We start from the raw sequence: 72,089 nt of genomic DNA, 5'->3' as shown, positions 1-72,089 counted from the left end.
TGGGTATAAAATTAACTCAAATACATCAGTAGCCTTCCTCTACACAAAAGAGAAACAAGCCGAGAAAGAAATTAGGGAAACGACACCCTACATAATAGTCCCAAATAATATAAAATACCTCCGTGTGACATTAACCAAGAAAGTGAAAGATCTGTATGATAGGAACTTCATGCCTCTGAAGAAGGAAATTGAAGAAGACCTCAGAAGATGGAAAGATCTCCCATGCTCATGGATTGGCGGGCTTAATATAGTAAAAATGGCCATTTTACAAAAAGGGATCTACAGATTCAATGCAATCCCCATCAAAATACCAATCCAATTCTTCAAAGAGTTAGACAGAACAATTTGCAAATTCGTCTGGATTAATAAAAAACCCAGGATAGCTAAAACTATCCTCAAAAATAAAAGGACTTCCAGGGAATCACTATCCCTGAGCTCAAGCAGTATTACAGAGCAATGGCAATAAAAACTGCAGGGTATTGGTACAGAGACAGACAGATAGACCAGTGGAATAGAATTGAAGGCCCAGAAATGAATACACACACCTATGGTCACTTGATTTCTGTCAAAGAAGCCAAAACCATCCAAAGCAAAAAAGATAGAATTTTCAGCAAATGGTACTGGTTCAACTGGAGTTCAGCATGTAGAAAAATGTAGATCAATCCATGATTATGACCCTGTACAAAGCTTAAGTCCAAGTGGATCAAGGACATCCACATCAAACCGGATACACTCAAACTAATAGAAGAAAAAGTGGGGAAGAATCTCGAAAACATGGGAACTGGAGAAAAGTTCCTGAACAATACACCAATGGCTTTTCTCTAAGATCAAGAATTGACAAATGGAATCTCATAAAACTGCAAAGCTTCTGTAAGGCAAAGGACACTGTTGTTAGGACAAAATGGCAATCAACAGATTGGGAAAGGATCTTTACCAATCCTACAACTGATAGAGGCCTTATATCCAAAATATACAAAGAACTCAAGAAGTTAGACTGCAGGGGACAGATAACACTATTTAAAAAATGGGATTCAGAGCCATACAAAGAATTCACAGCTGAGGAATGCCGAATGGCTGAGAAACACCTAAAGAAATGTTCAACATCGTTAGTCATAAAGGAAATGCAAATCAAAACAACCCTGAGACTTCACCTCACATGAGTGACAATGACTAAGATGAAAAATTCAGGAGACAGCAAATGCTGGTGAGTATGTGGCCAAAGAGGAACACTCCTCCATTGCTGGTCGGATTGCAGACTGGTACAACCATTCTGGAAATCAGTCTGGAGGTTCTTCAGAAAATTGGACATTGAACAACCTGAGGACTCATAGGCAAATTGGATGGAACTGGAAAATATCATCCTGAGTGAGGTAACCCAATCACAGAAAAACACACATGGTATGCACTCATTAATAAGTGGCTATTAGCCCAAATGCTCGAATTACCCTTGATGCACAGAACACATGAAACTCAAGAAGGATGACCAAAATGTGAATGCTTCACTCCTTCTTTAAAAGGGGAACAAGAATACCCTTGGGAGTGAATAGGGAGACAAAGTTTAGAACAGAGGCAGAAGGCACACCCATTCAGAGCCTGCCCCACATGTGGCCCATACATGTACAGCCACCAAACTAGATAAGGTGGATGAAGCAAAGAAGTGCAGGCTGACAGAAACCGGATGTAGATCTCTCCTGAGAGACACAGCCAGAATACAGCAAATACATAGGCGAATGCCTTCACTAAACCATTGAATTGAGAACGGGACCCCCGTTGAAGGAATCAGATAAAGGACTGGAAGAGCTTGAAGGGGTTCAAGACCCCATATGAACAACAATGCCAAGCAACCAGAGCTTCCAGTGACTAGGCCACTACCCAAAGACTATACATGGACTGACCCTGTGCTCCAACCTCATAGGTATCAATGAATATCCTAGTAAAAGCACCAGTAGAAGAGAAAGCCCTTGGTTCTGCCAAGACTGAACCCCCAGTGAATGTGATTGTTAGGGTGAGGGCGGTAATCAGGGGAGGATGGGAAGGGGAACACCTATAGAGAAGGATAGGGAAGGGGTTATAGGGATGTTGGCCAGGAAACAGGGAAAGAGAATAACAATCGAAATGTAAATAAGAAATACCCAAGTTAATAAAGATGAAAAAACTGATGTATATAAAAAAAAAGAAATGTGTCACTGGGGGTGGACTTTGAGGCTTGAAGACACCAAGCCAGTCCCTTGGTTCTATCTTCTTGCTGCCTGCAGATTCATATGTAGAACTCTTAGCAACTTCTTCAATATGTGTCTGCCTGCTTCCCAACATTTTTCTTGCCATGATGAGAATAGATTAAACCTCTGAGAATGTATGCAAGTCCCAATTAAATACTCTCTTTTGTAAGAATTCCCATGGTCATGGTGTCTTTTCACTGCAATAAAACACTGGCTAAAACAAATATTCCTACCAGAGATCAGGATATTGCTGTGACAGACCTGATAATGGCTGCTTGTTAATGGAATGTGGACTTGGGAACTTTGGATTATAATAGCAATTAAATACTTTAAATAGGGTTTAATGGCCCATGATAATAGGAACAGGGAAGAGAGTACTGAGGGTGATTTGAACTATGGGATCTGAGCTCAAGAAGTTTCCAAGGAGAAGCATGTTAGTAAGTGGCCTAAAGACAATTCTTGTGGTATACTGGCAAAGAATGTGGCTGCTTTTTGCCCTCATCCTAAAAATCTGCCATGGACTAAAATGAATAGTTTTAGATTAATGGCATTAGCAGAGAAGAATTCAAAACAGTATAGAATGGGCAATGCCATTAATGGCCACTCTTAGGCAGATCTATAATTAAAAGGAACAAGGTGTAGCAAGGAAAAATATAAAATGTACAGTTTGAGGAGAAAAAGAGTACAAGAAAGTGCAATGGAGCTAAGTTCAGGGCACAAGGAGATAAAAAGTTTCAAGAAAATTCAGATCCTAAATGCAAAAAAGGAGTGAGGAAACTCAGGACAAAGATACCACCCACCTCAACTTTCAACTTGTGAAAAAGAATTAAAGAAAAGGTTAATCAGTAAAGGAAACTATCTTAGTAAGGGTTTTGCTGCTGTGAACAGATGTCATGACCAAGGCAACTCTTATAAGAACATTATTTAATTGGGGCCAGCTTACCTGTTCAGATGTTCAGTCCATTATATTCAAGAGGGGACCATGGTAGTGTCTAGCAGGTATGGTACAAGAGGAGCCGAGTGTTCTAGATTTTCATCTAAAGGCTGTTAGAAGATTAGTTCCCACATGCTTGACAGGGTGGTTTCATTGTCCACCCCCTACAAGGACACACTTCCTCCAAAACGGACACACCTACCCCAACAAGGCCTCATTTCCTAATTGTACCACTCCCTGGGCCAAGCATATTCAAACAACCATATTCTACTCCCTGGCCCCATAGGCTTGTTTAAACACATGAATGTATGGGGGACATACCTAGCCATTATATAATAAAAAAAAATACACTTAGTCCAACTTCCAAATTCCACAGTCTATAGCAGTCTCAGCAATGTTAACAGTCCAAAGTTTAAAGTCTCTTCTGAGATTCATCAAGTTACTTAAGTATAATCCCCAAAGGAAGATAGAAAACTAGTTGGACAAACTCCAAACTCTGCATCTCCATGTCTGATGTCAAAGCAGTCTTCAGATCTCCAACTCCTTCTTCATCCTTGTTGACTACAACAGACTTATTTCTCCTGGGATGGTTCCACTCCCTCTTAGCAGCTTTCCTTAACAGGTATCCCACAACTCTGGCATCTTTAACATCTTGGGGTCTCCAAATCAACTTCAATTTAATACCTTCTTGATCCAGTGTATGAAATCAACACATGATCTTCTGTCCTCCTCCAAAGGGCTTGTGTCACTCCTCCAGTTCTGTCTTCTGTAGCACTCTAGGCTCTAGTTGATTCCACTTTACTGATGTTGCTGGTTTTGGTGGTCATCCCATGGTACTGGCATCTCCAATATGCTAGAGTCTTCTGCAGCAACTAGCCTTCACCACTAGCTTGTCTTGGGTTCTTTTCATGGTGCCAAAACTCAACTTCTTTGCCTGACCCCTTCAGTCCTCAGCTGTCAGCTACAACTGAGGCTGCACCTTCACCAATGGATTTCTGGGGCCACTCACAGTGGCAAGCCTCAGCTACTCTCCATGTCCCCTTCATGCCTTCAATACCAGTACTACCTTGGAGATTCTTACATGTTACTATGTCTAGCAACAGCATGAGGTACAAACTTGGCTCTCTCTGGAACGTAACTTTTTAGTGCTCCCAGAAACATTCCCCAGAAAATTTCACCTCAGTGATGCTAGTCTCTTCTTAATTGCTTCTCCTTTCTTAGCTCCACCTACCCAGCATCAACTGCCCCAGTAGTGCCTTCTATTCTTCCTCTAAAGCCAGAACTATATGGCTGAAGCTGCTGAGTTATGCTGCCTACAGTATCTGGAACATGCTACCCTTTATTCTATTACCAGGTTTTTGTTTTGCAATCACTTCAGTTCCCAAGCCTGGCTGTCCTGAAATTTGCTCTGTAGATTGACCTTGAACACAGAGATCTGCATGGCCCAGTCTCCAGAATGTTGGGATTAAAGGCATGTACCACTGAGCCTGGACATAAACTTTTCTTCACCTAGAACTTGCTCTGTCATAGTCTGGCCTTGAACTCAGAGGTTTGTTTGTTTGTCTCCTGGGATTAAAGAGGTTTAACAGCATGAATGGGCCTAAGCTTTTCTTGGCCACTGTTCCTCAAGGCAGGGATCAAAATCCTGTGTCTTCCACTCTCAAGATTTGGGTCACAAGTATGCATTCAGTTTCTGGTTTGCAGTTCATTCCAGACTAAAAATCCAAACTATTCCTTGTTCAACTGTAAACACATTCAATGAACTTAGCTGGATGGAATCTTGCCCTGAGAGCAACACAGCCTTAGTCTTCTTGAATATAGGATTCCATTCCATTTCACTTCCTGGTAACCCCCCTTTATTGAACCAAATATTTTGTTTTTTTTTTCCATTGTAAGCTTGGTATACTTGATCAGAGTGTCCTTTATGAGCCTAAACCAAAGAACAAGGTACAAAGGTCTCTTTGGGACTTCATTTTTCAATTCAATGAATATGAATCCCATTTCCCTAGCCTTACATTGATTCTTCAGACAAGGATAGAAAGCAGCAACAATCCTCACCTAAATAACACAGAAAATGGTCTCTAGGCCGCATACTGAACTGATTCTCTACTAAAACTACTTGGGCCAGGTCTGCACAGTTCAAATCACTTTCAGTAAGAAAGACCTTTGTATTCCCACTAGGATAGCCCATTAAACCCCATTTAAAGCACTCATCTACTCTCCCAATCCAAAATCCCAAATTCCACATTCTTCCAAACTAAAGCATGGTCAAACCAATAAGAGCAATGCCCTACTCCTTATAGCAACTTCAAATACCATGACCAAGGCAATTCTTATAAGGACATTTAATTGGTACTGGCTTGCAGGATCAGAGGTTTAGTCCATTATCATCAAGGCAGAAGCATGGCAGCATCCAGGCAGGCATGATGCATGAGGAGCAGAGAGTTCTAAGCATTCATCTGAAGGTTGCTAGGAGAAGATTGGTTCCAACATTCTTAAAAGGAGGATCTCACTGTCCATCAGCACAATGACACACTTTCTCTAACAAGGCCATAGTGCTACTCTTTATACCAAGCATCTTCAAACCACCACAGAAACCAGTGACAACAGAAAGCTGGTACAATTGTAATTTAACAAAAGGGCCCTGCTTCAGACCCTTGGCAGTTTCAGAATCAAGACTATAAGGAAAAGGTTGGCAATCTTCCTCTATGACTATACAAAGCAACTAAAGTCAGGCACATGTCAAGGGTGTTCCTGCATGGAGGTCCAGAGACGCCATTGCACAAAGCTCTGAAAGTGAAGCCTGTATTGCCTTAGAATCACGAAGATGTAAAAAATGCTAGAACTATGGAATTCATGCCAAAGAAAGCAGCTAATAGTGTGTGGAACCAGACCAAGAGAGAGAAAGAGTATTATGTTGCAGTCAACAAAGCTGAAAAGAGATGGAGAAGTAAAAAGAACTTTGACATTCAAAAAGAGAGAGAGAGAGTTTGGTCATTATGCAACTGGTTTTCAGATGTCCTTTTGTCCAGTATTTTCTAACTTTGCTCCCTCTTCTCCCTTTTGGAATGGTAATGTATATCCTGTACCATTTTGTGTTGTAAGTATGTGATCTACTTTTGGATTTTGATTTTTGGAGGAGATAGAGTTATGTTATTGCTTGAGTCTCAGCAGGGTCTTTGACTTATTGTTGAGACAATGGGGACTTTTGAACTTGGACTGAATGCATTTTTGCATTATGATATGGTTACAAACCTATGGGGGTCAGGGAATGGAATGTGTTGGTTTGAATAAGAAAAGCCCCCATAGGCTCATATATTTGAATGCTTGATCATGAGGGAGTGGCACCATTTCAAAGGACTAGGAGGTATGTCCTTGATGGAAAATTACGTTACTGGGCAGAGTCAGCGGAGTGGGGTATGGGTTGGTTTGAGGTTTCAAGTGATCAAGCCAGACCTTTTTTCCTGTTGCCTGTGGATACAGAAATAGAACGTTCAGATATTTCTTCTGTGCCATGTGTGCCTATTAGCTACTATGCTCTCTGCCATGATGAGCATTGGCTCAATCTCTTAAACTGTAAGCAAGCCCCAATTAACTCTTTCCTTTTCTAAAACTTCCCATGGCCATGGTGTTTCTTCACAACAATAGAACACTATTGAAGATAGCAGCCACCAAAGATTCAGAGAAGCAGACTTATACAGAATTCCATTCAAAGAAGTAAAGGAGAATGAAGCATCTTACATGTAGAAAACAAAGGACAAAAATACTAACATGAGTAACATTGCAAACATTTACATTACAAAAAAGTAAACTATTGTAAGTGTTTCTTCAGAATCAATGTAGGCTTTTATACACAAAGAAATTTTCTTTGAAGATGAAAGATAAATACTTTCTTGGGTAAAATCTCAGAAAATTTGTTGAAACTATCCAGTCAGAAAAAGTCTGTCCAAACTGCTTAAGTAGAAAGAAAATATATAACAGATGTTCTTTATATGTAAGAGAAATAAAGAACAATGGACAGTAAGACAAGCAAACACAAACATTTCATTTTTATGTATTCTCCATTAAACTAAGAGGAACTAGGCCTTAAAATAAAAGTAATATTAGGGTCAGCAAGATGTGGGTCAAGAGGTAAGGGAGCTTACCACCAGGCCTGATGATCTGAATTCAGTTTCTGGAATCTACCCTGTGGAAAGAGAGACTACACAAAGTTTTGGTTTCTGGGTTTAATGGCCCTACTGAAGACTAGGTCTGTGTGATGTCTGTGGTTCCTGTTGTCACCAAAGACCATGTAGAAAAGGGACTCCTAAGGTAAGCAAACATGGTTTCTCTAGCAGATTTTATCAATCACTTAAAAAAAATCATGGTACAAATTTTATAAACTATCACTTATATCTAGAAGCAAGAAATTTTGAAGAAAAATTATAGGATCATATCACTTAACACAGAAATCCTCAACTGGAGTACCTTTCAAAATGAACTGGCTGAGAGTGGATCATAAAAAATTTAGAGTGTAAAGTTCCTCCAAGGAAACAATAAAAATCTACATGAACTTAAGTTTGGTGATATGCTTTTAAATTGCATAGCATTGGTATGATCCTTGGACAGGAAAATGGACAGGTGGATGAGATTGTTTGAGCAAGTAATTCTAACACTTTTGATCACTAACATAGCAGATCACTGTGAGTTTGAGGACAACCTGAGCTAAAGAGCAAGTTCCAATCCAGCTCCAGTTACAGAGAGAGACCTTGTGTCACTCATACACAAAGAAAAAAAACTGATAACTTAGACTTTACTAAAATGATTGTTTTCCTCTGATATGTGTTGCTAAGAGAATAAGAAGAGGAACTATCAACTTGAGGAAATTATTTCCAAAATTTGTATCTGATCTAAGAATATATCCAAAATACATAGATGCATACTAACAGCAAGAAATTTTAAAATGGTACCAAGATCTGAATAGAAGCCTAACCAAAGGAGATGTCCTGACAGAAGATAAGAAAAAGAAGCAATAACTCAATAGAGGAACTTACATGCTAACATAAAATGAGGTGACACCATGCCCAGTTAATTTCAAGTGGCAACTTCTGGAAAGAGTAGAAAGCAATAGGAATTTCCATTAAGAATGAAAACTGCAACAAATACTTAAAAAGATAGCATGACACCTTCTTACAATACTACATACACTCTTTCCTATGATCCAGCAGTTGTACAGTGTCTTGTCCACATGACAAAGGCCCCATGTGAATGATTGTAGCAACTTTATTTAGAATCATCAAAAGTGAAAAGAGCCAAGCCTTTACCTTAGGAGGTAAATGAATAACTTGCGATATGTTTGCAAAATGGACAATTATTTAGCAATAAAGATCTAGTAATTCGTAAAAGAAAACAAGTGAATCTTCCATGATAGATACTAGTATTATTATTATAAATATGATATAGTTCTATTACTCTGACTCCCAACTTCTGACATTCTAGATAAAGAAAGGCCAGAGACACTATTAACACCTAAGCATTGGTAACATGTGAACAGGGGAGAAAAGTTGACTAGAAAGAGCTGAAGTTTTTGGATTATTTTAGGATGGTAATACTATTCTGTGTAGAGTTGTAGTAATGAATGTCTGACAAGTTGTTGGAGTTATGCTCGAGATTACTGGAACCCCTGAAGACAAGGAGAAAAACCCTTCCAGCGGTACCATGTTTCAGAGAGTGAGGCTATGGCCTCTTGTGGGTCTCAGTATGAATACTGAGAGGCCCCAAGGCATGCTTCATGAATTCAAGAGAAATGTAAGTGTAGATGAATTGCCACAAATTTTGAAAAGTTTCACCCAATGTAAAATCGGATATGGTAATAGTTACAACATCTTGGGGAAGTTTGATGTTATGGTCACTTCTTGAGGTGGAAATGAAAATAACCTAGAGCTGCCGGCAGAGATGAGTAAATTTGCAGCTGTTCCTCCAGTCTTAGTTTCAATTCTGTATGATAAAAACAGGACAGAACTGAGGATATAATAACATACAGAAATATCCTAGAAAGCCAGCAATGGGTTCCTTGGGTTCAGGGACGATGGTGGCAGCCTCTAGAATTTCTCTGAACAGGTTAAGTGAAGATGCTTTTGTAGACAGACAGATGGGGTCCTAGGTATTTGACAGAGATTGGCGATCTTGTGGGATTAGGGTATGGGACCCAGTGTTAGAAAGGGATATTGGCGAAAGAACATGCCCTTTGCTATATTTTTAAGATCATGCTGGAGCACATTACCATGGGACTGTATTTCCAAAGAAAAGAGAATTAACAAAGACTACAGGGTTAGCAGTATGACTTCATTTTTGCCCTTTTATGAAACCATATGGACTTGCACATGTCTAAAAGATAGTGACTTTGTAACCACAATACTGCTTCCCTCAAGCTCACTGGAGCCTGGTAGTTGGGAGATATAAAAAAATTTTTTTTGGCTTGCTACAAAACTTCTATGTTTGAGATTTAATAGTTCCTTTTTTCTGTACTACTCTGAATCACAAGAAAATCTTGACACAGAAAAATAGAATAATATTTACCCACCTCCCCCATGAACTTTGTAATCAAACTTCATTGTATGATTTGAATAAAAAAGTGGGGCTGAGTCAAGTCTAGAGAATATCCTGACTCCTGAGTTCAGGTGCTCTCACTACAAAAAAAAAAAAAAAAAAAAAAAAAAAAACCTTTTTCTCAATATCCCTTCCTATGAATATTTTTGTTTCCCCTATTAAGAAGGAGTGAGGCATCTACACTTTGATCGTCCTTCTTCAGCTTGATGTAGTCTGTGAATTGTATCTTGGGTAATTCGGGCTTTTGGAAAATCTCTACTTATAAGTGAGTTCATACCATGTGTGTTTTTCTGTGATTGGGTTACCTCTTATTTTCTAGTTCAATCCATTTTACCAAGAATTCCATGAAGTCATTATTTTTGATACCTGCGTAGTACTCCATTGTGTAGATGTACCACATTTTCTGAATCCATTCCTCTTCGGAGGGCATGTGGGTTTTTTCAGCTTCTGTCTCTTATAAATAAGGCTGCTATGAACATAGTGGATCCTGTGTCTTTGTTATATGTTGGAGTATTTTTGGGTATATGCGCAGGAGAGGTATAGCTAGGCCCTCAGGTAGTGCAATGCCCACTTTTCTAAGGAACCTCCAGACTGATTTCCAGAGTAGTTGTACCAGTTTGAAATCCTACCAACAAAGGAGTGTTCCTATTTCTCTACATCCTCACCAGCATCTGTTGTCACCTGAGTTTTTGATCTTAGCCATTCTGACTGGTATGAGGTGGAATCTCAGGGTTGTTTTGATTTGCATTTCCCTGTTGACTAAGGATGTTGAGCATTACTTAGGTACTTCTCAGCCATTTGATATTCCTCAGCTGAGAATGCTTTTTTAGCTCTGTACCCCATTTTTAATAAGGTTATTTGTCTCTCTGGAGTCTTCTTGAATTCTTTGTTTGTTTTGGATATTAGCCCTTGTCGTGCCCACCTCGGTCCCCAAGGAAGACGCAACACGGTCGGATTCTTCTCAACAGCCTTTATTGCAGGACCACCTCATTGCTGATACAGGGTCCTCGAGCAGCAAAGGCGCTTGCCTTATATACACAACAGTCTGTGGTCATGCTACTTGTCCTTCAGGGATTGGCGGAGCACGAATCACCCTATGCTACTTGTCCTTCAGGGATTGGCGGAGCACGAATCACCCCACTAGCATGGTACCGCCTCGGCCAGATTGGCACCAGGGGCAAACCAGCGCATGCGCAGTACTGTTGTTTACCACAGGAGGGCGCCAGATGCCGGCGCCATCTTTGTTTTACTGCGCCGCTCCCTACATCTCCCCCTTTTTTGTTTAATAAAATGAATGATTTAGATCAGGGTGTCACGCCAATATGTCATTGCTCCTGTCTTAGGTCGTTCCTGACGATGATTCAGCCTTACCCATCATTAGGTTACCTTATAGCCACTGGGCCCCATGTCTTAGGTTGGTCCGAGCTCGAGGAAAGTTGCTCGTCTCTGGATACAATGACTCCACATGGCAGTGACAAAAATGATCTAGGGCGAACTCTTAATCTTTGAAAGAAACCAGTCATATGTTGGGAGAAGCACCATTTTCAATGGTGATCATAGTCTGGTAAACAACCGCTTTGTGTCTTGCATGTTCTCTTTTTAAACGGCAAATAAGCCAGAGACATACTCCGCATCCCAGAAGGACAATAGCTCCCCAGGCAAACATGGCAGACCACTCCTTAAAAAAGGAGAAAACATTGGTGATCCATGAGGTAAGATCTTCAACTGTGATGGGGTCCAATCTAGTGCTGTTGAGGACAGCAATCTGCATCAGCAATTGTCTTGATAGTTGCTCTGCTTTCATGGACCAGGTTCCTTTCAGATAATTCAAGATTTCTTTGCTCTTTTGAGAATGCTGAGAAAAGTTAGCTTGCAAAGGAGTAACGCATAAACCTCTAAGGGAGGAAACGCAGGACAGCTGTGTCATATGACACAGTGCTTCAATTTGTTCTTGAATTAAATCTATGCTTTGATTAGCTAATAGAAGGCCAGATGCCAAATGGGTATTAACTTCTTCTTGTTTCTCTAGCGCCACTGCAGTTCTTTCTACAATCTGATTGACAGTCTCAGCCGTCCATATTTGTTTAGTCATGGTTATTGTGGCTGTAGTAGCTGCGGTAGCAAACAGCATAATAGCTGAAATTATAGCTGCCGTAATTCCAAAATCTCTTCTGGTTCTTAGCAAATTAAGAATAGGAAATCTATCTGGGTTTGCCTCCACTGGTATTGGCACAAAGGAGGGAATCTTAACCATCACTGTGGTGTCGTTGGTGCCATCCCAGCATTCAGCTAAATAGCAGACTACATCAGAGCTATTACAATTTAAAACATCATTGCTTACATTAGTGCTTATCAGAAAGTAAAAAGGTGATCTAACACATACTGAAGTACTAGTGGCAGTATCATTTGCCGGGAAGTTATTATACTGAATATCCATCAACCTGGTATCATTTTTTCTGGTAGCTGAAACATTATACAGTGTAAAGTTCTCACCCATCAACCTAGCAAAGGGGGTGTCGATAGGGGTCGGCTATCCAAGTCCTTCACAGATCGACATTCATTTGCCCAGTGGTTTCCCTTCTTACACTGTGGACATAGTCCAGGCTGCTTGGGTCTATCGCTAATTTTCCCCTTACTCCTTTCAGGACACTGTCTTTGATAATGCCCTTTACGGCCACATTTGAAACAGGTATCCGTGGTGGCGGTTTTCCCTAAGTGTACCACAGCTGCCGCTAGGCAAGCATTAGTGAATGGTCCTCCCAGTTCCCTGCAGACTTTCATCCAAATTTCTAAACCTTTATGTTTGTATGGGGTTATAACAGTCCTACATTCTTTTGTACATTGCTCATACACTAGCTGTTTAATGAGAGGCATGGCTGTATCAGGGTCTCCGCAGATCTTGGTAGTGGTCTCTACCATGCAGGCTACAAAGTCTGAAAAAGGCTCTGTGGGCCCTTGCAGAACCTTGGTAAGTTTCCCAGAGACTGTGCCCCTATTAGGCAGTGCTTTCCATGCCGTGATGGCTATTTCATTAATTTGGCTATAAACTTGTTCTGGATAACCAGTCTGGTCCAGAGCAAATCTCCCTAGACCCAATAGCATGTCAGCATCCCAATGTCTCTGAGGGTCTACTCCTGAGGCCAGATTAATGGCGGCCTGAGTATTACCATATTCATAAAGGTAAGATTTCCAATCCAAGTATTGACCTGAGGAGAGGCAGGCTTTAGCCAGACTCCCCCAATCCCCAGGGGTGAGGCAATATCTAGCAATAGCCTCAACTTGAGCCATAACAAAAGCTGCACTGACCCCATAGGTTCTGACAGATTCTGCCAATTGCTTTATAGTCTTAAAATCACCGGGTTCATTATACCAATCCTGTTAGCATCCAGAAATACTGGAAAACTTAATTCCATCTCTTTCCACACCTCTGGGCAAAAGGAATTACCTTTTTGCAGGCTTCACCATGCTTTTATGTTGAGGGTTATACAGAGGTGCTGTTGGTATAACCGCTTTCTTGCCTAATTATCTGCCTCGTTGCCACGTGGCGTTAGCGTGTGGCCAGTCTGGATCATATCTCTCTCTCTCATACTGAGCAGCCTCTTTCTTGAGATCAGCCTCATCATCCTCACTAAGCTCTGAATCATCTGACATTCCTAAGGTCAAGGCTTTTAAAGAGGAATATATCTTATTTGTTTCCTGGTCCTGATTATCCCCCCCCCCCTTTTTTTAATCTCTGCCTTCTCTCTGTTCCTTTTGTCTCCTGTTCTTTTCTTTTCTTCCTTCGGGACCTTTTCTCCCTCCGACATACTTTCTTGTTGCTCTGCAAGGATTTTCTGACCTGTCCTAATGGCTTCCTCACGTCGTCTATCCTCTAAGCAGGCACGGACCATTCGCCAAAGAGGTTTTGATCCAGGCTTAAGCTTGCCCTCTGTGGCTTCTTTATCCAGATCTTTTCCCAATTTGTCCCATGCTTGCAAGGTAAGAGATACCGATACTATAAACTATGGAGCACAATGGTCGCATTCATCAAGAAAGCTCGAAGATTTTCCTTTCGATTTTGAGCTTATGCTGATTGAGGAGTTCCTGGAGAGCTGTCAGGAGTGGGCTGGAATGTGAGTTTCCCATACTCAATGCACTTATTGAGGAGCAGTTTTACGAGCAGGGTGGGCTGGCGTGTTTTTTTACACACGACTTCGTAGCCTGGCACTTGTTGGCTATTCCCAGCAAATGCACTCACATCCGGGACCGTGGCAATTCAAAAGAAAACAAATCCACTGCACAAAGAAGAAAAGAAACAAAATTACAAGCCCTACCCACAAAGGATCAATTGGAAATAACATTGCTGTAGACCACAGACTTTATACCCTCTAAACCAAGGCTTTCATCATCTCTGCTTACCTCCAGAGAACTTTATTGTTCCTTACCTATGAACTTACTGATGTTACCGTCCTGGATTTGAAGAGTTCTGAATCCACGAGGATGTCCTCGGGACCCCATATGGGCCACCAGTTTGCCCCACCCACCTCGGCCAGCAAAGAAGACGCAACGCGGTCGGATTCTTCTCAACAGCCTTTATTGCAGGACCACCTCATTGCTGATACGGGGACCTCGAGCAGCAAAGGCACTTGCCTTATATACACAACAGGCTGTGGTCATGCTACTTGTCCTTCAGGGATTGGCGGAGCACGAATCACCCTATGCTATTTGTCCTCCAGGAATTGGCGGAGCACGAATCACCCCACTAGCATGGTACAGCCTCGGCCAGATTGATGCCAGGGGCAAACCCGCGCATGCGCAGTACTGTTGTTTATCACAAGAGGGCGCCGGATGTTGGCGCCATCTTTGTTTTACTGCGCCACTCCCTACAAGCCCTCTGTCAAATGTAGGATTGGTAAAGATCTTTTCCCATTCTGTTGGTTGATGTTTTGTTCTAATGTCAGTGTCCGTTCCCATTACAGAAGCTTTGCAGTTTTATGAGGTCCCATTTGGCAAATCTTGATCCTACATCATAAGCCATTAGTGTTTCGTTCAGGAAGTTTTCCCCAGTGCCCATGTGTTTGGGCTCTTCCCCACTTTTTTTTCTATTAGTTTGAGTGTATCTGGTTTGATGTGGAGGTCCTTGATCCAATTGGACTTAAGCTTTGAACAGGGCTATAAGAATGGGTCCATTTGCATTCTTCTACATGCTGACCTCTGGTTGAACCAGCACCATTTGTTGAAAATGCCTCCTGTTTTTACACTGGATGGTTTTAGCTTCTTTGTCAAAGATCCAGTTACCATAGATGGTTGGGTTCATTTCTGGACTTCAATTCTATTCCATTGTTCTGCCTGCCTATTTCTGTACCAATACTATACAGTTTTTAACATTATTCCCCTGTAATACTGCTTGAAGTCAGGTATTGGGGATTCCCCCCCGGAAGTCCTTTTATTGTTTAGGATAGTTGCTATCCTGGGTTTTTTGTTATTCCGAATGAATTTGTAAATTGTTCTTTCTAACTGAATGAAGAATTGAGTTGGAATTTTGATGGGGGTTGCATTGAATCTGTAGATTGCTTTTGGCAAAGTGGCCATTTTTACTATATTAATCCTGCCAAACTATTTCCATGGGATGACTTTCCAATGTCTGAGATCTTCTTCAATTTCTTTCTTCAGAGACTTCAATTTCTTGTGATACAGATCTTTCAGTAACCTGGTTAGAGTCATATCAAGGTATTTTATATTATTTGTGACTAAAGAGTGTCATTTCCCTAATTACTTTCTCAGTCTGTTTATCCTTTGAGTAGAGGAAGGCTACTGATTTGTTTGAGTTAATTTTATATCCTGACACTTTGCTGAAGTTGCTTATCAGGCTTAGGAGTTCTCTGGTGGAACTTTTGGGACCACTTAAGTATACTATCATACCATCTTCAAATAGTGATATTTTGACTTCTTCCTTTCCAATTTGTATCCCTTTGACCTCCTTTCATTTTCTGATTGCTCTGACTAGGACTTCGAGTACTATATTGAACAAGTAGGGAGACAGTGGGCAGCCTTGTCTGGTCCCTGATTTTAGTGGAATTGTTTAATTTTCTCTCCATTTACTTTGATGTTGGCTACTGGTTTGCTGTATATTGCTTTTACTAAGTTTATATATGGGCCTTGAATTCCTGATCTTTCCACATCTTTAAACATGAAGTGCTTCTGGCTTTTCTCAAATGAGAGGATCATGATTTTTTTTCCTTTGAACTTGTTTATACAGTGGATTACGTTGAAAGATTTCCAAATATTGAACCATCCCTGCATTCCTGGGATGAAGCCTACTGGATCATGATGTATGATGGTTCTGATGTGTTCTTGGACTTGGTTTGTGAGAATCTTATTGAGTACTTTTATGTCAATATTCATAAGGAAAATTTGTCTGAAGTTCTCTTTCATTGGTGGGTCTTTCTGTAGTTTACTTATAAGCGTAATTGTGCTTCATAGAAGGAATTGGGTAATTTTCCTTCTGTTTCTTTCTTTTTTTTTTTTTGGAGTATTTTGGACACTATTGGTATTAGGTCTTCTGTGAACATCTAATAGAATTCTGCACTAAACCCATCTGTTCCTGGACATTTTTTGTTTGGGAGACTGTTAATAACTGCTTCCATTTCTGTAGGACTTATAGCACTGTTTAGATGGTTTATCTGGTCCTGATTTAACTTTGCTACCTGGTATCTGTCTTGAAAAGTGGCCATTTCATTCAGATTTTTGAATTTTGTTGAGTATAGGCTTTTGTAGTAGGACCTAATAGTTTTTTAATTTACTCAGTTTCTTTTGTTATGTTTCTCCTCTCATTTCTGATTTTGTTAATTTAGATACTCTCTCTGTGCCCTATGGTTAGTCTGGCTAAATGTTTATCTTTTTTTCCAAAGAACCAGGTCTTAGGTTTTTTGATTCTTTGTATAGTTCTCTTTATTTCTACTTGGTTGACTTCAGCCCTGAGTTTGATTATTTCCTGTCTTCTACTCCTCTTGGGTGTATATGCTTCTTTTTGTTCTAGAGCTTTTCTGTGTGCTGTCAAGCTGGTAGGGCATTCTCTCTCCAGTTTATTTTTGGAGACACTCAGAGCTGTGAGATTTCCTTGTAGCACTGCTTCTGCTGTGTCCCATGAGTTTGGTTATGTTGTGCCTTCATTTTCATTAAATTGTAAAAAATCTTTAATTTCTTTATTTCATCCTTGACTAAGTTATCATTGAGTAAGCATTGTTCAACTTCCATGTATATGTGGGCTTTCTGTCATTTTTGTTCTGATGGTAGTCCAGCCTAAGTCCCTGGTGATCTGATTGGATGCATGGGATTATTTCAATCTATGTGTATCTGTTGAGGCCTATTTTGTGACCGATTATATGTTTAATTCTGGAAAAGGTACCATGAAGTGCCAAGAAGAAGATATATTCTTTTGTTTTAAGTTAAAATATTATCTAGATATTTGTCAAATCCATTTGATTCATTACTTTTGTTAGTTTCTCTATGTCTCTGTTTAGTTGATGTCCACTGATGAGAACAGGGTGTGAAATCTCCAAGTATACAGTGTATTGTGTGCTTTGATCTTTAGTAAGGTTTCTTTTATGAATATAGGTGCCCTTGCATTTGGACCAAAGAGATTCATGACTAAGTGTTCATCTTGGTGGATTTTTCATTTGATGAATATGAAGTGTCCTTCCTTAACTTTTTTGATAACTTTTGGTTGAAAGTCGATTATATCTGATATTTGAATGGTTACTCCACCTTGTTACTTCAGACCATTTGCTTGGAAAGTTGTTTTCCAGCCTTTTACTCTGAGGAGTGTCTGTCTTTGACTCTGAAGTGTGTTTCCTGTATGCAGCAAAATCCTGGATCCTCTTTCCATATCCAATCTGTTAGTCTATCCCTTTTTGGGGGGGGATTGAGTCTCTTGATGTCAACAGATATTAAGGAAAAGTGATTGTTGTTTCCTGTTATTTTTGTTGTTTAAAGGTGGAATTATGTTTGTGTGTCTCTCTTCTTTTAGTTTTGTTGCAAGAAAATTACTTTCTTGGTTTTCCTACAGTGTAGTTTCCCTCCTTCTATTGAAGTTTTCCATCTATTATCCTTTGTAGGGCTGGATTTGTAGAAAGATATTGTATAAATCTGGTTTTGTCATAGATTATCTTGGTTTCTCCACCTATGTCAATTGAGAGATTTTCTGAATATAGTAGCGCGGTCTGGCGTTTGTGTTTTCTTAGTGTCTATATGACATCTGCCCAGGATCTTCTGGCTTTCACAGTCGCTGGTGAGAAGTTTGGTGTAATTCTAATAGGTCTACTTTTGAATATGTCACTTGAACTTTTTCCCTTAGTGCTATTAGTATTCTTTCTTTGTTTTGCGCATTTGTTTTTTGACTATTCTGTGACAGGAGAAATTTCTTTTCTTGTCCAATATATTTGGAGTTCTATAGGCTTCTTTTGTAATTTGTATAGTTTTCTTCTCTAATATTGTTGAAGATGTTTACTGGACATTTAAGATGGTAGCCTTAACTCTTTTCTATACCTATTATCCTTTAGTTTGATCTTTTCATTGTGTCCTGAATTTCCTGGATGTTTTGGGTTAGGAGCTTTTTGCATTTAACATTATCTTTGATGGTTCTGCCAATGTTTTCTTTGCTATCTTCTACCCCTGAAATTCTCCCCTCTATCTCTTGTAGTCTGTTGGTGATGCTTTTGTCTATGACTCCTGATCTTTTCCTCAGGTTTTTCTATCCAGTGTTGTCTCCCTTTGTGATTTCTTTATTGTTTCTTTTTCCATTTTTAAATTCTGGAAGGTTTTGTTCAATCCCTTCACCTGTTTGGTTGTACTTTCCTGTAATTCTTTATGGGATTTTTGTGTTTCCTCTTTAAAGCCTTCTACTTGTTTACCTGTGTTGTCCTGTATTTCTTTAAGGGAATTATTTATGTCCTTCTTAAACTCCTCTATCTCTATTATGAGTTTTGATTTTAAATCCAAATCTTGCTTTTCTGGTGTGTTTGGATATCCAGTATTTGCTTTGGGAGGAGAACTGGACTCTGGTGATGCCAAGTAGTCTTGGTTCTGTTGCTTAGGTTCCTGTTCTTGCCTCTCAACATCAGGTTATCTCTGGTGTTAGCTTGTCTTGCTATCTCTGACAGTGACTTTACCCTCCTGTAAGCCCATGTGTCAGGGCCATGTAGACCTGTTTACTTTCTGCCAGATATGAAAACAGAGAGCTGTGAGAGTGGGTCAGCTCTGGGTATGGGCAGAAACTGGAAGGGTCCTGTCCTAGACTGCTCCTGGGTTTGTGTGTCTTGAAGCCTCCAGTTGAGTTACTTGGAGCAGAAGAGTTTGTCTTAAAACCTGTTCTCTCAGGTGTGTCAGTGTTCCTGTTGACTGGCTTTCAGCTCTCGGCACAGGCAGAGACCCAAAGGGTCCTGCTCCTGACTACTCCTAGGTTCCTGTGCCTAGGGGGCACAGAAGATACTAGGCAGTTTCCTCTGGTCCAGCAATGTCTGCAGAAGTAATTGTCTCCTCTGAGCTCTCAGGATTTTCTGTTCTTCTGAGAGTCTAGCTCTCTTCCCCAACAGGATTTTAGTTCTGAGAGCTGTGGGACCTGTTTAGTTCTGGGTATGGGCAGAAACCAGATGGGTCCTGTCCCTGCCTGCTCCTATGTTCCTGTAACCAGAGGGTACTATGCAAGTTCCTCTTGTGCCAGGAGTGTGAGCAGATGTGACTGTCTACTCTGATCATTCAGGACTGTCCAAACTTCTGAGAGTCCGGCTCTCTCCCCGACAGGATTGGGTACTGAGAACTGTGGGTCTGGTTCAGCTCCATGCACAGGCACGCAGAAAGCAGAAGTGTCCTGTCCCAGACTGCTCCTGCCTTTGTTGTCCTGAGGCCACCAGGCAGGTTGCTCTGAGCAAGTTTGCTTGGTCTTACCTCTGCTCTCAGGTGTGTCAGTGCTCCTGGTGACTCAATTTCAGCTCTGAGTTCAGGCAGACTGCCCCTAGGTTCCTGTGCCCAGAGGGTACGGAGGGCGCTAAACAGGTTCCTCTTGGCCCAGGAATGGGAGCGGAAGTATCTGTCTCCTCTGAGCTCTCCAGTTTGTTCATACTTCTGAGAGTCCAGCTCTTTCCTCCATGGGATTTGGGTACAAATTGCTGTGGGACTGATTCAGCTCTGGGCCCAGGCAGAAACTGGAAGGATTCTGCCCCTGACTGTCCCTAGGTTCCTGTATCCAGAAGGCACTATGCAAGTTCATTTTGGTTCAGAAATGTGAGCAGAATTTGCTGTCTCCCCTGAGCTCTCAGGATTGTCAGAACTTCTGAGAGTCCAGCACTCTCCCCTACGAGATTTGGATACAGTGAGCTATGGGACTGGTTCAGCTCCATCTTTTCTCTTACATCATATAATGACAAAATTTCAGAAGGATTAAGTATTGAATCATACCAATGAAAATATAAATATTTTAGAAAAATAAATATTCCTTTATCATAAACTAGAGCATGATGTGATCTACAATGCATGAGCAGAAGATAAAATGGTGGTGAATCGAAATACTGAATAAAATCATAGTATTTTTATATGACAAAATATTCAAAAGTTCAGTAAAATTTTTAAATTTTATGATAATAAAATCTCTTTACAGAGGAAAGTATACTTCAAACTGTTAGGAAAAATGCAAGATAAAATGGTGGTGAATCGAAATACTGAATAAAATCATAGTATTTTTATATGACAAAATATTCAAAAGTTCAGTGAAATTTTTAAATTTTATGATAATAAAATCTCTTTACAGAGGAAAGTATACTTCAAACTGTTAGGAAAAATGATTTTTACCTAAATGTAGACAAATCATATGCTCAGGAAGTTCAGCAGAAACTAATGCAGAGTATTTTAATCTTATTCCAAGATGTCTCTTTAATGATGAAATAAATGCAATGATATTGGAACACAAATCCCACAGTTTTACACCTTCAGTTTTTCAAAAATAAGTTATATTTATTACATAACATATTGGCATTAATAGGGGAAATAAGTATTCTCAAACATGGTGCTATAAAAAAAATCAATTGAATGACATCTACTAAAATGATAAAGATATATAGCTATCTATCATAAATTATCCCTGAAGTAGTTCTCGAAAACATTTACATTCACTACACAGAAGCAAGTTAAAAGATACTTTGCAGCATTTTGCATAAGGAAATATTTAACCCAACATCAAGATCTATTCATATTAATAGGTAAATCAGTACAGTCTAGATTAACATAATTCATGCAATTGCATATAGTTATTTTAAAGTCATAGTGAGTGAAATACACATACAGAAAGACACTGATATATAAATAATAGGAGTATATGCACACTCACAGAAGTAAATACTCACTGACGTTTGTATCTTCAAACAATCACAACTTACTTGAATCAAAAGCACAAGTTTTTTTTCCTTTTATGTAAATTATATATTGGATCTACAGATAATACCTGCCTGGATGTCAGGAAACACCTCATAAGCCAATAGCACTTTATCATCAATGGCTTACATACACTGTGTCAATAAAAATACGAGGCTGCATTATTCTACAATAAAGAGCACTTTTCATTTTGGAAGTGAAGCCAAAGGCTTGTTTCACTTTTGTGCTACACAAAAGAAAATGTGAGACTCCACTTCTACTGCCTTAATCCTCCACTTCTTTATCACACTTCATACACTCACAATAACAAGTAGAAAGAGTGTTAGAGTAAGATAAATCAGATAACAGACTGTTGGAGATTGTGCTTGGGCTTTGCTCCCAGAATTCTTACCCAAAGAGAAATCTTCATCTGAAGCATCCATGATGAGGGTGGGAGTCACACACAGGTAGTGATATATGTGCTCTCCATTCTCATTTTGATGGCTATAGAGGATTCTATGGTTATTTCAGCATCCCGCAAAATGGTTGTATTCTGCAGTCTTAATAGAAAGTATATACCAGAATATTGGTGAACAAGCCCTGAGACTTAAACGGTTTCTGTTCCTCAATCCCACCAACTGCTGCCTCATTTGGAACCTAGGAGTTTAGTTCAATGATATTTCCAACTCCTCTTATTTAAAGCACTTCACATTCTCTCCCCTTCCAAGAAACTCTAAATTCTTTGCTTCTAATCCTAATCAATTACTCTATTCCTTTCCTTGTATTAACTTTTTGAAGATCATATTCTGCCTATACTCAGTTTCTAGAAACATCTTGATGTCTATGATCTGCTTCTACCACCTCCATTTTGTAAAAGAGATGTCCCCAATATTATGAGTGCCTGTCCACTATATTTTCAGAATTTTTCCTGATAGAAAATTGGAAGAATAGCAACTATGTGTCATGAGGGCTATGGCTAAGTAAGTCTAGGTCAAGGACATTTGTTAGGACAACAAAGTCAAAGTTCATGGGGGATTATGGTCTTTATTTCACAGCAGTTAAATTTAGTGTTGTCTATCATTCATTAAATATTTAAAATGATATTTTCCTAAAGATGGAAAGAATAAGAGATTATGATGATGAGAGATGAAAGTTAGAATTAGTTAAAGAGTGGGTAGAGGAAGAACATCAGCAAGAAAACAGAGACTACTCATAAAAACAGAGTACCTTGAAGACTTGGAATCAGTCTGAGGAAGTCCTAAGCTGAAAAAGAATCAAGGCTATCCTTTCTTTACATGATGCAATTTTACATGGAAACATAGTATACCATTATCAGGAAGATAAAGCGCAAGATGATGATATTGAGAGGAATTCTTAGATACTGAACATGATTCTAAAAAATAAATGAATAAACAAATAAATAGATAAATAAATAAATCACTCTACATCAAACAAAAGTTAGTTTTCTTCAATAGAGTCTCCTTGGATATATTAACTACCCTTAAGGACAGGCCTCATCCCCAGCACATGGCCAAGACAAATTAAGTTTAGTAGTATTTTTGTAGACTTTTTACTTCATATAGGTTTGTTTGGGCATCTGTTTCTTTGCTGGCCTTCTGCTTGTATAATATGATTGCCAATTTTGTGCTTCTCTGTTTTCTGTCTCTCTGTCTCTCTCTCTGTCTGTGTATGTGTGTGTGTGTGTGTGTGTGTGTGTGTGTGTGTGTGTGTGTGTGTGTATAAAACCCTACATCCAGCCTTGATTTACAAACGTCTTCCACTACTCATTTATGTTGTGATAACAAATCCAAACATAACTTGCTCACCATCCATGGTTCTGACAAGACATTTTCAAAGTGACAAAGAACCTACACAGGAGAAACTTACCCAAGTGCTGTCTCTGAAGTTCTCCTTTCTCTTGATGTCCAAATGATTAGACGTTTGTTTTGTTGGGTTTTGTCTTTTCGGTACTCTGTTTTTATGAGTAGTCTCTGTTTTCTTGCTGATGTTCTTCCTCTACCCACTCTTTAACTAATTCTAACTTTCATCTCTCATCATCATAATCTCTTATTCTTGGAAACATATCTACAGAAATGGAGGTTATCCTTGATTGTAAATGTGTATTTTGTACCTCCTTATCCTTTAAAGTGTATACCCATAAAACCAATTCCTGCTTGTCCATCTGACTGATTTATTCTAAATGCAACTTGAACTCATCATTTATTCCTGAATTGATTGTATTTACCATCTAATATAATCTTTGGCTTGCTCTCATAACTATGCATGAACTCTCTGACCTGCACCCATAATCCTCTATCTGATTGTTTCAGATGTTGAAGTGTCTTACAACTCCTTGCTGTTATTATTTCTTCTTCTCATTATTTGACCTTTTAGTCTGTGGTATTGTCTGTCTTTGTCTCTGAAGTGTGTTTCTTGTATGCAGCAAAATGCTGGGTCCTCTTTACATATCCAGCCTGTTAGTCTATGCCTTTTTGGGGGGAATTGAGTCCATTGATATTAAGAGATATTAAGGAAAAATGATGTTTCCTGTTATTTTTGTTATTAGAGGTGGAATTATGTTTGGGTGGCTCTCTTCCTTTGGCTTTCTTAGAAGGAAATTAATTTCTTGCTTTTTCTATGGTGTAGTTTCCCTCCTTGTGTTAGAGTTTTCCATCTATTGTCCTTTGTAGGGCTAGATTTGTGGAAAGATATTGTGCAAATTTGGTTTTGTCATAGAATATCTTGGTTTCTCCATCTATATTAATTGAGATTTATGCTAGATATAATAGCCTGGGCTGGCATTTCTGTTCTCTTAGGGTCTATATGACATCTGCCCAAGATCTTCTGGGTTTCATAATTTCTGGTGATAAGTCTGGTGTAATTCTGACAGGTCTGCCTTTATGTGTTAGTTGACCTTTTTCCCTTACTACTTTTAATATTCTTTCTTTGTTTTATGCATTTGATAGTTTGAGTATTGTGTGATGGGAGGAATTTCTTTTCTGGTCCAATCTATTTGGAGTTTTGTTGACTCTTTATATGTTAGCATTTATGGTTATCTCTTTCTTTAAGTTTCAGAAGTTTTCTTCTGTAATTGTGTTGAAGATATTTACTGGACTTTTAAGTTGGCATTCTTCACTCTCTTCTATACCTATTATCCTTAGGTTTGATCATCTCATCGTGTCCTAAATTTCCTGGATGTTTTGGATTAGGAACCTTTTGCATTTTACATTTTCTTTGATGGTTGTGTCAAAGTCTTTGATGGTATCTTGTGCCTCTGAGATTCTCTTTTCTATCTCTTGTATTCTGTTGGTGATGCTTGCGTCTATGAGTCCTGATCTCTTTCCTGGATGTTCTAACTTCAGCGTTGTCTTCCTTTGTGATTTCTTTATTGTTTCTATTTCTATTTTTAAATCCTGGATGGTTATGTGTAATTCCTTCACCTGCTTGGTTGTGTTTTTCTATAATGCTTTAAAGTATTTGTGTGTGTGTGTGTGTGTGTGTGTGTGTGTGTGTGTGTGTGTGTGTGTTTTAAGGGCATCTACTTATTTACCTGTGTTGTCCTGTATTTCTTTAAGGGAGTTATTTATGTCTTTCTTAAAGTCCACTATAATCCTCATGAGATGTGATTTTAAATCCAAATCTTGCTTTTCTGGTGTGTTGCTATATCCAGTATTTGCTTTGGTGGGAGAACTGGACTCTGATGATGCCATGTAGTCTCCCCATGGGATCTAGATACAGAGAGCTCTTCTCTCAGGTGTGTCAGTGCTACTGGAGGCCAGCTTTCATCACCCTGGGTACAGGTAGAAAGCAATTTTTCCGCTTACTATAACACCAGCAAATTGTCTGGAGTAACTTTTTAAGAAATATGACTGGGGCACACAGTTGTAAAAATTATGAGACAAAATTAGATGGTAACACCACTTTTGGGTAGGTAGCATGACAATAAAAAAAAGTTCCTGACTCATAACAAGTACTCCAAGAACTCGTGGCAAATTAATTCCATGTAACCCATAGCCAGGAAACAAAAGAAAGAGAAGAGTGCTGAGATCCCACAGTCCCTGCAAATGTACACCACATAATGGGCTACTTCCTCTTCCACCTCTGAAAGATTCTTCTACACTTCAGGAGCACTACTGTGGACAGTAAGTCTTTCACACAAAAGCATTCGCAAAGAATTCCAGTTTCAATCATTAGTCATATCTCTATATCATTGAAGTTATCATACTGCTGAGAAAAGTGGGTAGGAGCAATCACAGAAATAGTAATGGGTGAGGGAGGGAGAGAGGAAACAAGGAAGGATGAAAAGAAGTAAGGAATAGACAGAAGAAAGGAAGGAGGAAAGAAGGGGGAGTGAGGAAGGAAGAAAACCTAAAGAGAACTGTCACTGTAAGAAAGAATACACTAACATAGTAGACTGTTAAAATTAAATTAGGAAGCTTGCTTTAAGTATCAGCACTCTATCACATTCTCCAAAATGGAGTAGCACATGGAACTACATATCTTCCTTTCCTTAAATTGTTTTATTTTATTTTTATATGTGTGGGTATTTTTCTGCACTATGCATCCACTGTGTATGTACCTGTACACTTGGAAGCTAGAGGATGGCATCAAATTGCTTATAACTGGAGTTACAGATGTTTTGGAGCTGTTGTGCAGATGCAGGAATGGAATTCAGATCCTCTGGAAGAAATTTTCTAACCACTAAACCATTTCTCCAGCCTTATCATTACATTCTTTATAAAGTATTTAGAAGTACTATTAATGGTGTAAATTCTTTGTTGATTGAAAATAGTATTTCTGAGACCTACACTGCCATTTGAAATGCTTTTATTCAAGCCACACTGAGAAAGATACTTGAATTAACTTTTACAAACAGCAGAGTTAAATACAATTAACTCTATTTTTTTTTAAAAATGGTTATTCAGTATGTGGATTTTATCCAGATGTTTTGGTCAGGATATTAATTGATCAAGAGGAGCAAGAAAAGGGGAGAATATCAATCACATCTACCACTTTTCGATGCCCATAATAAATGTATTAGTAAAGAGGATGAGACCATGAAAACTAAACAATGAATCAATGATTGTTGACAGTGATTTTTGCATTATACCATTATCACATTATACCATTATCACAGATAATAGTAAATGGATGTTATTAATTCCTTTATTTCTTAAGAACTAATTTTGGAAATTTTTGTCTTATAACTGTAAGCTTTTGTCCATGCACACATACACTTCTGATGCATGTGCAGTAATTTGTCACTAATAAAGCAAACATAAATGATTTTATTGCAAACCAACAACAAGACTGAGCATGTACCTTGCAGCAGATGTTCATATTGTTGAAACAATACTTTGATAGCAATGAAATAATACAAATTTTTTTCTAAAATTGACCATATAATCGGTCACAAACAGGTTTCAACAGATACAGGAAGATAGAAAAAAAACCCAAGCATCCTATCAGAACACCACGCACTAAGACTGGTCTTCAATAACAATAATGACAGAAAGGCCACATGTATATTGAAGTTGAACAATGCTCTACTCAATTACAATTTGATCATGGAAGAAATAAAGAAAGAAATTAGAGACTTATTAGAATTTAGTGAAAATGAAGATACAATATTCCCATACTTATGAGACACAATGAAAGTGGTACTAAGAGGAAAACTCATAGCTCTGAGTGCCTCCAAAAAGAACCAGGAGAGAGCATATATCAGCACCTTGACGCACACCTCAGAGCTCTAGAATAAAAAGAAATATAAAACCCTAGAGGAGTAGAAGGCAGGAAATAATCAAACTCAGAGCTGAAATCAAACAAGTGTAAACGAAAAGGACTAAACAAAGAATCAACAAAGGCAGGAGCTGGTTCTTTGAGAAAATCAACAAGATAGATAAAACCTTAGCCAGACTAACCAGAAGTCACAGAGAGTACATCCAAATTAAGAAAATCAGAAATGAAAAGGGAGACATAACTACAGAATCTGAAGATTTTAAAAAATCATCAAATCCTACTAAAAAAGCCTATGTTCAAGAAAACTGGAAAATCTGGAGATCATGGACAATTTTCTAGACAGATAATAGGTACCAAAGTTAAATCAGGAACAAATCAACTATCTAAACAACCCCATAACTCCTAAAGAAATAGAAGCAGTTATTAAAAGTCTCCCAACCCAAAAGAGTCCAGGTCCAGATGGGTTCAGTGCAGAATTCTATCAGACCTTAATAGAAGACTTCATACCAATACTATCCAAACTAGAAACAGACAGAGCTCTACCAAATTCTGTCTATGAAGCCATAATTACTCTTACACCTAAACCAAACAAAGACCCAAAAAAGAAAGAGAACTTCAGACCAATTTCCTTTATAAATATTGTTACAAAAGTACTCAATAAAATTCTTGCAAGCCGAATCCAAGAACACATCAAAACGATCATCCATCATAATCAAGCAGGCTTAATCCCAGGGATGCAGGGATGGTTTAATATATGAAAATCTATCAATTTAATCCACTATATAAACAAACTCAAAGATAAGAACCGCATGATCATTTCACTAGATGCTGAGCATTTGACAAAATTCAACACCTCTTCATGATAAGCGTCCTGGAAAGGTCAGGAATTCAAGGCCCATATATAAACATAGTAAAAACAATATACAACAGTTAGCTACCATCAAACTAAATGGAGAGAATCAATCCCACTAAAATCAGAGACTAGACAAGGCTGCCCACTCTCTCCCTACTTATTCAATATAGTACTCAGAGCCCTAACCAGAGCAATCAGACAGCAAAAGGAAGTGAAAGGGATACAAATTAGAAGGGAAGAAATCAAAATATCACTATTTGCAGATGATATGATAGTGTACTGAAGTGACCCCAAAAGTTCCACCATAGAACTCCTTAACCTGATAAACAACTTCAGCAAAGTGTCAGGGTATAAAATTAAGTCAAACAAATCAGTAGCCTTCCTCTACTCAAAGGATAAACAGGCTGAGAAGGAAATTAAAGAAATGACACTCTTCACCATAGTCCCAAATAATATAAAATATCTTGGTGTGACTTTAACCAAGCAAGTGAAAGAGAAAGATCTGAATGACAAGAACTTCAATTCTCTGATGAAAGAAATTAAAGATCTCAGAAGATGGAAAGATCTTCCATGCTCTTGGATTGGCAGAATTAATATAGTAAAAAGAAACATTTCTCCAAAAGCAATCTACAGATTCAGTGCAATGCACACCAAAATTCCTACTCAATTCTTTATAAATAAATAAAGCAATTTGCAAGTTCATTTGAAATAACAAAAAACCCAAGATAGTGAAAACTGTACTCAAAAATAATAGAACTTCTGGGGGAATCACCATCCCTGACTTCAAGCAGTATCACAGAGCAATTTTCATAAAAACTATTTGGTATTGGTACAGAGACAGGCACGTTAGTGGAACAGAACTGAAGACTCAGAAATGAACCCACACACCTATCATCACTTGATCTTTAACAACGGAGCTAAAACCATCCAATGGAAGAAAGATAGCATTTTCAACTAAAGGTGGTGGTGCAACTGGAGGTCAGCATGTAAAAGAATGCAAATCAATCCATTCTTATCACCATGTACAAAGCTTAAGTCCAAGTGGATCAAGGACCTCCACATCAAACCAGATACACTCAAATTAATAGAAGGAAAAGTGGGGAAGAGTCGAACACATGGGCACTGGGGAAAATTTCCTGAACAAAACACCAATGGCTAATGCTCTCAGATTAAGAATTGACAAATGAGACCTCATAAAACTGCAAAGCTTTTGTAAAGCAATAGTCACTGTCATTAGGACAAAACAGCAACCAAGAGATTGGGAAAAGATCTTTACTCATCCTTTGTCTGATAAAGAACTAATATCCAAAATATACAAAGTACTCAAGAAGTTAAACTCCAGAGAGCCAAATGACCCTATTAAAAAATTGGGCACAGAGCTAAAACAAAACATTCTCAGGTGAGGATTATTGAATGGCCAAAAAGCACCTAAAGAAATGTTCAACATCCATAGTCATCAGGGAAATGCAAATCTAAACAACCCTGAGATTCCACCTCACATCAGTCAAAATGGCTAAGATAAAAAACTCAGGAGACAGCAGATGCTGGTGAGGATGTGGAGAAAGAGGAGCACTCCTCCTTTGGTGGTGGGATTGCAGACTGGTACACCACTCTGGAAATCAGTCTGGAGTTTCCTCATAAAATTGGACATCCCACTACCTGGGGACCCAGCTACATCACTCTTAGGCATATACCCAAAAGATGCTCCACAAAGACACATGATCCAACATGTTCATAGCAGCCTTATTTGTAATAGCCAGAAGCTAAAAAGTACCCAAGATGCCCTTCAACAGAGGAATGGATACAGAAAGTGTGGTACATCTACACAGTGGAGTACTACTCAGCCATTAAAAATAATGACTTCATGAAATTCATAGGTAAATAGATGTAACTAGAAAATATCACCCTGAATGATGTAACCCAATCATAGGAAACCGCACATTATATACATTCATTAATAAGTGAATATTAGCACAAATGCTCAAATCATCCACACAGACTATATGAATCTCAAGAATGACTAAAATGTGGATGCTTCACTTCTTCTTTAAAAAGGGAACAAAAATATCCATAGGAGGGGATAGGGAGAAAAGAAAAGAAATAGTACAAAATTTTAACTTAAATTGAAAAAAGAAAAATATATGAGAAATCCAAACAGTAATTTCAGCTATTGTAACTCCTTGTGTAAAACTCTAAATTTGTGAAGATTTCTTCTCTCCTTTTAAAAACAGCTATAGCATTTAGCATTTTTTTAATTTTTAATTATTAACATTACTACTATTATTATCTTCTGGTTGTGTGCACATTCGTGTGTATGTGAATGTTTCAACAAACGTGAAAATCACAAGACATGTTTTTCAGTTCTATTTCTAAATTTTTTAAAACTTAATATGACCTGTGTATAACTGTCTGCTTAGACACATATACAGATCTAATATGAACTGTGTGTGCCTGGTACCATCAGTGGACACAAAAGGACATCAGCATTCCCTAGAACTGAAATTACAAACTATTGTGGGCTGCCAGGTGCTCATTTCTAGACAAGAACAGCAAGTGCTTCCAGCCAGCAAATAATCTGTCTAGCCACCTCTTTCTGTCATACTGGGATAGTATTTTGCTTGTTTCCCCTACTGCACAGTGCTTTATTATGTAGGCCAGTGGTTCTCAATCTTCATAATGCTGTAACCCTTTAATGTACTTCCTCATGTTATGGTGACTCCCAACCATAAAATATTTTGTTGCTGCTTTATAACTGTAACCGGGTCTATTATGAATTATAATGCAAATATTTGACATACAGGATTTCTGACATGTGATTCCTGTGAAGGAGTGATTTGACAGCCCAGGGGCCTCAACCCCTAGGTTGAGAAACAGTAACCTAGGCAATCTCTCCAAAGATTCTGGATGATTTTTCTTATCTTTACATCTTATCTCACTGAAGAATCTGGGACTAAAGCTGTGCACAGCCACATCTTGGTTTTTAATGTGGATTCTGGATCTTGAACTCAAGTTGTCATGCCTCTACAGTAAGCACTTTTTTTCTGCTGAGCATCACGTGGTCAAAGGTAGACATTTCTAAATAACATTCCTCACAATATTTGTGCTTTTACTGTCATAATCATAGGCTTTCATTATGGATTCTATTGTCTGTATAATATTTCAAAGTTTTGATAGATCTTGTGCAGTTTTATGGATGACTAAATTTTTGACTTCATTCTGAGAAGCACAATATGGTAAACCCTTAAACAATCTTTTTTTTTTTTTTTTGGTTCTTTTTTTCGGAGCTGGGGACCGAACCCAGGGCCTTGCGCTTCCTAGGCAAGCGCACTACCACTGAGCTAAATCCCCAACCCTTAAACAATCTTTATTGACCACTCAATTTAACAAGAGCAGTTAACTCTCTTCACTGACCACTCAGATTTAATGTTTTGAAATATATCCCATTTCAAAAGGTCAATTTTACATGATCCATTTCATAAATTTTTCTAGCTTCCTTTTGCAAGAGTAAATATTCACATGGTTAAGTGCCATGTAAATTTTTTGTCAAAAGTTTGTATTATGAGTAATTCCTACTCACTCAGTAGTATTGTTTTCTGGCTCATCTCTTACCTGTGTTACAGTAAATAGACGAATAACCACAGGTTTCTTGGGCCCTAATGAACAAGGAAGAAACAGGCCTATTGCCTCTTGATAGACAAGAAGAATATATCAATATTGAGGCTGAAGACATGACGCACAGTTGGTTGGTTGTTGTTCTTCCAATGAAAATAGCTCAGTTCTAAGCACCCACATTGAGTAGCTCACAACCAACAGTGACTCCATCGCTCAGGGATCCAACATCCTCTTCAAATTTCCATGGTACCTACATAGGCATAGCACTCATAACGACAAAGATCGAAATGTTAATAGAAACCAAAAAGTTTACACAGATATTATAAATTTACAGTTTTGATCATTTTGTAGTTAGACCATTCCTTAAATTATGAACAGAAATATTTGGGTTCTTGGGATTGATGTCAGGTCATCAGATTTGACATCAAGTGTCTTTTATCACTGAGCCATCTCACCAGCCTTATTTGTATTGTTTAAAAAAAAGTTACATAAATAGTAAACACATTCTCAAAAAAAACCAAATTACAATCAGTTAATTAGGTTAACAGAGCTCAGTGATATTTTTGTGATGCTGCTATCACTATTTGGGCCAATTTTTGATGAATTCTGAAAAATATATCACATATATGATGGTGTAAAGATGTTTAGAAGAAGTAGTTTATCAAATACATCAAAAAATCCTTAATAAGATATATCTGTCCTTCTTGTTAATTTTGCACTTGTTGAAGGAGGACAGAAAATGTTACCATTTCTATTCATGGGGTTTTTGCACTGATATTTATTGATATAAAGATGAAACCAAAACCTAGTAGTGAAAATATTTCATTGGTTTAACAAAGGCAAATAATACAGGCTTTTTGTTAAACAGTGGTAGAATTATATTTTTCATTAGGATTCAGAATATGCACTTGAGATATCTATAGTTATTATTACTTTGACTTTGCATTTTATTCCATATTTAATTTACACTGACATATAATAAATATATAAGACTGTACATAGCTGTATGATTCAAACTGAAGAAAGCAGGGCAAAGTCCTGGATGAGAGAATTCCTGAGCAAATATGTATCACTGACATTAAAATTGCCATGTCAACAAGTCCATAGCCTCAGATCCATAGAAGTTTTTCCACTGAGAATGAGACTCAGAAGCAAATGGCAAAACCTTCCCTCTGATATATGTGTAGTTGTAGGTGGTGCATACAGAAAATATCAAGCATAGCCTTCTTTCTTTTGGAAAGCATGAAGACAGCTCACCTACAGAAACCATGCCTACTGAGATTAGCTAAGTCTGTCTCCTTGGTTAATTTGTAACTGCACAAACCCTGCCTCCTTCTTTATGTGTAATAACATCACATTCTTGATCAGCTCTATACAATAACCTTGCCTCCATGTCTGACTGTATTTCATAAGCATTCTGTGCTTCTAGGATGCTGTGGTTTCTCCATCTGAGAGCCCAGACCACCCAAAATCAGCTTTCTTTCTACATGTCTAAGTGCCCTTGAGTCATTCATTCCTTCTTTTCCACTAATCAGGCTAAGTCCCTGGAGATTTTGCATAAACATAGAATCAGGCATTACCACATACTGAGTGTACTCAGAAAGCTACTGTTCAGAGTGAGCAATGATATTGGCAATGCTCTCAGGGTCCTGTTCTTTTCTGTTCCCATCACCACTTTCCCTCTTTCTAAAAGTGCCTACACTTCAGGATTCTGAAACCACTCACACTCTCTGCCTCTCTCTCTCTCTCTCTCTCTCTCTCTCTCTCTCTCTCTCTCTCGCCCTCTCTCTCTCTGTCTCTCTATATCTCTCTGTCTCTGTATATCTGTCTCTGTCTCTCTATCTGTGTGTGTGTGTGTGAGTCATTTCATTGCTATGAAGAGACAATATGACCAGGGCAGGTCTTATAAAAGAAAACACTTTATGAGGCTGGTTATCATCATACTGGGAAACATGGCAGCAACCAGACAGATTTGATGCTGGGAGAACCAAGAGTTCTATATCTTGACCTGAAGGTAGCCAAGAGGAGAGTGTCTTTTGCAGGGAGTCAGAAGGCTAGAATTTTACACTAGGTGGAGTTTAAGAAAATAGACCTCAAAGCCAACTCTCACAGTGACACATTTCCTCCAACAAAGGCACACCTACTTCAAGAAGTCCACACATCCTAATAATGCCTTTCCCTGTGGTAAAAGCATTTAAACACATGAATCTGTGGGGGGGGTCACACCTATTCAACCCAACACAGTGTGTGCATGTGTATGCCAGTTGACACATGTGGAAGGTGACTGATATATGTTGACATATGTGGAAGGCAGAAATCAGTTCAGGTGCTGGGCATCTTGTACTATCCACCTTACTTTTGAATCAGGATATCTCAGTAAGACCTAGATTTGAGTGTTTTATTAGACTGCCTGGCCAGTGAAATTCAGGAGTTCTGTTTCTTCCTTCCCAGCACTAGGATTAGAAATGCATGCCACAGTTGACTTTTTACATGGGTTCGATGGGTCCAGCTGTTGTTTTTTTATGCTTTTATAGCAAGCAATTTACTGACCAAACTATCTCTCAAGCCCATTGACTAGCTTTTTCATTGAAATTTATATAAGTGCAAACATACAGAGAGTCATGAGAGGAATCCAACTCTTCCTAGCACACTGGGGAAGAGCCTAAACACTTGCAAATATTCTTGGAAATGTTAGTCTTATGTGAGTTCTCTAGTCTTTTAGCATAAGCACCCTTTGGAACCTATGAGAAGTAGGTTACTTGGTCCTTTGGATGACAGTGTACAAACACTTCAGTGTTGCAGCCAAGAGGACAGAACCATCATCTGAGTTTCCCTCTATCTGGAAACGAACCCCTCTTCTATCACAACAACACAGCTGTTTTGAACACCCTGAGAACTCCCCAATTGAAAAGACCTCTGGACAAAGTCTCAATGTCTACTCCAGGAAGCTTTACGACTACTCCAAACAGCCTGTTCCAGTCTTACATGGCAGTTATCTTAGGCAACACAAGTGTTGGTTACCATTAGGTAACCCAGAAGTCTGTGTTTCAAGATGAAACAGTTCACTTTCCCAGTAACTCAAGAGAAAAGCTGAAGATTGATGTAAAGAGAGGTTTTAGGAAGAGTCAGTGGTTGGTGAAATGAGCATGTGCTTCTTATTTCTAGCTACATAAGCAGACAGCAGACCTCTCTTCTAGTCCATTGACCACCAGTGTTGCAACATTAGGCCCAGTAAAAGTCTTCTCCCAAATGATGTTTTCTTTGCCAACTTTCAATTTTTTTGTGTCCTATACAGATAGGGTGTACTAAGCTGGCAAACAGATGAAGCAACAAAAGAACAACAAGAAACACAGTGAATGCCTTGCCAGGGTCTGCAGTAAGAAGAGGGCAGCTGCAGACAGAAACAGGCCTGCTACCTTTTAGCATATGATGGCACTGACTTCTACCAGTAACTGCTGCAGAAAGCATCTACTGACAATTAAACCATAAGCGTCCAAGCTGTGCACCCCTATTGAAGTGTTCTTAACATCTCTGGTTTCAAGAAATACAAGCTTCAATTCTCAAGACATGTCACTATGAGTTTCTGAGTCTGCTGCCCAGATCACAGACCTTTGACTTTCATAAACCCAGGACCACCAACTTTCAAAGAGCCCATCTATTTGTGACTTCCAGTCATACAGAGCAAAAGGAGCCCAGTCATTTTACTGATGCAGCTATCATCTGCATCCCGCTGTTGAGGATGTCTGTTTTTGTCCAGTTGGGGACAATTACAAATTCCTTGTACATGAGCATCTGCTGATGAATATTTGGATTCACACCTAAGCTATTAGTGCCAGTGATATGCAACACAGCATGAACACACTCAGTTTTGAAAGCAGATGCAAACAGGTGTTCAGATGTCTCTCTAACAATGCACACTACTGTGGCAGTGTGTGAGCATCCTACATGTTCTACAGCCTCAATATCATGGGACTTCCTGCACTTAACCTTTTAACTCAAGAAAGTATTAAGCTCTTATCTAATTGATGAGGGCACAGGAAAGTGAAAAGAAATAAAATAACCCTCACACAAATATTTGAGTCTGATAATTCTAGAAATAAAACAGAGGTGAAAGTTGACTTTCAGCAATGTTTCATCAATAGCAATAAACTTGCTAAATATCTTTCTTGTGATTCTAAAAACTACATTCAGAAACCATTGTGGATTATCAAATTAATTTTGCCACTTAGACAAACTTTACACATATATTCCATCATGTAATACTTTGTGAGTCTGTGAGAGAAATAAGAGTGAAACTTACAAATAGATTTCATTCAACCTCTCCAAATAACATATTCAAAAGAATCTAATGGTTTCTTTATATTCATTCATTCACTCATTTAACTTTGATATTGCTGAGAAATATGCAGGATGTTACAGGCACACAATCAAACAAACTATAGTAGCCATTATCAAGACTGGTGACAAGCTGGAGGACCACATGTATTCTTACAAACCAGTAAAAGTACAAGGATATTACTGAATGAGAGAAGGAAGCCACCTTCCCATTGTGATACATTTAAGCTGATTTGTGGCCTGAATACAAAAGGTAGCACTAACACAGGTTTGGTGTGTTCAATGCAATTGCTCTCCCTGCTCAATTTCCTTTGCTACCTTCCCACAAAGGCTAGAACTGTTAACATTGTTAAATTCTCAGTCATTTCCTACAATCATCCAGGGATCTGCTGAACTGTCTGAGCTCTCATCTGTCTGTTTTCTGCTCTTTGAAGTAATACGAGACAAATCTAAAGTATTTTCTGTAACTTTACATCCTTTCTCCATCCTTAAAAAGAAAAGACCCAAGTTTTCAAATGTACTAAAAGAAAAAAAAATATGTGATAAAGTTCTTACTCTGTGCTAAGTAGAGACAATGAGAAACCTGCCTGGAATAAAGATACTTGAGACATGGTAGCCTGAGAAAATGGTGTGAGCATGCTCTCTCCCCAGCTCAGGATGCTTCTTGCACTTAGGAGAGGAGGAGACAACTGAGGGAGAGAATTGCAATTTAGCAAAAACATGTCCTCTCCAGGAAGAGGAAAAAATGGTTCCAAGTTATTAAAAATAAAATAAGTGTTCCATAAAAGCATAAGAATTTGATTGAAAGAGATTATTCCATTCACAAGTGTTTCTACAATTATTAATTCCATGTAGTTCTTTCAAAAATATAGATATCAAATAACCTTTGCAATAGTGTCCAAAATGTAAAAGAAAGCTACAGTTCTAGCCAAAGAACTGTATTAAATCTTCCTAGGTGTGTTAACTTTCTGTAGATGTGGCAAGGTCAGAGTTTTCATTCTGATAGAAAGGGAGGACACAAGGGATTTTCATGTTTCAATTTATTTAGTGACACTAAAATTATTTGATGGGAGATGTTTATTGGAAGATACACCGACGCAGCACAATCAAGGCCCAAATAAATATGAATCAAAATAAAATATATCCTAAAATATTTAATTTCATTTTAAAATGTGAAGTTATAGAAAGTCATTATAAAACCATAATATTCATGAATCAAGAATGAAAAATAACAAAAAATCTGACAATTGCACACTAAAATTTAATTTTTGGAAGGAAACTATTCCTACATGTACTAGGGAAAAATTTACTCTTTACAGTACTTCTTTATACTTGCATTTCTTGTGGACCTTTGTTGTAACAATTTTATATTCAGAAAATAATTGAAGAATTTTAAATTAAGTATATAAATAAACACAAAACAACTTAATTTGTGATCATTTATTAGAAAAAATCTGTACTAAGAGAGTTAATAAGAAAAATGATACAACTTCATGACTATGAAAAAATAGAATTAGCAATTTTGAATGTTAACACTACAATCTTAGCAACTGAGGTTAAAACACAGCACAAACAATTATATATTTCTCATCTTCTGTAAATTCACTGGAGAGTTCTCAGCTCTTAAGGTTATTTGTCATGAAGAATTTGAACAAGAAATTTAAATTAAAAAATGGTTGGAAAACCTCAACAGTAGTTTTTAATTTAATGAACAAAATAGAGATCCTATTATTTCAGATCATTAATGAAAATTAACACATAATATTTAAGATATCTAACAATGAAAATTCTAAAGTGAAGCAGAAAAATAGACTCAAGCTTATGTAATTCTTGTTCTTCGTGTTTATAAGATGAATGCAGAATAAGATGAAAACTTTTAAGTCACAAATATTCTTTAAATTATTTCTACATAAAATATTTCCATGACTACAGCATGCAAAAGTAAGTGTTTTTTGTTAATTGTATTAAGCAAATTGGTTCTTTCAGGAACTATATTCATACTAGTGACAGATAAATCTTTCCAAATACAGCATGTCCAGACAAAAAAATAAAGAAGCATAGTCATCCGAAATATAACCAGAGAAATAAATATATGCCAGACTAAGAATTGCAAAATGAGTTGTTATATATTCTAGCTATCCCATATAAAAGACACACAAACCTGGTATTTTATTTACAAGCTGTAAGCCTAGATGAGACAGATCTTGACCTAACTTACATCCCTGCCATATGTCCCTGTTCCTTGCTGTTTCACTCTCACCAAGGTTATGCTCAGGGTCCATTTCTCCTGGACACAAGCTCACAATCCATCCAGCTTCATGGAGATCTTCTCCTCTCTCCATCCTCTTCCCCAACTCCTCTGGTCTCTCTGAGTCTCCTCACTTGATCCTCAAGTCCCATCTTTCTCTCCCTACTTCCCAATCGCAGGCTCTAGCATTTTATTTACCAATTAACTTTAAATTGGGGAGCAAAGTTTTTTTAAAAAAGGATTGTGTATGTTAGAATTTGCTGATCTTGGAGCAACCAGATCTTGGGGTATAGAATTTAGAATTTAAATATGTAGCAGAACCAGACGGACCACAAAATAAATCTATGTTGGCTTGAGAAGACTCAGCTAAATTTTGATGAAGGTTCTACAAAAGGTGATTTCTAGAAAAAAAATGAGCATCTAGTATTTCAAGTGGCAAGTCTCTAAGCTATGATGCTATTCAAGCAGCATGGGTTCAAAGTCAACCACTCAACCTCCTGGCTAGAAAGAGTGAACTAAATTTATAGGAACTATAGCAATCAGGTATTCTTTAAAATATGGTTAATACTGATGAATTGCATTTATATTATCAGGCAAGGTAACCATAGAAAGACAAATCATATAAGTTAGCATACTGACATATATCTGATAGATAGATTATCTGATAGATACATTGATCTATTTTAATTGAAAATAGATTCTTCTCTCATACAATACCTTCTGACCATAGTTTCCCCTTCATCCTCTCCTCCCAGATTCTGTCCACTTCCCTTTTCACCCAGATCTTCTCCTCCATTTCCTCATCAGTAAAGAGCAAGTCTCCAGAAAACAACATTAACTCAGGACAAAACAAGACACAATAAGACAAAGCAAAATTCCTCCTATCATTCATCCATTCATTCATCATTAATAGTTCCTGTATTTTTGCAACTTTGCAATAGATAATGAGAAATAGTTTAAATTGGAGCCAAATATAGGTAACCAAGGCCTGAGAAGACAAACTGAGGCCACTGCTAATTCCCTGTTCCAACATGGAAGGAATTTTATGTTTTTATAGTAACAGAACAATGAAAATCATAAAACAAGATACTTTTCAAATATATTGACAAAACATCAGGGGCAGGTTACAGCCAGGTGGAGAAAGCTGTAGGCCTCAGATGCTTCCTGATGACAAACTTAGCTTTTTGGTTGGTAAATCCTTTGGTATTGTTAATACATTTCAAAAGATCTTTATCTTAGTCACAGAATGGTAGTTTTTACAGAGATGCAGGTTTGAAACTGCAATAAAAGGTCCTATAGATATCCCATAATAAATTCTTATTAGGCTATGGTCCTGCAACCTTCCAAACTCTTCACAATGATTGCATTTCTAATATACTAATCCACCATGAAGAAGGTTGAGTCTGAAGGTACATCTTCTTGCTAGAAACTTCCATTAACTCTAGACAAGAGACAGGTATGTAAAATGTTATTTGCTAAAATCTGAAGTTCATTCTCTGATTTTGCCTTAAAAGTTGAAATCCAAATGCATTATTCTTTCCTGGATATCATTCACAAAGCACATTGGAAGAAAAGATAAGTATATAGACATACCTTAATTCTTTCTATAACATTTATATTAGTTTACCTTAATATTCAGTAAATGAGAATGTTTTAAAAAGAGAAGCATCAATATATTCTTTTGTAGTTTTATGATTTTATGTGTATGTACATTTACATATGGGTGCATGTGTGCAGGTAACAGTGGGGGTGTCAGAAGAGTGTATCAGATCTTATGAAGAACGTAGTTGTGAATTACTTGATGTAAATTGTAGGAACTAAGCACTTGTCCTCTACAAGTGCATCAAATATTCTTAACTGTTGAGCCAATTTTCCTGTCCCCACAACTTAAAAATTTTAATCACATATTAGGTCACAAGTTGTATAGATATATTTGTGTTCATTAACTATAACTTCATATTTTTAAAAAGCTTAATTTACAAAGATTTGTATCATTAAAATCATATTGCATCTATTCAACTTTGGAATACTTCAGTATTTTTGGGGGGTGGAGGAGGTATATTTTTCCCTTCAGGAAACCCGCTTTCCCATCACCCTCTCCCTGCTTCTTTGAGGGTGTTCCATAACCTACCCACCCACTCATGCCTCCACACCCTGGCATTCCCCTACACTGGGGCATCAAGCCTTCACAGGGCAAAAGGCCTCTCCCATTGATGTCTGACAAGGGATCTCTGCTACATATGCAGCTGGAGCCATGGGTCCCTCCATGTGTACCCCTTGGTTGGTGATTTAGTCCCTGGGAACTCTGAGGGTCTGGTTGGTTGACATTGTTGTTCTTCCTTTGGGGTTGCAAACCCCTTCAGCTCCTTCAATCTTTTCTTTAACTCCTCCATTGGGGATCCCATTCTTAGTTCGATGCTTGGCTGTATTTGTCATGCTCTGGCAGAGCCTCTCAGGAGACAGCTATATCAGGCTCTTTTCAGCAAGCACTTCTTGGCATCTGCATTAATGTCTAGGTTTGGTGTCAGTATATATGATGGATTCCCAGATGGGGAAGTCTCTGGATGGCTTTTCATTCAGTCTCTGCTATACACTTTGTCTCTGCATTTCTTCCCTTGAGTATTTTGTTCCCCCTTCTAAGAAGAACTGAAGCATCCACACTTCGGTCTTCCTTCTTGAGATTCATGTGGTCTGTGAATTATATAGTCCAAGCTTTAAGACTAATATCCACTTATCAGTGAATGCATACCATGTGTGTTCCTTTGGAATTGGGTTGCCTCACTCAGGATGATATTTTCTATTTCCATCCATTTGCCTAAGAATTTCATGAGGTCATTGTTTTTAATAGCCAAATAGTACCTCACTGTGTATTTCTTAGGACCTTGTAATGTGGACAAGCTCATTATGTAAAACAAAACCCCCAAAGACAAGTAAGTCTGTGACTGGAATTCCTGTCAAGACCAATCTTGAGTTTTTAGTTCCCTGGTTACAATGAGAAACTGAATCGGAATCTGAGATGGGAGTTGGGGGGACCCTCGAGAATGTACCAAAGACCTGGTAGGTGAGAAATTCTCAGGACACAAAGGAAAGAGCCTTAGATGAAATGCTCAACAGATGGGAAGAGGGAACTTGTACAGTTTACCTCGAGCAGAAAGGCAGGCATCAAGTAAAGGGATGGGGTTATCATCCACAGTCAAAGACTCTGATCCAGAATTGTTCCTATCTCAAAGAACTGCAGGGACAAAAGTGAAGGAGAGACTGAGGGAAAGGAGGTCCATTGACTATCCCAACTTGGAATTCATCTCAATGGGAGGCCCTGAGGCCTGACTCTATTACTATGATGTTCTTACATACAAGAGCCTAGCTAGCATGGCTGTCCTCTGAAAGGCCTAACAAGCATCTGACTGAGACAGACTCAGATACTTACAACTAACCAATAGACTGATGTTTGGGACTGCTGTGGTTGAATTAGGGAAAGGCTGCAAGAAGCTGAGGAGGAGGGTGACACCATAGGAAGATGAGAAGTCTCAACTAACCCAGATCCCCAAGATCTCTCAGACACTGAGCCACCATCCAGGCAGCATACAAAGCTGGTCCATGCCCCAGACACATATAAGCAGAGGACTGCCTGGTCTTGGCTCAGTGAGAGAAGCCTTTCCTAACCCTTGAGAGACTTGAGACCCCAGGAGTGGTGGGAGTAGAGAATAGGGACATCCTCTTTGAAATGGGTGGGACAAAAGGGATGAGGAACTGTGGGAGGGTGAACCAGAACAGGGCTAATGACTGAATGTAGAAGAATAAAAGTAATAAAATAATTGCATAGCTCTGTAAGTGGAGTGGACAGCACTATAAAACCTATGATTCTTGTTAGAACACTAGGATAACGTTTTAAAGACTTAACTTTGTTTTGCTACTTCCTTTACAGGCTTTAAGCACAGACCATTAAGACATAGTGCCTTGCCTTGTATTCAATTCTTAAATTGAAATTGGAAAACAATATTCTTATACCAGTGTCATAAATATTTTTCAGTAATTTATTCATTTTTCAACAGTCATTCAATCAAAACTTATTAAATATTTATTTTTTAAATTTATTATTTACTTGAAGTGAGGAGTGGTGAGATAAAAGGTTATTTACTTGGGAGGCTGGTTGTTAATTATTTTGCTGAATAACTCCTTATAGCCAAAGAGATATACGGTCAGTTTTATATTTTAAAGATAAAAATTGAGCTTTATCACAATCAAGTGATTTTTTTTCTCAAGTTCTGAGGCCCTATGTGTTATAGTGAACAATCCTCTCAGGGATGGCAAGCTCCCATCTACCTTCCCATGCACGGAACATCTTCCTGATTCTGTTTGGTAAATAGATAAATAAAGGAAAAATCCAGAGCTCATGTATACAATGCAGTGGAAAATAGATATTCCTGTCAGCTTATCTTAATATTCAGCAACTAAAGGCATGTTGTAAGGATTACCAGGCTCATGCTCACCTGATCTAATATTATTTTAAAATTTAAAAGATACATTTTAAAATTATTTTTATATTCAAGTCTTATTTTTGTTCTCAGACTCTCATTCTTTTCCGGAAGCACATAATTACATCTTGTCTGGATTAAATATGTCAAGAAAATATGATTCTGAACAATAACCATCCTGCAAGGGTTTTCCTGCTTGCAGAGAAAAAAATGGACCAGAATGTGAATATTGTTTTGTTTCTCTATGTGCCTCCATTCTCTGCTGGTAGAAAAATGAATACCACCAAGCCCAAATTAAAAAAAAAAAAATACTAGGTTTCTAAAGATGAGATTCTTCTAAGTTTACATCTTCTTATTATTGTTCATTGTGTATCTTCATGTGTATTTAAAAATAGTCTCAATTTATAAGGAAGTGATTTAGCATATCTCCCTTATTGGGGGTTTGGGTTTTAATTAAAGCTTTCTCATCTGACTCTGGCATCTTCTTTGTAAATTACTTTCACTGACTAAGAATCATTAAGAGTTCTTTGAGGGAGTAGACTCCCTGAGTCACTGGCAAAGAGAAGGCTAGACTGTTCTTCAACACTGTGGAAAGGGCCACAGGACATTCATGTATGGGCAATTTCTATTTTTGCATCCATAATGGCTCATTGAATGAATAGGGAAAGAAAACAATATATAAATGAGGAAAAGGACCATGGGCTTAGTGATGCATATTCTATCTCTGTAATGTGAATGGTCTTCTAAGCAGACCTGAAAATACAGCAACATTAAGACAATCGCAATCCCATGAAAGGAAAAATCAGTTATAGAAACAACATTTGTGACCATGAAGCCCTTAATGCTGGCACTTACAGATACGTACCTTACTACATACAGACCCTCATCCAAAGAGACCTGCATCTGGCACACTTTTTCTGAACAGTGTACCTTGAAATGGCATTGCAGCTCCTGCTCACTGGGTTTTAAACAAGACTACACTGGGAAGATAGGCTTATCTATGAGCTTGTATTTGTTTATTTTTCAAGTGCAACATTGCCATCTACAGGACAGGAATTTGGAAAGTTGCATGACTTCTTTCATAGCATGTTTGACATGAAAACTGTGATGTGTAGAGATTGAAAATGTGTGCATTCGCAATCAGCACTGGGTGATGATCCTGCCATATACTGTATTTTATAAATTATCTCAAAATCACACAACTCATCAAAGAAGTGACAAGAAAACATGAAGTCAACTGCCTAGTGACAAAACTTGCTTTTGGAAATTTTTGGGACATCACTCAAATAAATGTTCTGTTGGGGTAATGTGAATAAGCTGGAAGAAAAGCTAGAATCAGGGTGATATATTTATATATTTTGGTGCTTATTGATAATACAAATCAACTTGAACTTTTCTGGAGATAAACTACCCAAAGTTCTTTGTAAGCATCAAGTAACAGTTGGAAATGTAGCTCACGTCATAGATATTTACCTACAATACACTTAATCCTGAGATTATCCCCAGTACCCTATAAACTATGCACAAAGGCACATGTCTGTAATCCCAGCACTTTGGAGTTAGACATTGGAGAATTAAGAGTTCAACATCATCTTCAGTTATACAATGACCAGCCAGGGATACATGAGATATTGTTTTCAAATAGAAAATGAGAGTAGAAAAAGGAAGGGATGTGAGGAGAGAATAGACAAGAAGGAGAGGTGAGGAGAGGAAGGGAGGGGAGAGGAGAGGGAAGAAGAGAGGGAAATTGATTCGAATAATAAATACAGTGAATAGTCTTTCTTTAAGTTACAAGAACACAGATGACGTTCTATATTCTTCCATGAATCTTATAAGCTGATGAAACTTCACAACATTTAAATTGAACACAAACGGAAGTCACTCAGGTCAGTTTGCATTTGTGGGGGAGAAGGCACATTAAGGGACTGAGCCTAAGAAGGTGTGGTAGTTTGAATAAAAATGCACCCCATAGAACCACAGAAAGTAGCAGTGTCTTTTTGATTTGAGCTTATGAGACATTGAGGACTCATATACTTCAGCCAGATAAAGTCTCTCACTCTCTTCTTGCTGCCTGCTGACCCAGATGTGGAACTCTCAGATGCCTCTCCAGCACCATGTCTGTCTATATACCAATATGTTTCTCATCATGCCTCCCACCACGGTGACAATGGACTAAATCTCTAAACTGTAAACTAAGCTCAATTGAATGTCTTTATAAGAGTTGTTGTGGTCATCAGAGTGTCTCTTCACAGCAATATGAACCCTAACTAAAATGGGTAGCTCATTGTCAGGTTATATTATTTAAACAAAGGTGAGAGGGAGGGGGAAGCAGAGACAGCTTAATTAATTTTTCCCATTGTGACACAAAGGCTATAATATGAATGGATTTTTAAAAACATGAAATATACAAATGGTATTAAGAAGGTATTTTTGAATGCTCAGTGTGACCTCAGTTCAGTTAAAATTTGAATTACAGTATTTATTATGAAAAGCCTGAATGTTTTTAGGAAAAGCTGTTAAATTCCCTAGTATATTTTTACCTTCTTTTCTGGTGATATTTAATAATAAATTATAAAATTAGCTCACTTTAATACTTTAATTGTTAATTGTCTACAGAGGAAGCTATGGATAGGAAGGCAATCATACAACCTCTCTATTTTTTATATCAACCCCAAGAGTAAAGAAAGAGCATTATGCAGAGCAAAGCCACTACAATCATACAAGAGTATGTGCAATCAAATTTATTTTTTTACCACAATGCTAACTGGAAAATATTCTATGAAGAATAATGGTCTAGTACCAAAGAAGTTGTCTCATTAAAATGAGAAAACAGAAATACTAAGCGCTGTGGCTTCATTTGTGATGTTTTATTCTGTTTCTCATTCTTTTTCCATAGCAAATACTCTGAGTACAGAGTGCATTTTCATTTAAATATGTATTTTTTATTTACTCTGTTTAAAGGAGTTTATTTTCTATTCTCCTAGTCCCCTACACTTGCTTTTCTTTTAAAGTTTTCCATCCCAGAAGATAACACTCTTCAGGCATGGGATGAATATTGTAAGTAATGAACTAATACAAAACTAATAAAAGATGCAGTTGAAAATAAAGCAACATGTAAACGATGTACGAGAGTTTCCCCATGTAACATTAAGGCTTATAGAATATAGTTTTTAAAAGAAGGCCTAGCATATACACTTGCATTTATTTTCTAGTCCTTACATGACATCCCATGCCTAGAAACTTAACTGTTTTATTTAGAGTTTATTTCATTGCATCTTCTTGCTCTCAAAATCCCTGTACATATACTACTTTCCATAGTGTTATCTCAGTAAGATATTCTCTTCTGTCATTAACAATGCCCATGGATTAGTCCCAGGGAGATCTGGGGCATCTGGTTGGTTGGTATTGTTCTTTTTATAGGGTTTCAAACCCCTTCAGCTACTTCAGTCCTTTTTCTAACTCAATTGGGGAACCTGTTCACACTTCAATGGTTGGCTGTGAGCATCTGCCACTGTATTTGTCATGCTCTGGCAGAATCTCCCAGGTGACAGGTACACAGGCTCCTGTCAACATGTTTGTCTTGGCATCTGCAATAGTGTATGGGTTTGCTGACTGTATATGGATGGACTCTAGATGGGGCAGTCTCTGGATGGCCTTTCCTTTAGTATCTGCTCCACATTTTGTCTCCATATTTCTTCCTGTATTTTGTTTCCCCTTCTAAGAAGGATTGTAGCATCCACACTTTGGTTTTCCTCCTTCTTGAGCTTCATGTGGTCTGTAAATTTTATCTTGGGTATTCTGAGCATTTGGGCTAATATCTACTTATTAGTGAGTGCATACCATGTGCATTCTTTTGTGGTTGGGTTACCTCAGTCAGGATGATACTTTCTAACTCCATCCATTTGTCCAAGAATTTCATGAAGTCGGTTTTTTTTTGACAATTTAAATACCAGGTTACTTGTTTTGGTTCCCTGTGGAACAATGCTATAACCCTCTACTTTGACTTAATCGACCTCTTCAATTGTGGGACCTGAAGAAGCACCACCAGATAGAGGAGTTCCTCCACCAGGGAAGCCACCAGGCATTCCTCCAGGCATGCCACCAGCACTCTGGTACAGCTTGGTGATGATAGGGTTGCAGACCTTCTCCAGTTCTTTCTGCTGATGCTCAAATTCTTCCTTCTCCACAGTCTGGTTCTTATCTAGTCAGCTGATGATTTCATTGCACTTGTCAAGAATCTTCTGTTTGTCTTCATCATTGACCTTGCCTTGAAGTTTCTCATCCTCAACAGTTGCTTTCATGTTGAAAGCATAAGACTCCAGTGAGTTCTTAGAAGAAACCTTATCTCTCTGCTTCTCATCCTCAGCTTTGTACTTCTCAGCTTCTTGGACCATGCGCTCAATATCCTCCTTACTCAAGCGGCCCTTGTCATTGGTGATGGTGATCTTTTCTCCTTTCCTGTGCTCTTATCTACAGCAGAAACATTGAGGATGCCATTGGCATTAATGTCAAAAGTAACCTCAATCTGAGGAACCCCATGGGGTGCTGGAGGTATGCCTGTGAGCTCAAACTTCCCAAGCAGGTTGTTGTCCTTGGTCATGGCCCTTTCACCTTCATACACCTGGATGAGTATACCTGGCTGGTTGTCAGAGTAGGTGGTGAAAGTCTGGGTCTGCTTGGTGGGAATGGTGGTATAGCGCTTGATGAGGACAGTCATGACTCCACCAGCAGTTTCAATCCCAAGGGAAAGAGGAGTGACATCCAAGAGCAGCAAATCCTGAACATTCTCAGACTTGTCTCCAGATAGAATGGCTGCCTGGACAGCTGCACCATACGCAACAGCTTCATTGGGGTTAATGCTCTTATTCAGCTCTTTTCCATTGAAGAAGTCTTGCAGAAGTTTCTAGATCTTGGGGATTCTGGTAGAACCACCCACCAGGACAATATCATGGATCTGTGACTTGTCTAGTTTGGCATCTCGAAGGGCCTTCTCTATAGGGTCCAGTGTGCCACGGAACAAGTCAGCATTCAACTCCTCAAATCGAGCATGGGTAATGGAGGTGTAGAAGTCAATTCCTTCATAGAGAGAATCAATCTCAATACTGGCCTGGGTGCTGGAGGAGAGGGTGCGCTTGGCCCGCTCACAGGCAGTGCGGAGACGACTGACAGCTCTCTTGTTCTCACTGATGTCTTTCTTGTGCTTTCGCTTAAACTCAGCAATGAAATGGTTGACCATTCGGTTGTCAAAGTCTTCTCCACCAAAGTGGGTGTCTCCAGCTGTTGATTTGACTTCAAAAATTCCATCCTCGATAGTGAGGATTGACACATCAAAAGTGCCACCTCCCAAGTCAAAAATCAGCACATTCCTTTCAGCCCCGACCTTCTTATCTAAGCCATAGGCAATAGCAGCAGCAGTTGGCTCATTGATAATTCGAAGTACGTTGAGGCCAGCAATAGTGCCAGCATCTTTTGTTGCCTGTCGCTGAGAGTCGTTGAAGTAAGCTGGCACCGTGACCACGGGATTGGTAACAGTCTTTCCAAGGTAAGCGTCTTCAATTTCCTTCGTTTTTGTCAGAACCATTGAAGACACTTCCTCAGGATAGAAACTTTTTGTCTCCCCTTTGTATTCGACTTGGACCTTGGGCCTTCCTGCATCATTCACCACCATGAAGGGCCAGTGCTTCATGTCAGACTGAACAACAGCATCATCGAACCTACATCTGATCAGATGTTTGGCATCGAAAACTGTGTTGGTGGGGTTCATTGCAACCTGATTCTTGGCCGCATCCCCAATTAATCATTCTGTGTCGGTGAAAGCAACATAGTTCGGCGTGGAGCGGTTACCCTGGTCATTGGCAATTACTTCCACCTTTCCATGCTGGAAGACACCCACACATGAGTAGGTGGTGCCAAGATCAATGCCAACTGCAGGTTCCTTAGACATGGTTGCTTGCGTGTAGGCCCAGCTGTGCTGATGACGAGACCACACAGAGACCCCCGAGAGCTGGCTCCACGTTCAATGAAGAAGTCATTATTTTTAATAGTTGAATAGTACTCCATTGTGTACATGGACAATATTTTCTGTATCTGTTTCTCCATTGAAGGACATCTGAGTTCTTTCTAACTTCTGGCTATTATAAATAAGGCTTCTATGAACATAGTGTAACATGTGTCCTTGTTATATGTTAAAGCATCTTTTTGTTATGTTCCCAGCAGTGGTATACCTGGGTTGTCAAGTCCAATTTGCTGAGAAACTGCCAGACTGATTTCCAGAGTGGTTGTACCAGCATGTAATCCCACCAACAAGAGCTCCCAAGAACTAAACCACCAACCAAAGTATGCACATGGAGTGACCAGACCCATAGCTCCAGCAGCATATGTAGCAGAAGATGGCCTTGTCAGGCACAAATGGGAGCTGAGACCCTTGGTCCTATGAAGGCTTTAGACCCCCCATGTAGGGGAATTCCAGGGTGGGGAGGAGAGAAAGAATGGTTAGGTGGTTAGGAGAGCACCATCATACTAGCAGGGGGAGGGGGCTTGGGATAGGTGGCTTCCAGAGGTGTTAACATTTGAAATATAAATAAAGAAAATATCTAATAATAGAAAAATAAAACAATGTCCATGGATACAGAAAATCTGCTTCTTTTCACCCAGTGACTTTATTGAAAAAGGAAGAGAGCAATGAACTTTTTGTAGTTGATTAGTGTATCTTCTTGTCTTCTAGTGCTAAGAATGTTCCCCCAAAAACTTTGTTTCTGGGAACCTGCCACCAGTTGGATCTGATTGGTAAATAAAAATGCCTGCAGCCAATTACTAGGCAAGGCAGACACAGGTGGGACTTTAGGATTCGTGGTCTTGGGACCAGGAGAAGAGAAGGAAGGAAGAGATGCACCATGTGGGGAGATCGTGGAGGAGAGGAGAGATGCCATGACTGAGAAGAGTGCAAGACAGAGAGGTATGGCTGCCATGTGAAAGAGAGCATGGCCTATTTGAAAACCCTCTGGTTCTAGAGCAGCTAAAACAAAATATAGAGTTTAGTAAGTAATAACTTGGGATTAACTGAATGAACTTTAGTCAGTGGCCACCTATAGTGCTGATTAAGTCATATAAAATATAAAGGCTAGTACAGTTCTTGCATTCAAGAACATAATCCATTAAGGCAAGTAGCAAACCCACCTCCATATTTTAGTTTTTAAAATTAATACAATAGAGTGGGGAGTTGTGTGTTGCTTAGGATCATGTGTCTGTACCCCCCACAGCATCTGTGAATTTCCTTGGGAAGAATCACATCTCAACTATGATCAACTAACATTCAGGAAATTATGAACTCATGTAGAAATGAATGTAAAACCATTCAAGTTGCTGTTATTTCTATAAGTAGAAATATCTAACTAATTGCATTTAGATTAAACTTCATTTAAGCACAAATACCTTTGTCACTGCTGAGGAGGACCATCTTCTATAAAATTGTTGGTCATGAGTATATACCATGAAAAAGTTCAAGTTAAATAAGGACAACTAAAGAACATGGTAGGTTAGTAGACATAGCAAATGCTTTCCACACCAAACTAACAAATAAGCAAAATCACTTAGCAAAGAAAAAAAAGTGGTTTAAAAATGTCCCAAATTCAAATCTTCCTCAGTCTTATCCATAAGAAATTGGGAACATTGACAAAATATTTTGGAGCTTTGATTAACAAACACGTCCTATTTGCATGAACTAAAAGCACTTTCTTCATGAAACTAAATATGTAAGACATAGAGAATTATCTAAACCTTTTAAATGATCCTTAGTATTATCCAAATGCAATCATAGACTATCTTAAAATTGATTATTTATGAGAAAGGGTCAGTGAAAACAAAAAGTGGATAAATCAATATATGGAGAAATTAGAGAGAAATGATTAGATCCAAAGTCTGACCTCTGAGATAAGAAAACAATATGCTCAGTTTGTTTTTAAAAAAAAAGTATAAAATTTTAGATATAAATGGTCATTCCATAAATCCAAAAAAAGACTTTGAATGGCTTTTCATTCTAAAAGAGTTGCTATGATCTTAAATGCCAAGAAACTAGAATAATTTCTGACCTTTCAAAAATAATGAGAATATAGGATGTGCTTACATCAATTTAGTATTTTCTGCCTTCTAAACACATGATTGTAGACTTCCAGCTGTGCCTACAGATACTGCAAAGTGAAACAAGAAAAACTGAATAGAGATGATTTTTAACTGTACCGCATACACATCTTCAAGCCTAACTTAGGATATAATGAGCTAAATTTCATCTAAGATCCATGATCCAGTAGGGCCTTAGGGAGTAGGAGGAATCATTTTTCTGCATTCATCCATTTCTTACCTTAATCAAAAGACCTGTTTAGAGACACAGATATTAGCACACTATAGAGTGTTTTTAGTGAGACTTGTCAGAGTGTTGGAGAGAGAAACAGAGACAGAGACAGAGATAAAGAAAAAATTTAGAAAGTTGAGCATACAATTTTCAGAAGTGCACAGACAGAAATACAAAGGAAGTCTGGGAGAATGGCATTCACAATTGGAGACATCTAGGTGCCCTTTTCTTCTTTCTTCTTATTTCCTGGAAATTTTTTTTGTTACCATGTTTAATACACTGAGGATTCAAGAAATATCTGTGAGACATGATCCCAAGTCAATATGTCCAGAGATAGACAGGAGACATAGACAGGTATAGATGGAGTTTACCTGGCCTCATATAGGAAAGTTAAGTAGCCACACTCTACTCTGCTCTACCAGTCTCATTTATTATTCTGCACTTTTAAATTTCAAATCTTCTCAATTTTCATATAAGGCTGCTGCAATTATAATCTGCTACAAATCTCAGAAAACTAGGAAACTTCTCTTTCTTCATACCTTCCACAGAATTGCTGGCATTGGTTTTTCTGACATTGACCATTCTGACTGGGGTGAGATGGTATCTTAAAGTAGTTTTCATTTGAATTTATCTATGACTCTAAATGTTGAATGATTTTAAAATGTTTGTCAATCATTTGTATTCTTATTCTGAAAGCTACTGTGGGTGGAAATATAAACTAGTTCATCTACAAAAAAAAAGAAAGAAAGAAAGAAAAGAAAAAGAAAACATCTGAAGTAGAATCCTATCAGGAAAATGAAAATAGAAATACCATAAGAGACCCACAAGTGGGTACCATCCTGAGACTGCAGGACAGATTGCCACTTTTGCCCAACTCTGCCTGCATCTTTGGTCCAAAAGGAAACTGCATAGTGCCTCTGGACGCAGAAATATAAGAACAGTCAGTTGCTGGTACCTATGGTTCTGGTCTGTGCACAGAATTGAACTGAACCAGTCAAACAGTTCCTTGCACCCAAATCCCGTGGAAGACAGAGCTGGACCATCAAAAGGGCATACACTCCTGAGAAACATCTGCCCACATTTCTGACCCAAGAGGGAATCGCTTAGTGTCACCTGTGCCCCCTGGGCACGAGGACATAAGAGCAGTCAAGGGCAAGATCAGTCTTATTCTTGCATACGCTGAGAGCTGAAAGACACTCACCAGGAGCAACTACACACCTGAGAACAGAGCACCTGTTCCCAGAAGCAGCTGAGAGCAAACAGGAAACCAGTTCTACACTACAGGAGGCTCAAGCCACTGTCAGAAACAGCAAGACAAGATAACACCAGAGACAACCAAATGGTGAGAGGCAAGCACAGGAACCTAAGCAAAAGAAACCAAGATTACTTGACATCATCAGAGCCCAGTTCTCCCACCAAAAAAAAGACTTGATATTCAAGCACAATGGAAAAGCAAGATTTAGATTTAAAATCGCATTTTATGATAATGGAGGATTTTAACAAGGACATAAAAAACTTCCTTAAAGAAATTCAGGACAATACAAGTAAAGAAGTAGAAGCCCTTAAAAAGGAAACACAAAAATCTCTGAAAGAACTACAGGAAAACACAACCAAACAGGTGAAGGAATTGAACAAAACCGTTCAGCATTTAAAAATGAAAATAGAAAAAATAAAGAAAGTACAAAGGGAGAGAACCTTGGAGATAGAAAACATAAGGAAGAGAAGAGGAATCATAGATGCAAGCATCACCAACAGAATACAAGAGATAGAAGAGAAAATCTCAAAGGCAGAATATACCATAGAAAACATTGACACAACTGTCAAAGATAACATAAAATGCAAAAATCTCCTAGCCCAAACATACAGGAAATCCAGGACACAATGAGAAGGACAATGGGTATAGAAGTGAGTGTAGACTCCCAACTTAAAGGGCCAGTAAATATCATCAACAAAATTATAGAAGAAAACTTCCATAACCTAGAGAAGGAGATGCCCATAAACATACATGAAGCCTACAGAACTTCAAATAGATTGGACCAGAAGAGAAATTCCTCCCGTCACATAATAGTCAAAACACCAAATGCACAAAACAAAGAAAGGATATTAAAAGCAGTAAGGAAAAAAAGTCAATTAACACATAAAGGGAGACCTGTCAGAATTACACAAGACATCTTACCAGAGACTATAAAAGCCAGAAGATCCAGGACAGATGTCATACAGACCTTAAAAGGACACAAATGCTAGCCCAGGCTGATATATACAGCAAAATTCTCAATTAACATAGATGGAGAAACCAAGATATTCCAAGACAAAACTCAATTTACATAATATCTTCCTAAAATCTCAGCCTTACAAAGTATAATAGATGGAAAACTCGAATACAAAGTATGCCTACAAAAGGCAAGAATGAAATCTCCTTGCAAGGAAACCAAAAGAAGAGAGACACACAAGCATAATTCCACCTCTAACAACAAAAATAACAGGGAGCAACAATCACTATTCCTTAATATCTCTCAACATCAACGGACTCAATTCCCCAATAAACAGACATAGACTAACAGACTGGACATGTAAAGAGGACCCAGCATTTTGCCGCATACAGGCAACACACCTCAGAGACAAAGACAGACATTACTTAAGAGTAAAAGGCTGGAAAACAACTTTCTTTTTTTTATTTTTTTTTATTAACTAGAGTATTTCTTATATACATTTCGAGTGTTATTCCCTTTCCCGGTTTCCGGGCAAACATCACCCTCCCCCCTCCCGTTCCTTATGGGTGTTCCCCTCCCAACCCTCCCCCCATTGCCGCCCTACCCCCAACAGTCTAGTTCACTGGGGGTTCAGTCTTAGCAGGACCCAGGGCTTCCCCTTCCACTGCTGCTCTTACTAGGATATTCATTGCTACCTATGAGGTCAGAGTCCAGGGTCAGTCCATGTATAGTCTTTAGGTAGTGGCTTAGTCCCTGGAAGTTCTGGTTGCTTGCATTGGGAAAACAACTTTCTAAGCTGTCGCGCGCCCAACGTCTCGCCAGCAGGAACAACACACAGACACCAGGATCCACCTGCAGCAAAGCGTTTATTACATCTTGAAGAGGAGAGACCCGAGCCCCAGAATGGCGCTGCTTATATACACCCTAGCGTGGCTCGTCCGCACCTGATTGGTCGCTTACCCATGATCTCATAGGCATGCCCCAGAGTTGGCAAAGACCTGGCACGAAGGCACTCTTGCACATGCGTACACAGTTAACTTCCTGAAAGGAAGTCAGCTGGCACGGCGGAGGCCAGCACCATCTTGTAATGGCGAAAGCTATCCTGGCATTCCACGTGGGGCGCAGTGGAAGCCAGCACCATCTTGTGGTGGTGAATGTTATTGCAGCCCTCTACATCTCCCCCTTATTATTTTATTTATAACAAATCATTTATTTTATAACAAATCATGATCACTCTATCGCGTGCAATGAGGAAACCTCAGCGATGTGGAAATGCTGATCAAAGGAATCATTGAGTCTCTCTCATCCCAGTGCAATGGATCCACAGATCCATGGGGTGCAAGAGCAGAGAACTCAGATACCGACTAATTCCTGAGCATAGATAACCAAATTCCAGGGGAGGCCCCTTGTTCAATGGCCACAAGTGCTTGAGTGATAACAGCCTTGTCATGTTTTTGTTGAGATCTGAGTTTGCAAACCAACCATAGCATGAACACTAATCCACAGCATAGGGCTGCACCAAACAGAGCCACTCCAGATAAGTAGTGGACACCTCATCTGGTTCACCTCAGCTGTTACCACCAAGGGCCGTAGTCAAGCTGCTCCTATAATAGAATTTAGAATTCCCAATTGTTAATAACTACTCCAGAAAGTTTACCCACTGTGTTTGTCTAACAACAGATTGGGGGAGGATAACTCCAGACACTGTAGACACAATGTCTGCAGCAGTAATGGCTGCTACAATAGCATCGAAAGTGTCAAGGTCTTTTCCAGGACAGTTCAGGATCAGTCATTTTTCTCTGGAACAACCAGCAGACAATGGAACCATTTCTGAGATCTGTACAACCAGGGCAGAGTTCCCCAGTCCACAGCAGCTTTACGCAGGTGGCATTCCTGTGAAGCTACAGTCTGTAAAATGACCAGTTAAGGCAGCAAGAGTCACCAGGGAATGAGGGGGGCAGCAACGACTGCAGTCCAGTCTTCTCCAGAAAGCAGCAGTGCACAGAGGGTCAGAGAGCGGGCCATAGTGGGACAGGACACACGCAATGGTAACACTGACTGCAGCAACGCCAAAATCTCTATGATGACAAAAGGTGAAGGGGAATCTTCTATCTTCCTCTCAGGGCAGAGGAATGACTCCAGGGACCCGAACCACAAGAGCTGAATCTTCATGTAACCAGGATCGGCAAGTCTCAGCAACCACTCAGGCAGCTGGCACACTCTTGCAACATCCTGTAGAAAAAACACAACCATTCCCTCTTCCCCATATAAAATATCTGGACAGGATCATGTCAATATGTGGATCTCTCTATTTCACCTAGGCAGAAGTATGCCTAGTTGTAGGGTGCCATAAACTTTGGCATCCACATTTTAAAATTGAAATAAAAGGAGCATTATTTAGCATACAGGGATAACTCCCCCTATTTATTTATTAAGATATAGTAAGGATATTATTTATTAAGGTAAGTCCTCGAGGATTAAATTGAGGACACTGAGCACTTGTATTTATAAATTGACTTGTATACCAAATTATTGTCTCCAGCATTATTGTTTTGGATATAAAAAGAATGAGATTTTTTTGACTAATTGTTCCTATGTAAGGCCTACAATCTGTTTGGTATAATTGTCCTTCCTTATTAAGGAGCCCAGGCAATCCAGTTTGAGTTCTTAAATGGTCTATTAAGGAACAGTACTTAGTGCTCTTAACCACTAAGCCATTTCTCTAGCACCTCACAAACTTTATTTACCTAAACATAAGCATTAATTAGAAATGTCAAACCCTGTAAATATTGTCCAATTTCAGTCATACTAGAAATCCCTGAGCTGGCAGGGCGAGGCTGAGAATTGAAAGTAAGCAAATGGAGTCTTCCTCATTTTATATTAACTCCATTACCATTTTCAAAGAGTTGGGTCTATGGTTTTGTTTAGTTGTCTGAGACAGGGCACTGAAAGGACAGTGAATTGTCAGACAATTCATACTGAAATCATCACTCACTGATTTTATGTAGAAAACCTGCCTCTAATAAAGCATTAAGTAATTGTAAAATTTGAGGGCTAGTAGTATCTAAAAAGATAAAACCTTTTAATCAATTGTAAACCACAAGCCACACATTGGCTATCAGTATATGAATTGAAAGCTTGATTTTTTAACATTTAAAAACAGTGGCTACAGCATGTAATTTTGTTTACAGGAAATACAAAAGCATGCAAAGAGTAAAATTATCAATTTTGCCTGAAAAATTTGTATATGTAATAGGCCAAATATCAGTATTTTGTAATAACCAATTAACTGTTGTTTGTAATAAGAAATGTTTCACCAGGTTTCTTTTTAAAATACTTCCATGACTCTAGTCTACAATTTTGTATTAACACAGCTGAAGCTTTATCTCCAATGTGCATAACAAAGACTTAAGTCCTCTGGTAAGGTGAAGTACTTAGCCAATTAACATATCCTTAGAAGCTTAAAATTAGTTTCAAATATTCTTTTCTGGAGCAGTGCAACAGCTACTCCCCAAATATAAAAGCTCATTTTGAGAGCAAAGGTTTGTAGTAAAAATTTCCATATACACTGAAAGATTCAAGGTTCTAACTTCTTACATCGAAGAAGCAACAAAATTACATAATATAAGGCTGTTAGCAATCCTCTAAATCTATCTTGAAATGGCAGTTGGAGTAAGTAAACTGGCTGTAATGTTCTCACAAGTTCCAAAACCTCATCAATCCTTCGTAAATCTTGTAACAATCTCTACCTGTTTGATTTTTTCTTAATTAAAAATAAGTTTGAGTTAGTCAATGTAACACTGGCAATCTTTAATCACAATCTTTAAATTCTCCTTGTAACAACAGAGCACAACCACAAGGTCACCTGAGTTCTGAGTACGTGACTAGGCAGCTGTCCTTGGGGCAGTGGAATTAGCATTAAAATACCAATAGCTTCAGAGCAAACCACAACTTTGGAAAGCAAAACTCAATCTCCAACAATCTAGTCTCCAAAATCCAGTCTCCAAGACACCAAGTCTATCCTTCATGCTACGAAATTTGACTGCCATTTCCTACATATCAACGCATGATGGTGCGGTCTCCAATACCTCAACAAAGAGACATTGTCCTAAATTCTTTTAGAAGCCTGGTTTCTAGGATAAGAATTCCATAAAAATATCTCAATTTAGACCTGTTTCCCTGGGTTGGCTCATGCCACATGTTGTCTAGAATGATTCCATCCAAATTACCAGTTTTATGTCAACTTTCTGTTACCAATATTACACCTTTTTAACCATATCCAATAACTTGAAAGCCAATAGTCCATAACCAAGGCAAGTAGAGTATATTTACACATTTAAAACCAATGAGAAACAAAATTGAAGTGGCTACACATATCTTTAATATTTAGACCAAACACCATTTTTACCTTTTTAGCTATGATTTTAAGAGAAGCACCTTGTCACTGTTGAGTCAAATAATAAGTCAGGGATTTCTCTAAGAGAAACAGCTCTCAGCCCTTGTACCAAAGAAGCTGAGAAGCTGCTGGCGCCTTTAAGATCAGCTCGTGCAGACGCTTAGCCTCTGGGCAGCTTCCCCAGCTAACCTAAACTCCTGGCTGCAGGTGTAGGGCTCTAAAGGCCTGATTGAAACTGTTTTTTTATTCATTTGTTCCTTTTTGAAACAAGTTAAAACCAAGTCAAGGTGTGAACGACCAGCAGATAAAGTTTTTACCATTTTTTCTTTTGAACATGAAACATAAAACATTTACACAACGAGAAACAAGAACCACAGACATAAACTGACAGACATGGGGACATCCTGGTGCACCAAGGACAGACAATAGACAAAGAGGAAAAAAAACAGATGGTGTTCACGGTGACTATCCACTCCAGTGGAGACGATATGGACGATGGATTGTCTCAATTCCTGGACTAGTCCATCAATGTGTTGAAACCCAATTCCTGTAATATACTGAGATATATTACGAGATTTCTGAGCAGCACAACTGACATTCGCCAAAGGTATGGAAGTGAAACACAGTATTTTTACTCACAACCCAATTACATTAACTCCATCAAGCTGTGCATGGGCATTGAGAATTGAGATATCATTTTGTTTGATTCTCCTGAATAAATGTTTCAGGTGGTCTACCTCGATCAAATCTGATCAGTATGGCTCTGTGAAGTTTCCAGAGCCTAATCACACCTTTTACAAGCACAAAGACAAAATTTTTCTCCCAAAATACTGTGTTCCTTTTATCTCCTTTTCTTTTCTTTTTTTCTTTAGAGACCTTTTCTCCCTCTGACATACTTTCTTGTTGCTCTGCAAGGATCCTCTGACCTGTCCTAATGGCTGTAACAGCTTCCCACACAAAGAAAAAAATAAACAAAATTATCAGTCTTGTCCACGAAGGATCCATAACTTTCGGTTTCTTCACAGTGGCTCTCCACCTAGGACCATATCTTTCTTCTTCATAGCGAGCTGCCTCATCTTCTAAATCCTCTTCCTCAGAGGGGCTAATCTTGTCTGTTTCTGAACTATCAAGCCCCAAAGCCTCTAACTCCTTTACTGGATAAAGGCTTTTCCTTTTCGGGGCTTTCTCCTCCTTTCCCTGTTTCTCTCCCGGGGCGTCCTTTCCCCTATCTCTCGCTTCCTCAGATCTAAACTCCTTGGAAGGGCCTTTTTTCTTATGTGCACCTTTTCTCTTTGAGCTCTTTAATCTTTCATCCCGCTCTGTTTCTGACATGCTGTATCAAGACCAAACATGCCTCTCAGAGCTTACCTCTCAACCTGCAGGTCTGGACCCTCTCTGCGAGCAGAGGCTCTCCTTGGCGCCGGCAATGGTGTGGCATTTGTCCCGTGTTTCGGCATCAAATGTCGCGCGCCCAATGTCTCGCCAGCAGGACCGACGCACAGACACCAGGATCCTTCTGCAGCAAAGCGTTTATTACATCTTGAAGAGGAGAGACCCGAGCCCCAGAATGGCGCTGCTTATATACACCCTAGCGCGGCGCGTCCACACCTGATTGGTCGCTTACCCATGATCTCAAAGGCATGCCCCAGAGTGGGCAAAGACCTGGCACGAAGGCACTCTTGCACATGCGCACACAGTTAACTTCTTGAAAGGAAGTCAGCTGGCATGGCGGAGGCCAGCGCCATCTTGTAATGGCGAAAGCTATCCTGGCCTTCCACGTGGGGCACAGTGGAAGCCAGCGCCATCTTGTGGTGGCGAATGTTATTGCGGCCCTCTACACTAAGCAAATGGTCTGATGAAACAAGCTGAAGTTGCCATTCTAATACATAATAAAATTGACTTAAACCAAAAGTCATCCAAAAAGATAAGAAAGAACACTTCATATTCATCAAAGGAAAAATCCACCAAAATGAACTCTCAATCTTAAGTGTCTGTGCTCCAAATGCAAGGGCACCTATATTCAGAAAAGAAACCTTACATGGAGGTTGAACAACACTTTACTCCATGATATCTTGGTCAAAGAAGAAATAAAGAAATAAGTTAAAGACTTCTTAGAATTTACTGAAAAAGAAAATACAACATAGCCAAACATAAGGGACACAATGAAAGCAGTGCTAGGAGGAAAACTTATAGCTCTGAATACATACAAAGAGAAACAGGAGAGAGCATACATCATCAGCTTGACAGCACACATAAATGTCTAGAAAAAAAGAAATGAATACAGCCAAGAGAAGACAGGAAATAATCAAACTCAGGGATGACATCAACCAAGTAGAAACAAAAAGGACTATGCAAAGAATCAACTAAACCAGGAGCTGGTTCATTGAGAAAATCAACAGGATAGATAAACCCTTAGCCAGAATAAGCAGGGGTCACAGAGAGTGAATCAAAATTTTAAAAAAATCAGAAATGAAAAGGGAAACATAACAAGAGAATCTGAGGAAATTAAAAAAAAATGATCAGGTTCTACTTCCTACAAAAGTCTGTATTCAACAAAACTGGAAAATCTGTAAGAAGTGGACAATTTTCTCAACAGGTAACAGGTACAAAAAAGTTAAATTAGGAACAAATAAACCATCTAAACAACCTCATAACTCCTAAAGAAATAGAAGCAATTATTAAAAGTCTCCTAACGAAAAAGATCCCAGGACCAGATGGGTTTAGTGCAGAATTCTATCAGACCTGCATAGAAGAACTCATACCAATACTGTCCAAACTATTCCACAAAATAGAAACAGAGAGAGCACTACCAAATTTCTTCTATGAAGCCACAATTACTCTTATACTTAAACCACACAAAGACCCAACAAAGAAAAGAACATCAGAACAATTCCCCTTATGAATGCCAATGCAAAAATACTCAATCAAATTCTTGCAAACTGAGTCCAAGAACACATCAAAACTATTAGACATCATGATGAAGTAGGCTTCATCCCAGGGATGCAGGGATGGTTCAATATACAGAAATCCGTCAAGTAAGAAGTAGGCTTTATCCCAGGGATGCAGGGATGGTTCAATATACAGAAATCCATCAAGTAATCCACTATATAAACAAACTCAAAGATAAAAACCACATGATCTGGGTTGGGGATTTAGCTCAGTGGTAGAGCACTTGCCTAACAAGTGCAAGGCCCTGGGTTCGGTCCCCAGCTCCAAAAAAAAAAAAAAAAAAAAAAAAAAAAAAAAAACCCACACACACACATGATAATTTCATTAGATGCTGAGAAAGCATTTGACAAAATTCAACACCCCTTCATGATAAAAGTATTCAGGGCCCATACCTACTTATTCAATATAGTACTTCAAGTCCTAGCGAGAGCAATCAGACAACGAAAGGATGTCAAAGGGAGACATATTGGAAGGGGAGAAATGAAAATATCATTATTTGCAGATGCTCTGATAATATACTTAATGATGCCAAAAGTTCCACCAGAGGACTACAAAGCCTGATAAACAAATTCACCAAATGTCTGGGTATAAAATTTCCTCAAACAAATCAGTAGCACTACTCAAAGGATAAACAAGCTGAGAAAGAAATTAGGGAAATGACACCTTTCACAATAGTCTCAAATAATATAAGATATCTTGGTGTGACTTTAACCAAGCAAGTTGAAAGATCTGTATGACAAGAAAACTTCAAGTCCCTGAAGAAAGAAATTGAAGATCTCAGAAGATGGAAAGATCTCTCATGCTCATGGATGGGCAGGATTAATATAGTAAAAATGGCCATTTTGCCAAAAGTAATCTACTGATTCAATGAAATCCCTGTCAAAATTCCTACTCAATTCTTCATAGAGATAGAAAGACCAATTTGAAAATTCATTTGGAATAACAAAAAACACAGTATAGGGAAAACTATACTCAGAAACAAAAGAACTTCTGGGGGAATCACCATACCTGTCCTCAAGCAGTATTAGAGAGCAATAGTCATAAAAACTGTATGGTATTGGTACAGAGACAGGTAGATTGACCAGTAGAATAGAATTGAAGACCTAGAAATGAACCCACAAACCTATGGTTATTTGATCTTTGACAAAGGAGCTAAAACCATCCAATTGAAAAAGATAGCATTTTCAACAAATGGTGATGGTTCAACTGGAGGTCAGCATGTAGAAGAATGCAGATCGATCCATGCTAATCACCCTGTACAAAGCTTAACTCCAAGTTGATGATGAACCTCCACATCAAACCATATACACTCAAACTAATAGAAGAAAATGTTGGGAAGAGTCTCGATCACATAGGCACTGGGGAAATTTTCCCGAACAAAACACCAATGGCTTATGTTCTAAGATCAAAAATCGACAAATTGGATATTCCACTATCTGAGGATCTGGCTATGCCTCCCCAGAGCATGTACCCAAAACATGCTCCAACATACATTAAGGACCCCTGCTCCACTATGTTCATAACAGCCTTATTTATAATAGCCAGAAGCTGGAAAGAACCCAGATGTCCTGGGATTGAATTAAAAAAAATTGGCACATCTACACAATAGAGAACTACTCAGCTATCAAAAACAATGACTTCATGAAATTCATAGGCAAATGGAATGAACTAGAAAATATCATCCTGAGCGATGTAATCCAATCACAGAAAAACACACATGGTATGGACTCACAATAAGTGGATATTAGCCCAAAAGCTAGAATTAGCCAAGATAGAATCCACAGGCCACAGGAAGCTCAAGAAAAAGGATGACCAAATAAAGACACTTCCACTCCTTCTTAAAAGTGGGAACAAAAATATCTATCAGAGGGGATATGGAGGCAAAGTTTAGAGCAGAGACTGATGAAACGGCCACCCAGAGTCTGCCGGACATGTGGTCTGTGTATATATAGCCACAAAAACTAGATAAGATTGATGAGGCTAAGAAGTGCATGCTGAAACGGTCCAGATATAGATCTCTCCTGAGAGATACAACCAGAGCAATGCAGAGGCCAGTGCTAGCAGCAAACCACTGAACTGAGAACCGGACCTCCTTTGGGGGAATTAGAGGAAGAACTGAAAGAGCTGAAGGTGCCTGCAACCCCATAAGAACAACAATGCCAACCTAATAGAGCTTACAGGGACTAAACCACTACCCAAAGACTATATACATGGACTGACCCTGGGCTCCAACTGTATATGTACCAGTGAATAGCCTTGTTAGGGTACCAGAGAAGGGGAAGCCCTTGGTCCTGCTGAGCCCAGTGCAGGGGAATGTTTGAGGATGGTAAGTGGGATGGATGGGGGAACACCCTTATTTGGAGAGGGGAAGGGGATAGGGGGCTTATGGACAGGAAACTGGGAAAGGGAATAACATTTGAAATGTAAATAAAGAAATGTATCATACCATAAGAGCTACCTATTCAGAATTCTATACATCTGCTATAGACAATGTGCTGCATCCATCTTGTAATGTGACTTGTTTATTTGTGGATTTAAATAATTATTGGTTTTCATGACAAGGCTATTTCAAATTTTCCCAAGTTGATATTTCCTTGTACTAAAGAAAATCTACTTCACAGAAATGATCCAAAACTTATGTAATGGGATAGTAATTATCATTAATAAATAAAGAAGGTTTGGATTTGCATGGCTCAGTCAAAAACTTAATAAAGACCATTGTATGATATACAAAGCAAAATAATTGTAAGAAATTCTGTAAATAATATGATGAACTGAAACTTGAGCAGAACAAAAAAAAAATCTTTGAAATACCAAAAATATTTGTAAAGTGAAAAACACCTTAAAATGCTTAAAAATTTGGAAAGTTTTGGTAATATTCTTTTATTCTTCAACTTCTTGAAATATTTTATGGCATTTCATTCTTGAAGTAGTAAGAGTCTATGTTATAACAAAGGAAGGGGAAGAGGAGGAAGGAAGAGAAGGCAACGGTCTGTCAAGTGACTGGAGAAGTCAGTCTTGTTCCAGTAGTCCTTTTCATTTGAAATTTTTCTATATAGTCACTATATTGTTAAGAGTAGTGAAGAAATGGGGGGAAAAACATCAAGTCAGTGGCATATTTAACAGAGCATCTGAGGCATGAAATTTTAAGGTAAAGAGAAATGTAGGAAATTTGGAGGAAGCAAAGTGATATGTACCCATACACATATGACACAGAGACAGAAATACAGGAGAGAGAAAGAGACAGGAAAAGAGAGAGAGAGAGAGAGAGAGAGAGAGAGAGAGAGAGAGAGAGAGAGAATGAATGAGTGTGTTGTTGGTCTTAGACAGGATTCTTGTAAGAATGAAAACAGAAAAGCAAGGAAAACAAAGAGAAGTGTGCCTGAAAAGATACCTGTCGTCTTCCATAAGAAATAGCACACAAAACTTGAAATGATTCTTATATAATACAGGAACTGAGACCACCATAAAACAAAAACATTATCTAGCTGCTACAAAAAAGTTAAGCACTTTCCTTCATTTTTCAAAAAAGAGAAAAGCCCCACTCTGCAGTATATTGGGCTACCAGATTCTCTTCTGATTTAGGCAACCTAGATATGTAGACTTCATCTAACTCTCTCCATGTTTAATAAGGCACTGACAAATAATCAAACAAATCAAATTATAGATGAAATCTGTCACATTGAAGGGGGTAGAAACGTAACTAACTTAACTAAGTGCAGTTCAAGTCGGAATGCCCATGATTAGCAGTCTCCATGATTTGCAAGCCTCTTACCAGGTGTATAAGCAGATCACACTCCTGATAATCCCATAATTTTAAACACAAGCAAGCACTTCACCCAATGTCAGGACCCCAGAATCCTGTGACTACATTTTATACATATTGCATTAAGGATGCCAAAAATTTCAAAATAGCATATGGTTCTGCTGTAATACATTTTACACAGTAATAAAATGTTGAATAAATAAGTAAAAAAAAACTAACACTTTGAAAATTGTTTCTGAGGACCCTTCTGGTTTCTACTTGTGCCCAGAGCTGAAAGCCAGTTACCAGGAGGAATGCTGAAGCAACTGAAAACAGAGGTAAGACCGTTTACTCTGCTCCAAGCATCCCACCTACAGGCCTCAGGACATAAAAGCCCAGGAGCAGTCTGAAACAGGATCCTTCGGGATTCTGCCTGCACCTGGAACTGAACTAGTCCCACAGCTCTCTACACCCAAATCCTTTGGGGGAGAGAGCTGGATTCTCAGAAGTGCAGACATTCTTGAGAGCTCAGGGGAGACCTCTAAATGATGGACAATGCCATAGACTAAATGACTGGAAAAATTTTCTAGAAAATGGTCCCAAGAAACAAGCTGTAGTAGTCATTCTAATATCAAATAAAATGAACTTTCAACCAAAAGTTTTCAAAAAAAGATAAGGAAGGACACTTATATTCATCAATGGAAAAATCCACCAAGATGATCTCTCAATGCTGAATATCTATGGTCAAATCCAAGGGCAATCACATTCATAATAAAAACCTTCATAAAGCTCAAAGCAAACATTGCACCTCACAGAATAATAGTAGGAGATTGCAACACCCCACTGTCATCAATGGACAGATCATGGAAATGAACTAAACAGGGACATAGAGAAAGTAACAGAAGTCACAAACCAAATGGATTTAACAGATATTTATAGAATATTTATTTCATCCTAAAAAATAAATATACATTCTTCTCAACACCTTATGTTATCTTCTCCAAAACTGACCATATAGTCTGTCAAAAAACAGGCTTCAACAGATACAGGATGACTAAAATTGTCCAATGCATCCTATCAGATCACTATGGACTAAGGTTGGTCTTTAACAATAACAAAAATGACAGAAAACCAGTATACACATGAAAGGTGTACAACACTCTACTCAGTGATAACTTGGTCAAGAAAGAAATAAAGAAATAAAAGACTTTTTATAATTCGATGAAAATAAAGGCACAACACACCAAAATTCATGGGATACAATGAAAACAGTGAGAAGAGGAAAACATCTAGCTCTGTTTGACTCTAGAAAGAAATTGGAGAGAGCATACATTAGCAGTTTGATAGCATGCTTAAGAGCTGTGGAACAAAAAGAAGCAAATACTTACAAGAGGAGTAGATGTCAGGAAATAATCAAATTTCGGGGCTGAAATCAACCAAGTAGAAACAAAAAAATATACAAAGAATCAAAAAATCAGAAGCTGGTTCTTTGAGAATAACAAGATAGATAAACCCTTAGTCAGACTATCCAGAGGATACAGAGAGTGTATCCAAATTAACAAAATCAGAAATGAAATGGGAGAAATAACAACAGAATCTGAGGAAATTTTTAAAAAATCTACAAATCCTGCTATAAAAGCCTGTATTCAACAAAACTGGGAAATCTGGGTAAAAGGGAAAATTTTCTAGGTTCCAAAGATAAATCAGGATGAGATAAATCATCTAAACAGTCCCATAACTCCTAAAGAAATAGAAGCAGTTATTAAAAGTCTTCCAACCAAAAAGAGCCTAGGACCAGATGGGTTTAGTGAAGAATTCTATAGACCTTCATAGAAGACCTCATACCAATACTATCCAAACAATTCCATAAAATAGAAACAGAAGGAAGACTACCCAATTCCTTCTATGAAGCCACAGTTACACTTATACTTAAATCACACAAAACCAAACAAAGAAAGAGAACTTCAGACCAATTTCCCCTAAGAATATTGACACAAACATACTCAGTAAAATTATGGCAAATAGATTGAAAGAATAAATCAAAATGGCCATCCATTATGATCATGTAAGATTCATCCCAGGGATGCAGGAATGGGTAAATATATGAAAATCCAACAATGTAATCCACTATGAAAACAAACTCAAAGAACAAAACCACATGATCATCTCATTAGATTCCTTTGACAAAATTCAATACTCCTTCATGATAAAAGTCCTGGAAAGATCAGGAATTCAAGGCCCATACCTAAACATAGTAAAAAGCAGTATACAGCAAAAGAGTAGCTAACATTAAACTAAATGGAGAGAAACTTGAAGAAATCCCATTAAAATCAGAGACTACAAAGGCTGCTCATTCACTCCCTACTTATTCAATATAGTACTCAAAGTCGTACACAGTAATTAGACAACAAAAGGAGGTCAAAAGGATCCAACTGGAAAGCAAGAAGTCAAAATATCACTATTTGCCGATGATAAGATAGTATATTTTAGTGACCCCAAATGTTCCATCAGAGAATTATTAAATCTGATAAACAACTTCAGGAAAGTGGCTGGACATAAAATTAACTCAAACAAATCAGGAGCCTTCCTTTACTCAAAGCATAAACAGACTGAAAAAGAAATTAGGAAAATGACACCCATCACAATAGTCATAGATAACATAAAATACTTCAGTATGATTCTAATCAAGTAATTGAAAGATCTGTATGACAAGAACTTCAAGTCTCTGAAGAAAGAAATTGAAGAAGATCTCAGAAGATGGAAACATCTCCCATTCTCAATTATTGGCAGGATTGATATAGTAAAAGTGACCATTTTGCCAAAAGCAATCTACAGATTCAATGCAATCCCCATCAAAATTCCAACTCAATTCTCCAAAAAGTTAGAAAGAGCAATTTGCAAATTCATTGTTATTTTGAAAATAACAAAAAACCCAAGATAGGGAAAACTATTCTCAACAATAAAAGAAATTCTGGGGGAATCACCACCCCTGACTTCAAGCTGTATTACAGAGCAATAGTGATAAAAACTGTTTGCTATGGGTACAGAGACAAGCATCTAGGTCAATAGAATAGAATTGAAGACCCAGAAATAAACCCATGCACCTATGTTCACTTGATATTTGAGAAAGGAGCTATAACCATTCAGTAAAAAAAAGATAGTATTTTCAACAAATGGTGCTGTTCAACTGGAAGTCAGCATGTAGAAGAATACAAATTGAACCATTCTTATCTCCCTGTACAAAGCCAAAATAGATCAAAAATCTCCACATAAAACCAGATACACTCAAACTTATAGAAGAAAAAGTGAGTAAGAACCTAAAACATGTGGGCACTGAAAAATTTCCTGAACAGAACACTAATCACTTATGTTCTAAGATCAAGAATCAACAACTGGGACCTTATAAAATAGCAACCAACAGATTGGGAAAAAGATCTTTACCAATCCTACATCTGATAGAGGGCTAATATTCAAAATATAAAAAGAGCTCAAAAGTAAGACTCCAGAGAGTCAAATAACCCTATTCAAATGGGGTACAGAATTGTCTGCTGAGAAATATCGAATGGCTGAGAAGTATCTAAAAAAATATAAGTTCAAATGCTTAGTCATCAGGGAAATGCAAATCAAAACAGCCCTGAGATTCCACCTTACACCAGTGAGAATGGCTAAGATCAAAAACTCAGGTGACAGCAGATGCTGCAAGGATGTACAGAAAGAGGAACACTCCTCCATTGTTGGTGTGATTGCAAACTGGTACATCCACTCTGGAAATCAGTCTGGAGATTTCTCCCAAAATTGGATATAGTACTACCTGAAGACGCAGCTATATTACTCTTGGGCATATCCTAAATGGTGCTCCAACACATAACAAGGACACATGCTCCACTATATTCATAGCAGCCTTATTTATAATAGCCAGAAGCTGGAAACAACACAGATCCCCTTCAACAGAGGAATGGATAGAGAAAATTTGGTATATCTCCTCAATAAAGTAGTATTCACCTCTGAGAAACAATGACTCATGAAATTCAAAGGCAAATGTGTGGAACTAGAAAATGTCATCCTGAGTGAGGTAACCCAATCAAAAAAAAAAAACATGAACTCACTAATAAGTGGATATTAGCACCAAAGCTCAAATTACCCAAGATGTAATTCACACATCACATGAAGCTCAAGAAGAAGGATGACCAAAGTGTAGATGCTTCAGTTCTTCTTAAAAGGGGAATAAAAATATTCATAGGAGGAGATATGGAGACAAAATTTAGAGCAGAGACTAAAGGAATGAAAATTCAGACCCTGAACCAGCTTGGGATTCAGCATATATATATATATATATATATATATATATATATATATATATATATATATATATATATATATATATATCCACCAATCCTAGACAATATTGATGAAGTCAAGGAGTGCATGCTGACAGGAGCCTGATATAGCTGCCTCTTGAGAGGTTCAGCCAGATACAAATACAAAGCCAAATACAAAGGCTGCTAACAGCAAACGACTGAACTGAGAATCAGGTCCCTATAAGAAGAATTAGAGGTATGACTGAAGGAGCTGAAGGGGCTTGCAACCCCATAAGAACAACAATATCAACCAATCAAAGCTCCCAGTGACTAAACCACCATGCAGATTACATACGGACAAACCCATGGTTCCAGCTGCATATGGAGCAGAATATTGCCTTGTTGAGCACCAATGGGAGGAGAAGCCCTTGGTCCTGCCAAGGCTGGACCCCGCAGTATAGGAGAATGTCAGGGCGGGGAGATGGGTAGGGGTAGTTGGTTGGGGGGGATACATCCTCATAGAAGAAGGGGAATGGGATGGGATGGGGTGGGGGTTAATGTTTAGTAAATTGGGAAAGGAGGGAAAGGAGATAACATTTGAAATGTAAATAAAAAAATATCCAATAAAAAAAAATAACTCCCTTTGAATTCCTGAGACACTACCATATGATTAGTAAATCAGTTGCTTTAGGCAAAAAAAAAAAAGAAAGAAAAAGAAAAAACAGAAAAACAAACAGAAAAAAAAACCAAAACAAAACAAAAGAGAGAATTGTTTCTAATTAGATGCTAATAATAAGATGCTGTGAAAAAGAAAGTACAGTGTCACGTGACTGAGCAACCGAGTGTCTAGCTCTGTAGATAGCTAGAAATCTACAAATTCCCATCTTCTCTTATTTGAAAATAAGAGTGTTTTTTTTAAGGTGGTAAGGTTGTAAGAACACGAAGAATACAAAGTTTGATGGAAGATTGTCAGAAATGTCAGAAGCTGTACCTCTGAAGTCTCAACATGACTACCTAATTTTTACCTGAACAAGGGTGACACTAGAAGACCTGCTAATGTGGAAAATGAAAGCTCATTAGGCCTCATCTTTAGACAACAAACTCTAGGAAGCTAATGATTTAGGAGAGCAGGAAAAAATGCTCTTCCCCAGGGAAGAGCCCTCCAATTCGTTATCCAATACCAAACGGTCACCACTGAAAACACGCACTCAAGTAACAGTTTGCATTTATGTACTATGATATTGTTTACATATATTAAATAAGGAAAAATAACAATGATTTTCAAATGCTGGGAGGAGACATAGGAGAATTTGAAGGGAGGAAAGGAAAGAGAGAAGTGATATAATAATAATCTCAAAACAGTTATTTTTTTAAGGCCAAAAAAAAAAGGAGCTGTGTGGGCTCACTGCTACCCAACTCTTTACATTGTCCAGCCGCTATTATACTGAAGGTGAACAAAATACTACAACCTCAACATTGAAACAGTGAGGAAGTGATGTACAGTGCTATGAATTCTAAGCTATAAAATATTGGATACACCTTATCAATGGGCCCTTTCCATTGGTTAAAAGCTAAATGTATATAAATAACAATCTATAATTATTCAAATTATTGTGAGACTATTGTATAACAGATGATAAAGTTAGAGTCCTGGGTACATGAATGATTTTATGAGGTATAATTTTAACATAATTTAGACTCACTACATTAACACTTCCATGAAGAAAACATATCATCCTGGACTTTTTGCCTAGCAGTTTAGGCTTCTCTCAACCAGGAAATAGAAGATTGAGGCAGAGTGAATAGAACCTAGGTCAAGAATATCTGTGATAACATTTAAATTTAAGGTAGACTATAATGACAACAGAGCTCCCTAAGAGAAGTAGCAGCTTCTATAATCCAAAATGTCAAAAGTAAAGTTATTAATGCCTGCATAAAAATAAGTTGGTGGTATAAAGGGCACGTGGGAAGAAGCTGGCCAGGTGCTAATAAGTCATATAATACAGAAATGTTGAGTCATTAATTTATTTAACATATATTTTTATTTCCATCTTTGAAATTAAGATGTTCTAGTTTTGTTTGCGATAGTATCAGTCAAAATGATTTACCTAGGCCTCTGCCCCACAGAATGATCACAGACTGCTGTAGTCATGTTTTAACAATGTTGAGAATTGTCCCTTTGTTTTGCTATTCGAATAACATTCACTGACCTACACACTGTGGTCTGTATGTGCCTGAGGTTTCAAACAGAAATATAAACACGTGTGCAGAATGACAGAAAAGGAAGGGTGGTTTACCATCAATAAACAGCCTTTCCTTCAGGGGCTGGAGAAATGGCTTGGCTGTTAGAGGCTAGGCTCATAACCAAAAATGTAAGAAAGCCTTGCCTTCTAATGATTTTGCATATGCTTGAAAACTCTTTTAAGGGCCCTAAACCCCTAAAAAATGATGGACAAAGACCAGGATGAAGAATCCCAAAGAGACCAATCACTAGAACACTTCCGCAACAGATCTGCTACTGATGGATCCTCCACTCCCTTCCCCAGACCCCCACGATGGTTCCAGATCCCATGTCTCCACCTCAAGGATCTCCCTTGAGCCCTTGTCCAGCAATCCTTTACTTCCCCTTCCTCCTGTCCCAGCAAGGGGAGAGGGTAGGAAGGGACCATATGAACTGGGACTGGCCATGGGGACCTGGAGCAAAAGGGCCACATCTCCCGATAAAACAGTGGCCCTCCCCCTTCAATCCAAAGGCCCATAGTTGAGGATGGCAATCAGGCCATGCAATATTGGCCTTTTTCTTCAGCTGACTTGAACACTTGGAAGGCCCAACACTCCCCCCTTTCAGATAAACCCAAGGGACTGATTAATTTCTTTGAGACTGTTTTATTTACTCACCAGCCCACCTGGGATGATATCCAATAACTTATGTGTGTGCTTTTCACCACTAAAGAGAGAGAAAGGATCCTCAATGAGCCCCCTCCCAAAAAATGTGCCCTCAGACACGGGGGCTCCCTCGGGAAAATGCAGCAGTCATTGATGCAGCATTCCCTTTAACCTGACCTGATTGGGACTTTAATTTAGCCAAAGGCAAGAAGCACCTTAAGGTCTCCTGCCAGGGCTTTGTTGGCAGGTTTCAAGAAGCTGCCCAGCAGCCCACAAATTTGATCAAGGTATGTGAGGTTAAACAGGAATCAGATGAGTTGCCTGCTGCCTTTCTAGAGAAGCTCATAAGGGCATTCCACTAATATATGCCTTATGACGCCAGCAGTGATAAGTACAAAGCTACTATGACTATGGCTTTTATAGACCAGGCTAGTAGAAACATCAGGAAAAAGCCAATAAGTTGTTGAGGGATTTAGTGTAGGTTGCTGAGAATGTCTGTCATACCAGAGAGACAGAGGAGGAAAAGGAGCAGAGAAAGGGAATGGAAGAAGATGAAAGAAAGATGAGAAAAGAAAAGTGACAGGAAAGGAATTTACTGAGAATCTTGGTTACAGTAGTAAGGGAAAGCAGAGAGCAGAGACTCCAACCAAAGAGACAGAAAACCCCTTGAAAAGGACCAGTACACATATTGCAAGGAGAGGGGCCATGGACCCAAGAATGCTCTAACAGAAGCTGAAGACAGGAAATCCAAGGCCTTGGGAAAGGCACTCCCAAATGGCAAAGGTGTTAGCCTTGGGGGAAGATAGCAACTAGGGAGGAAAGGGTTTGAACCCCCTCCTCAAACCCAGGGTAACTGAGAGTAGAGGGGAAACC

The 72,089-nt window shown here is 38.5% G+C and overlaps 2 protein-coding genes and 1 pseudogene across 2 annotated transcripts; all 3 read right to left on the bottom strand.

Moving 5' to 3' along the window:
- Window positions 1-11,260: 11,260 nt before the first annotated feature.
- LOC147996194 (endogenous retrovirus group K member 7 Env polyprotein-like) lies at window positions 11,261-12,238 on the bottom strand. Its single transcript, XM_087640596.1, has one exon. The coding sequence runs from the start codon at window positions 12,236-12,238 to the stop codon at window positions 11,261-11,263; it is 978 nt and encodes a 325-aa protein (XP_087496722.1).
- Window positions 12,238-13,029, bottom strand: LOC147996193 (igE-binding protein-like). Its single transcript, XM_087640586.1, has one exon. The coding sequence runs from the start codon at window positions 13,027-13,029 to the stop codon at window positions 12,238-12,240; it is 792 nt and encodes a 263-aa protein (XP_087496712.1).
- Window positions 13,030-46,389: 33,360 nt separating this feature from the next.
- On the bottom strand, window positions 46,390-48,382 carry Hspa8-ps33 (heat shock protein family A (Hsp70) member 8, pseudogene 33; annotated as a pseudogene).
- Between the last annotated feature and the right edge of the window lie 23,707 nt (window positions 48,383-72,089).

The sequence above is a fragment of the Rattus norvegicus genome, chromosome 2, assembly GCF_021556685.1.
Source record: "Rattus norvegicus strain SHRSP/BbbUtx chromosome 2, alternate assembly SHRSP_T2T, whole genome shotgun sequence".
Taxonomy (NCBI): domain Eukaryota; kingdom Metazoa; phylum Chordata; class Mammalia; order Rodentia; family Muridae; genus Rattus; species Rattus norvegicus.
This window is presented reverse-complemented; position numbering and strand designations above follow the sequence as displayed.

Bases quoted from the DNA above. Each gene is read 5' to 3' on its own strand.
- LOC147996193 (XM_087640586.1), bottom strand. From the start codon at position 13,029: ATGGCTCAAGTTGAGGCTATTGCTAGATATTGCCTCACCCCTGGGGAT.
- LOC147996194 (XM_087640596.1), bottom strand. From the start codon at position 12,238: ATGGGTGAGAACTTTACACTGTATAATGTTTCAGCTACCAGAAAAAAT.